This window comes from Misgurnus anguillicaudatus, chromosome 18 (assembly GCF_027580225.2).
Source record: "Misgurnus anguillicaudatus chromosome 18, ASM2758022v2, whole genome shotgun sequence".
In the NCBI taxonomy this organism is placed as follows: Eukaryota; Metazoa; Chordata; class Actinopteri; order Cypriniformes; family Cobitidae; genus Misgurnus; species Misgurnus anguillicaudatus.
The window spans coordinates 11,214,648-11,286,736 of NC_073354.2; the positions used below are offsets into that span (position 1 = coordinate 11,214,648).

Genomic DNA, 72,089 nt, shown 5'->3' on the forward strand with positions numbered 1-72,089 from the left:
CTCAGGACCTCAGACCAGCTCTTTGTTTGTTACGGTGGTCAGCAGAGAGGGAAAGCTGTCACTAAGCAGAGGATGTCTCATTGGATAGTTGATACTATCGCCATTGCTTATAATCTGCAGGGCACCCCATGTCCATTTAAATTGAGAGCTCACTCTACTAGAAGTGTTGCCTCATCGTGGTTCCTCGCTAACAGACATCTGCAGAGCTGCTGGTTGGGTGACACCTAACACGTTCATTGGGTTTTACAGTGTTCGTGTCGAGCCGGTCTCCTCTCACGTTCTCTCCTCATCTGGGAGATCACTGAGCACCGGCTCGCATGTCGGCTTGCAGCCTCCGACTGATGCTACACAATAACTGTCAGTATGGAAGGCCATCCAGTCAAAATGCTAATGGTTTGATTGACTCTCCTCCGCTGTCCTGGCAGCCTGATGTTGCGGAGCATCCGCTGGCAGCCTCTCACTAGCTGCATCCTCGCGAACCTATGTGTTTGTCTCGGGCATCCACATTGCGTCCCACCGGGTTCCTTTGTGAGTATTTTTCCGTGGGGTTAATCCTACTAGCCCACATTTCCCTCAGCAGAGCAATGCTTTGCTTACACAGCCACGGCTGTCTATTACCTCATCTACGGTTGACTTTCGGGGCTGTGGCTGTGGCTTCCGCAGCGTTCCTATCCTGCTCAGATAGGGCGCTTCCCAGTCGCTGGCACTACTGTGGGGTTAAAGGAACATCTAGTGCCCGGCCTTCTGCCTTAAAACCTAATTCTCCTTCTTCTTAACCGGAGGGCTTTACGCAGACACTGAAGAGTTCAGCCCTCAGTGGCGTTATAAACACCCGGAAAGTCTCGGGTCAGCCGCATATGTCCAAATTTCAGTCAAAACTGTTCTATTTCATCATAAACAATCTGAAAACAGGGCTTTAAGTGTAAAATACCGAAATTGTCCTTTAATCGCAAGATGTTTACATGACTGGAGATAAACTCTTCACCTCTGTTTACACACAGTTTTTATTTTCTTATTATTCACACATAGCTCAATACAGAACACAAATGATGATCTTGTATACGGTCCACTTTTTTAATTTACATACGTTAAAAACAAACACGTTCTTGTGGATGTTATTGAAGTTACTTGCAAACAACTGCCAGTAATACTGTCATTTAAAAAAAATTTTAACAGTGTAGGTAAGATGTGCCCATTAATTATTTTTTTTAAATATTTAAAACGGTGATCATTTGCGTAATTTATTCACAATAGCTGTTTCCTGCTTAAAGCATTCATATTCCTTGTAAGAGGCACATATGTGGTTTGTAAGACCACTGAAACCAATCCGACTCATAATAAAATGGTTACGGTTGCCAAAAACTTGTGATAAGTGTTACATTTGGGAAATGACTATGTTGTTTTTCCAACATTGTTAGCAAAATCCTAATTGTGTGGTTTTTTATAACGGTCGTCTGAAAGTAAACCCCACTGTTGAGACTTGAGTTTCCATGATGTACGTATAACGGTTGTGGTGGGGTTTCTGGGGACTAAATCTTAAGGATCCCCAATAACTACTATGATATAGCCCTCTCTGTTTTTGTCGGCAAACCAAGCATATTTGTCCAAAGTGAGCCATCTGCCCTACTGAGAAGACCATCAAAACCAGCCTAAGATGGTAGATGTCTGGACTCTTCTGAGCATTTGTGCTGAAGCAACAGTTTGACAACATCTGCAGAAACAGTGACGTGAAGAAATAGCCGGGGAGGCGTTTTAAGGCCGTGGTTTGTAGGGCAATGCTGCCTTCGACTAGCCTCCTGATTTTTACCTTGTGGCTAAAGTTCGTAGGCTATATTGGCCACACCTCGCCTATTGAAAGCCATGACTTGCACTGGCCGACAGTGAAACCCTAGTTTAGCCTTTGGTAAGGGGCAAGCCATTTTTAACAGTTCTATTATTAAAGGAATGACAATCGTGATTGAGACAAGCAAGTTATTGAGAGAGATCTGTGAGTCACACCAGTCCTCCCAGAGATGAGCCCCGAAAGGATAAAAGGAGATTGAGAACTTCATGTTACTTGTTATTATAATTATATGGCAATTGAGCTTATTTAGATTTTTTGTTAAATTTGTTTATTTTAGTCAATTAAAAGTTACGTTAAACAATTCCCAGTTCCCAACTCCTTTCCAGAACTATAAGGGATATGTAAGAGATACATTAGATGTATATAATAGATATGGCCGCATAAAAGAACCAATCATAGATCAAAAAAAGACTGATGATTCTCTGGAGGATTCTTGTGAGGCACCTGCCAACCTGTGCGCATACGCATTAAGGAACCTTAAAAAATGTGGGTTTTTTTGTGCAATTTGAGCTTGAAGGGATAGTGCACCCTAAATTAAAAAAAAAATCTGTCATCATTTACGCCTGCTCAGCCTCATACTTTCATAGTAGTAGGATCAGTAAAAGATGACAGAATTTCCATTTATGAGTGAACTGTCTCTTTAAGAAACAAACGTTATGGTACATGCCATGGTTATGGTTAGTTTAAATGATTGGTCAAAAATATGTTTTATTATGATTTTAGCTCTTAATTTTAAAGATATCTGTCTTTCCCATTTAAAGTTTAGTCTTGCATGACTGAAATAACTGCCAGGTTGCATTTCAAACATGGCCGCCTAAAGTCGTGACTTTCCTAAATGGGCTTTGGGCAAGCATAACAGTGAGGCCAGTGGAGCAAGTGTTAATGAAAGATACCTTCGAGTCACACAGGTCTTGAGTCCAATGGAGGATCACCGAAAGGAGTGACAGGGCGACAGGGTAAGGAGAAAGCGGATCAGGCCTGGAATTTTATGTTACATGTTATTATGCATACTTTATTACTTTTTATTTTAATGAAAGTTACATTAAGGATTATGTCGCCCTGTATCCCAAGACTGGTGGTCTTTGTGGGCCCTAACACCCCAGTATAGTGATAGGGACCCTATATTCTCAAAAGGCTAATTATTAAATGTTTAATTGTGACAGACTTCTTTCCTAAACTACTGTAGACATCCTGAAAAGATGACTAACCACAGTCTTAGAAAAAAGGTACAAATGTTGTCACTGGGACGGTACCTTTTAAAAATGTCCTAATACCATTTTGGTACAGATGTGTACCTCTATACCAATGTGTACCTTTTAGGTACAAAAGTATACTTTTTGAAAAGGTAGCATTCCAGTGACAACTTTGGTACCTTTTTCTTTTCTGAGAGTGTACTTTCTGCCTGCCCTGGGAAGCTACAGATTGAAAAATGTAAAGGCCTAATTGATTAAATATAGAATAACATTATTTGGTACATCATTTTCATTATCTTGTATGTCATCTATGTTTATATCAGTCTATGCTGCACATGACCTTTGATTGTAATAGAATTTTAACACCTAAATAGGGGGCATATTAATCATTGTAACTGTGGGGGACCTGCCCTCCCACTTTTGGAAATTTGTAGATTATACTCCCTCAACGTTTTGAGATATAAGAGGTATCACTATTCAACAGGGCTCTATTTGTTAAAATGAATGCATTAGTAAACATTATGTTTCTACAGCTTTTATTCATCTTTGGTAAAGCTTGTTAATACAAATGAAGTTGTTTATTGTTTATTTATGTTAGTTCATTGCACATTACTCTTTGATAGATCCAGTTTTGATTTTGAAAATGAGTTAAATTAAGAATAACTAATCCAAATAAATGCAGTTGAAGTATATTTTTAATGCTAGTTGCTGTTAACTAAAGTAGGTCACTTTAACCTTAAGTGTACTGTAAGGTGTTGCCACGTAAGCTAGGTGTTACCACGCTCTGGCAGTGAACTGAACAAATGTGAAAGTTGTAAACAGTTATGTCCGTTTTATGGGTTTTAATATGTTGCCCTGAGGACATCTCTCACTTGGCAAAATCAGTTCGAGCGTAGATGGTTGCGCTGTTGTTTTATCTTCCACAATCAGGTGTGATGCTAGATAGCAATCTATCACATGATACTCACATTTCCAATGTTTGTCGCACAGCATTCTTTCATCTTAAAAATATTTTTTAACCCTTGTGTGGTTCTTGGGTCTGTGGGACCTGTTCTTAATGTTTACTGAAAGAAACATTATGCAATTAATTGTTGTTTCAACCTCAGATTCATTGTCCTTGGCTCAATTTCTATGAAGAACATAAAAATAAACAACTTTATAATTACATACTGTGTACCCCCCTACACATTTATATTATAATCGCAATGGATTAATTTAGGACTTGCCTTTGTACATTAAGTTAATACTGCTTTCATTATGGTCCAACTGCAATCTTACAGATTTCACTACTTCACTTATTATTATATTATTACCTAATACATCATTCTATTAGGAAATGATTTGGAACACCTCCATGTACAAAATTTTAAAGATAGAATGGGAGTATTATTGCATTATTCTGTTAGTAACAAATTTAAATAACTCCATGTACAGGTACTCCTTACTAGACTATAGCCTCTTTCAAACAGTAATATCGGTAAATTACCACAAATTTACCAGAATTAATTTACCAGTGAATACAAAAATGTGCTGTTCACACACGCAGTGTTGTTCCATTTTTTTACCAGTAAGATATCATTTACACAATGAGAAGCAGAAGTTACCTGGCCATTTCACATAGTACGTGCCAAGCGGCAAAATTGCCGCGTGGCTTCAGCTTTTCTCTTGTATTGGAAGCGTATTGTGCAGCATTTAGTGCAAATATGTTTATCTTCAACGGTGCCTGCCATGAAGTGCCATGTCTGGAGAAGGGACAGGAATTTGGGTGCACGAGCAAGGCATGTGGACCAACTCCGCTTCACTTCTGTAACCGCCACCGTTTTGACGCTTTCCGCACGTCTCCTATTGAAAAAGAACTAAACACTTGCGGTTGCCACGTGCCGTGTGAAATCATTACATAATTACTGGCCCAAAGCTGTCAGTGTGTTCTGAGCAACATGATCCCACAGAAACTCATGTTATAGTCACAAAATTGAATGAATTTATTCGTGTCCATGGCACAAAATTCAGCTTTTTTCATGCCTTGAGCTAGCCTGGCTAACACCAGACCAGTCTCATTTGGGAACCACATGCTATGTTTCTCGTATTCGAGGTGTGGTTTACAAATGCCCAGAGCCGTTTATTGGGCGCTACGAATGTCTATCAAATGCGTCTGTACGTAGCTCATAGCCAATCGTTTCAATTATAAAAGATATAAATTCGACATAAATTGAAGCGTCAACAACTTGTATCGGTACGTGTGCACACAGCTGAAAGCTAAGCAACTAAACCGGTAGCTGTATATTGATATTGAAAAGCAACACAACTTAGTGGCACTGTGACAACTGTTGGATAAACAAAACTGTTTCGGTGTGTCGCATAGACGTCGTCATCGTCTTGCTGCCCCCTCCCCGTTCTGTGATTGGTTCCCTATTTCAGGGGGGGAAATGGTCCATAGTTTCCATGCTAGACTTGCAGCATGAATAAATTTGCGCGGCAGGCAGCATGGGGAAACCCAGGCTAGCCTTGAGCACGAATGTATTTTTTGTGTCACTCGCACGGTTTTATATAAATATGTTTTCGGTGTCCTTGGCACAACTTTCTTTTTCGTGTCATTGTATATGTATCGTTTGATTTGGGGGTTGGGTTAGGATGTACTTTTATGTATTGGTTTCTACATTGGTTTTTAAAACTATTCTCGCCTGGAGTTGGGGTTAGAGTTGGGGTTTGTGTTAGGATGTCTAAAAATGTATCATAAAGTGATTCAAACCCCAACCCCAAGCAACAAAGTTAAGAAAATAGAAAAAACAATGAGAAAACAATACATAAAATTAGACGAAAAAGAAAGTCACGCAACGGACACGAAAAACTATTTATAGAAATTTGTGCAAGCGACACGAAAAAGACATTCGAAAAAGCTCAATTGGACTATGCTATGGACATGAATAAATTAATCAAATTTTGCATGACTATAACACGACTTTCCATGAGATCAATCTGTTTCTGACATCGTCCATTCTAAATTCCAGTAATCCTGATTTTTGTTCACACATAGCGCTTAACAGTAAATTACTGTTAATCTTACAACCTCTTACTGGTAAATGTATTTGTTTCTACTTCATGTAAAGCTCCTTAGGAACCATGAACCATGTTAAGAAGCACTCAATACATACAATTGAATTGAATCATCTACCTAGAAGACCTTGAAGCATAGTTTGAGACTGCAAATGCTTACTGGAGGAATTGTGGGTGATGATTCTCCAGTGGTCACTTCCTGTGGTATGCAAAGAGCCTGTCCAAAGAGGCTGAAGGGGCTGAAAGAGTAAGTGATGTTTCCACTTACCTTTGTGGGAGGTGAAAGTTTTGGGGGCTACACCAAAGATCTATTAGGCAAAATGGACAATGAAACAGTTTAACTGAACCAAGAGTAACCAAGGGTAACAAGAGTAAAACTAGCTATATTGTTTCATTTTTTTTACTATTTATATTGTTACTACTGCAGACACTCATAAAATAAATACATTGTTGGACTTTGAATTGAATGAATAAGTGATAAAGGCACATTTCTATTTCATTTTTAAAACCCGTTTTAACCCCTCGAACATTCTGCAGGAAGGAAGTGTGAGAATTGTAAAAGCACACAGTGTACTCTAACAGCTACTCTTGCACAGAGCACATTTATAAATCTTGAGGTGTGCATTAGCAAAGACTGCAGTGAAGCCAACCTAGGGGTCTTTGCAGAAATGACGAGGAATGAAACCATAACCCTGCAAAGTTGCCTTTTGCGGTCTGTAGAGGATATACAAAACAGCTGACAACACAGTCCTAAATCAGTCACTTTGATAAAGAACGAAAAAAACTCTTTTTAAACAAATGCATCAAGTTAAGGTGTAAGTGATATCTTTATTACATTATTTTACTTTATTAAGTTAAACTCAAGAATGTGGCAAGTCAGATCAAATGTTTATATAAATAACCATGGAAATATTCCACCAACAATCAGTATCATTTTGCCTACAACCTGCCCACTATAACATGCAAATAATAGCCGTGCTATTGGAAAGATCTCACCACGAAATATTGCTTTACAAGAGTGTGAGACATCCTCTGCTTGTTCAGTTTCAGTTTTATTATCAATAACATTCAATTAATTAAACATTTATCCATCTATTAATATTACTTAACTATCATCAGTCAATGTGACCATTATTCATTATTCACATTAGTATACAGTCAACAGTATACAAATTTAGTCTTTAAAGAAATAAATACCTACATTTAACCAACCTGATACAGCAGCATATTAGTGTTTGTTCAATCTTAAATCTCTTTTGCAAAACTTTTCTGCTTTTTTTACAAAACAAGAACATTTTGCACACAGGCAACAGATACATTCTGATAGAAATCAAATATGATTTGACAATGGCAAGCAAACAGGTCCCAAGTTCTTCCCAAGCATTATTAGATCTTAAAAAGACCAAAAAAATTATTCTGAAAATTTTTGCTGAGAAATAGTGGGTGTGAAACATTAACGAATAGCCAGTCTGACTCCTGGAAACGTTGAAGGGAGCTCAGATGACTTCCTGTCATCCATTTCTGATTGTTCGACGACTTACAGAAGCCCTCTTGGTGGTCCTCCATGATGGTTCGATTTTCCCCGCGTCTCAGCACACTAACCCTGTGGGTGTGAGAGTCTTTGTGGCTGCATGTGTATATCAAAAACTCCACACGGGAGTAAACAAAGTAGTAACCAGTCTCATTGATTTGAAAACCGCCGTTGTGGTACTGGATGCCATTTATGAACGCCGTACCAAGTTGAGTTTCCCAATTCAGAGTTCCGGATGATGAGCGCTGGTCTGCATGGCCTGTTGTTGGAAAAGCATTTAGGTCAGAAAAAGTGTTCAAAATCATTCCCAGCTAAAAATACAGGAATTTTCAAGTATAGGAAGTAACCGGTGCCAGCACAGCAATACATCAGCAAAGGTTCCAACAGGTTTTTTAAAGGGCACATGTGTAAATCTTTGGATGTTTGTTTGCCAAACTTACCGATTAAATGTGCACCGATAAAATCTGCTCTTATTTGTTTCATCTTGATCAACTCAGCAGGTAGGCCTGTTAAACAGAACAGCATTGCTATTCAGGTTATCCCAGAAATCAGCACAAAATAACAAGCTTTTAGCTCAGGACAATACTAATAAATGCTATGCTATATAATAAAGTGCTTTACTCACCAACTTGCTTCTGTGCGGTGATGCTTTCAACTTCTGCAGGCATTTCCTGACATTAAAGGTGAGAAAATATAGGGTCACGTCAAACTTATAGTCACAATATATAGGTGCATTCAAGTGTATGCACACAACAGAACCTACAGAAATGTGTCTATAATATAGATGCTGTAAATCTACATCTACCCTATTGAAAAATCCAGCTAAAACCAGCATAAGCTGGTAGCTGGTTTTAGCTGGTGTAAGGTGGTTTACGCTGGTCCTCCCAGCCTGACAAAGCTGGTCATGCTGGTGGGCCAGCTGGTTTTCCAGCCTGACCAGCTAAGTCCAGCTAGACCAGCTTAAAATGTGACCAAAACACAGCTAGACCTGCTTCCTACACCAGCAAAACCAGCTAAGACCAAGCTGGAGACCAGCTAAAACCAGGGTACACTCTCAGAAAAAGGTACATGGAGGTACAAAAGTGGTCACTGCACTGTAAAACCTAAAAGTTAACTCAACTCAAACCATTTAAGTAAACCGGTTGCATTAGTTTTAAAACATATACATTTGAGTACTGTGAACTTAAACAAATTGAGGCATATGCAGTTATGCTCTTATATTTAAGTTCACACTACTTAAATATAAGTGCATAATTGCACATGACTCAAGTTCACAGTACTTAAATATATGTGTTTTAAAACTTAAATGGTCTAATGCAACCGGTTTACTTAAATGGTTTGAGTTAACTGTTTTTTACAGGTTTTACAGTGTGGGTCAGTAGCACACACTGGTACCTTATAGGAACATATCTGAACCTAAATGATACATATTAGGACCCTTTCAGAAGGTACCAGTGAGTTAAAGGTACAACTTTTTTACCTTTTTTTTCTGAGAGTGTAGTTGACTTTTAGCTGTTTGACTGCTCTGGGTGAATTAGAGGATATCCTGTAGCTTTTGACCAGTAACCACATTTTTTCTTTCTGTCGCAGTTTTGTCCTACTCAGTCATGTGCATATGTCAAAATGGAAAGTGAAAAAAATATACTACTGAAGAGATTCATGAAGACACTTAGGAAATATCTGGCTGCTTTTCATGTGGGTATGAGTAACCAAATTATGTATTTATATTAAGGATTCAATATCACTACTTGTAGTCACCACAAAAAGTGTTTTGCAACATATGCTACATAAATGTTAAAAAAAGATAAAAAAAATATTGAATGACAGAAATTAGTGTCATCTTTGGGGGGAAAAAATCCAAACAGGCTTTTTGCAATGATATCCAACTGATCCTAAAGTAATTTTTTATATATGTAGTATGTTAGTTCCTCTTAAAATTAAATAGAATAAATGTTTGAAAATCTTCTTTAATATTAAAATACATAATATATACACAAAATATTTTAGGTTTAATATATTTCAACAGTATTTTATTCTGGGACTAGGATAAGCCCTGTCGAGAAACCGCCCCATAACGCACAACCCAGTCATTCTTACCTGTGTAAGCCGCTCCACTTGATTCTGTAACCTCAGGATCTGGTAGGCTCCGAGCCCCAGGGCCGCAAAAACCAACAGAAGTATCATAATCAACACCCAGGTCATCCCATTGTTCATGGTTCCCCTTTTCTTCATCTTGGCTCGAGCAGGAGGGAACGTCCAGCAGGGCACCAGGGGTGGATTTCCCTGTCCAAGCACCTGCTGATGATAATACTGATGTTCTCCAGGATGACCTCCACCGGAATCCACCAGGAACATTGGAGGAGATGAATGGCCATATCTGTTGCCGCTCATATCTGCAAGGCTCAGAGTCGTGTGTGTGATGGTGTCAAGATGATGATTGGTTTGTCTTGAGAAGACTGGCTGCAGAACAGTTTTGTAAAAGGTCCTTCAGCGTGGTTTATCTTCCACCTCCCACACACACACAGTCACACACAGACGCTGTCTCTCAATCACTCATTCACTCATTACCCTGATTCTTTCCTTTAACGGTGACATATAAAGAAAGATATAAAGTAGTGAATAGGTGCAGTGAATGTAGCTTTATGAGTTTTTATGCATTTTTTCTTGTTCCGGTATTATGTCGTCCATGCATTTGTGGTAAACTACAGCATAAGGTCTTGTAATTCTCTACAGGGGGAGTGATAATGACATCATAGGCAGGAAACTTGCAATACCACCTAAGACATTTAAACCTAAAGATAAACATTTTAAAAGTTTATTTTGGAATTTTGTGTTTACAACCTCATGTTGTTCCAACCCTGTATTTTTTCTAAAAATAAACACACACACAAAAGATGTATTGATGAGGACTACAGATATCATTTAATAATGGTAATTGGTTTTTACTGTTCCTTACATAAAACTAGACTTATAAAGACCAGGGTTCCCACACCTTAGTTAACGTCAAATTTACTTCAAATGGACTTTCCAGGTCCGATACTCTCAAATTCAAGGACTAAATGTGGGGACACATTTCAAGCGAGAGCAAGGTTACATCATGTTACCTTTTAAGATACATTGTTACAGTTCCCTTTCGAGGGAACTCACACTGCGTCACTGCGGTGACACTTTGGGGACGCCTCCAGGGGTAAGTGCGTCTGAATGTGTATATCAAATTCAACTAATGGTGAGGCTTAATGACAAAGACAGGGTGACGTGGGAGCCAGGAAGTATATCACTATCTGAAATATTGCCAAAGATATGCCGTTACAGGGACGCAGGAAGTATGGCAAGGGAGACACAGTGTCTCGTTCCCATCTTAAAGCAAACAGTTTAGCACGTGTGCTTAAAAAGTCTAGAATTTTTATGATATTATCCTACACTACACTAGCCTGGTCCAACCAGACTCTCGTACATTCATTTCATTTGTACAGAGAGTCGGGCCATGCTCCATTGCAAAGCGTTACTTCCGTTAAGGAGGGTCCTCTGTTGAAGTTTAAAACTATTGGATCTGCTCAGGAACTGCCATAGGCGATCGCTAACGTGTGGTCGTAACGTATATCATGCGCCGAAACCGGCCGAAAAACAACAAGTCCGAATAATCAGACCAACAAAACTTAGCAAACCTGGTTCTTGTCCGGCTTTAACTTCTGTATATTCGGCATTTTGCAACAACGGACCGAATAGCTTTTCTCACGTCTTTCTCCGCTGTCATTACTGAACTACAACTCAAACTGGCGCACAACCTCAACGTCATCTTTCTTAGCCACACCCCTCTGTTCGCTGATTGGACCAGCAGATTTTTGCAGGAGAAAATGAAACTCTACACAGCAGTCCCAGATGTAGTACTGAAGCGTAATGAAAATTAAGCGGAAGCACGTAGGAGGGCGGAGCCAGGCTAACACTACACAGGGAATAATATGGACTTTTTTTTACCAGAAAACTTCCTTCGTAAAATAAATTCAAGCACTTTCAATGACCTGTATCTATGTATGTATATTTTCAAAAACTTTTCAGTGCCTTGAATTGTTTCCCCCAGATTCACAAACTTTCAAGGATTTCAAGGACCCGTGGGAACCCTGAAAGACTTATATGAATATAGTACACACACATGATGCATACAAATACTTTAATTGTGCTTTTTTCCTAAAGTCCTTTTAACATTTTTTTACATGGAGCAATAAGAAAAAAAAAAGGATTTTTAATGAAAAGAGTGCCAAAGGGACTTTTGTAAATTGAACCCTAAACAGGGTTCCCACACCTTAGTTAATTTCAAATTCAAGGACTTTTCAAGGACTTTCCGGGTCCAATACCCTCAAATTCAAGGACTAAATGTGGGGACACATTACAAGTGAGAGTACGGTTACATTGTGTTTCTTTTTAAGATACATTAGCTGCGTTTACATGGACATTTGTAATCCGTTTAAATGATCAATCTGAATAAAAATGCTCCATGTAAACACCTCAATCGGACTAAAAAGTGCCAATCTGATTAAAAATCTAATCCGCTTGTTAGGGGTGGTTTATACCGTTTGTAATCCGCTCAAAATGACATGTATACACTTGATCGGATTAAATAACTGAAACTGGGAGGCTCTGCAGTGCGCATGTGCCATCTTTTCTTTTTTTAATGGCGGTTGGCAAACCCACTGAAAGGTGCATTTCCGCCACCTACAGGACGGGAGTGTGGAGCATACGCACACGTGCAATGACGTAGAATTGCCGTAATGACATGTGACGCAAATAACTCGAGTTTGTTTTGTTGAAGGAAGTCACAAGAAGTGATTGTCTTGTTAATCTTGTTCCTATTATCCTTCCAATTCTCCATGAAGTGATACAAGACAGCGTTGTCCAGTCAGTCCATGATTTATTCTCTGATCCACAAACGCGTGTGTTTGGACTTTCTCTCGCGAACGGTCTCTGCAGCACCGCGTGACGTAAAATACGCTTTTTGGGTGATTTTGCTGCTGCTTTATAATCAGTGAGGCACAAAGCAAATCTTGAAACAGCGTGAAACTATATTTGTGCAATGTGCGCATGTCAAATGATCAAATCTGATGTAAATCTTGTGTCATATAAACACGCACATCAATCCGATCACATTATTAAGTGTTTATGTAAACGCTATTATAGGATTTATTAATCGGAAGGATTTTAATCAGATGGAGGCAAAATGTGTCCATGTAAACGTAGCTATTGTTACAGTTCCCTTTCGAGGGAACTCGCGCTGCGTCACTGCGATGACACTTTGGGGACGCGTCCAGGGGTAAGTGCGTCTGAATGTGTATATCAAATTCAACTAATGGTGAGGCTTAATGACAAAGACAGAGTGACGCGGGAGCCAGGAAGTATATCGCTATCTGAAATATTGCGTTACAAGGACGCAGGAAGAATTAGCATGGGAGACGCAGTGTCTCATTCCCTTCTCAGGGAACAACAGTTACATATGTAACCCGAGATGTTTTTTATGTGTCAAACACAACTACGCAAAAAAGCATTTTTGAATGAATCAACATTCGCATACAGAAGATATAAGCATTTAAAATGAACAGTTTAGCACGTGTGCTTTAAAAGTCTAGAATTTTTATGATATTATCTTACACTATACAGGGAATAATATGGATTTTTTTCCAGAAAACATCTTGCATAAAATAGATTCAAGCACGTTCAATGACCTGTATCTGTGTATGTATATTTTCAAAAACTTCCCATGGCCTTGAATTTTTTCCCAGATTCACAAACTTTCAATGATTTCAAGGACCCGTGGGAACCCTGCCTAGACCATAGAGCACCAACTCACCTAAGTTGCCCTCACTATTATTAGGCATTGTTTGGTGCCATTTTCCTTTTTTTCATTCTATAAAGGAGCTACTCGGACATTCTGCCTCATATGTCCATGGTGGGATTATGACAAATATTCTGAACAACTTTGTTGTTAAGTTTTTAGATTAATTAAGTCCAACTGCTACATTGTCAAAATGCCTAATGTAGTTATCTTTCAGAACAGTTTAACCTTTATCTAATAAACCATCCATTAGTACAGTACAACAAACCTTTGGGAGGTCAGTGCGGTGTATCATCTGCATATGAGGCGACAAATCGCATGTGACCTACTAAAAGTTCTTCAGAAGGGCCACGGCATCTTTTTTAAAAGACCACCGGCATCCTGTCTGCAGTCCTGAAGCCACCAGTCTTGACTAGAATAGAAACTAACAGATTTAGTTAGTTTCAAACAGGTAAGGTTCCTGTAGCTCAACTGCTAGAGCATTGCATCACTAGCACAAAGGTTATAGGTTTGATTTCCAGGAAACGCACGCAACTTTAATGCGTTGTAAGTTGCTTTGGATAAAAGCATTTGGGAAATGTAGAAATATAACTTTCCCAGACAGAGCCAGAGTCAGGAGCTCCGGTACATATACAGTGCAGATCCGGCTACCCTTAAACCTATTTGGTTCTTCTTAGATATCTGCCAACTGTACAATATTTCTATGTTATCAGATACTTGCTTTGTATTAAAAGCTGACAAATGTTAAAAAAAACCATATGTGTCAGATGAAGCTCGACCGCTACAAAATTAAACCAAACACCTGCCAAGTCTCAACCAATCAGGTTTAATAATAATCATACGTAAAACATTTAATGCAAAACTGTCCCATGTTATGTTCCTACTTGAAAGCGTTTCAGTCAAGTGTTTATAAACAGTGATGCAGCAGAAAATAGTTTCAGTAAATACCACTAAAGAACAGAAGTTGCCACATGAAACAGTCTGTCAAAGTGTATGCGCGTGTGTGCGTGCGATCTCGGTCCTGCACCCTGCATTCTCAGGGTCTGCATGAGAATGACAAAGGCTGTGAGAGTGAGGTATGTGGTTAAAACCAAGCGAGGCAGGAAAAGGCATTACCTTAACCCCCTCACCCTACAGCAATACCCTCTCGCATGTCATCAGACACCAGGCGTTCCTGGAAAAGTCTGCCTTTTTCGTTAGTGGCTTGGCCTCGCTTTTATAAACCCACTGTTCGTTCTCTTTAATCTGCAACCTGCAGTCATTGATGGACGTTCAACTGATCACAAAGAATTTAAGTGGATTGCAATAAATGCGCAATGTGTTACGTGCTAAAAAAACAATAGACACCATCACATAAATTCTATTGGTTTTATAGACCCCTTCAAGGTTTGTAAACATTGAATGACTATCGGGTGCGCGTGCAGCATGGGGTCAAACTGTTCATATCATTTAGGCTTTCTAGTTTAATCTAACATGGCTGAGAAAATGATGACTTACCTCAAATGAAGTGAGCACTACAAACACAAGCCTCTTCGATCTTTGCATTGTCCCAGTCTGCACGTTTAATTGCTTGCAGCCAGATGTTGTATTTTTTTGAGATTCTGCAGGAATCCCGAAAAACTTAACGGAAGACCTGTTGCGATTTTCACAGCTCAAGACGCAAGTAGGCATTTTTGACGATACCGAATAATACGCAACTCAATCTGCTGTAATGACTTTTCTGACCCCGACATGAGCAGTGGGAACCGCCTGTGACGTGAACTGTGAAGAGGTCTATTGGGAATTTTATTGGTTCTAATGGAATATGGCCCAATTAAAGCACACTACAGTGTAGTGGTTTTAATCGTAAAAGCTAATGGTTCCTATTGGTATTGTAATGGAAACCATTAGAATTTTCTGTAATGGTTTTATTGTTTTTTCAGCAGGGTTTACATACAGTATATGCATTTTATTTAACTCACCCAAGGTGTACATTTCATTAGTATTTAATTTTACTGCGAATGAAACCCAGAACTTATGCACTAAGTATATGATGCAATGTTTTACCACTTGAGCTACAGGAACATATCTGCACATCCATTTCGTCCTCCTTCCCAGTTCATACGTTTCTCTTGCTTTAGTAGACACATGCAGCCTATCGTTTTTATAAACGCCCCAACAACAGAAACTCGCAGTGCAATCATGAGCAAAAGCAAGAGTTGGCCAAGTTTTCTCTGATGTCAACGTCTGGAGCAATGATGCAGCTAAAAATTTTTTTTTCGTAATGCCTGTAATTGGTACCGTGCGTAACTACAATGCATGTAAGATATGCTTTAACGTTGTACTACTTCGCACAATTTATCCAACTCGCAAAATATGTACGAATTCTCGTGAGATCAGGATGGTAATGACTAATCAGTTGAAAGTCACGTTACGCTGAATCATTAGTGGACCATTGTGGGAAAAATTGAAGAAAGATACCGCAAACAAAGCATTTAAGTTATTACATTGTTGTTCAGTTCGTTGATGAGTACAAAACCAAAAATCTTTTATTCTGAATGCTGCAGGGGAAAAATTGGCTTTATTGTCATGCTGACGTCTTTGGTTGCATCTGATGACAGGTTTCCTTGCCTATCTCTTCACAGGTATGGGAAACCCTGTCTATTGTGTGAGCAAATGCAAGGTGCTAGAAGTGACACACGCTTACACATCTCATCCACCACTGTTGCCTGGTAACAACTGTCAGCTCTTGCTCAGTTTCCCAGAAGTGGTGCCTGCTAAGCAGTTTTTGTCGTTGATATCTAGTCATGAGGGGTTTTGGGGTCGAAACGTGGGCAGCAGCGGAGCCCCAGTTCTCTTACCATACTATTGGAAAAATTGTCTATCGTTTTGTGTGCAAAGACAACTATTGCTCTCTCTCTCTGACTCAGCATCTCTGCAAAAATTTAAGGTTTTAAACTGCCGCAGTCGTTTTTAGCGGGGTTATTGTGGTAAGTGCATTAATACATTAGCCTACATCAGTGGTTCTCAAACTTTTTTGGCATGCCACACCCTTTGTGTGTGGTGCATCGCTCTGTGCCTCCCCTAAAGAAAATGTTTGACATAAAATTTGAATGTAACAAAACATATTAAATTGTACAACATATTGCTGTTGGTTAGTAGCCTTATTTTTATGAGGTTTAATTATACAGAAATTATGAAAAATCTCTTTTTTTGCGGGACCCCAGTTTGAGAACCACTGCCCTACATACCAGATACGTATATCAGTCTGAAACTTTGGGGTTTTAAACTCTAAAGAGTTGAGGCTCAAAAACACCTATTGATGAATATCAGTCATGTGACATTTTACGTCATTGCAGTTGCCCGCCACCATCTTGAGTACCTGTAGGCTACTGACAAGCATTGGCTAGCTTGCTACGATTTATTTATCTTTTACTGTCTATAATTCTTACGGATACGGGAAATGGCTACGAAAGACAACATTTCGCACCTCGACTGTCATGAAAAGAAACGCTACTTTAAAAAATATCTTGGTTAGGGTGTGATGCCTACTTGGTCACTGATGTGTTCTTTCGGCTGCTGTCTGCTGCCAAAGACTATTTTTACAACACTAAGAAGGCACGACACAACATGAAACTGCTCAAAGCATCACCCGGATCTCCACACATGAACGCCAGAATCGAGAACACTTTTGTGCACACAGAGCTCATTAAAAAGAAAGTCTTGAAAAACCGACCCCGGCTGCCTTGGTGTCCGCTTGCAATCTTTGCCAGACATAAAGAATCGATTTCCGAATGCGAATGAATGAATCTCATATGAAGCTCCTTTAGAAGGTCAATGTTTTTCACTTGCGACAAAACAACAAATTATCCGTGCATTTATATGGAAGTATGCTTTAGGAGCTTAACATCTTTACTCTCTTCCCTCCTTACGTCGCATTCGTAGATCGATACATCTTGACTGGCAAGATGGCGGTGAGCTGACACCAAAACAGCCGAAGTCAGCCATCCAAAACCCTCCCCCCAGTAAACTCTGTGTACAGAAACAATGTTCCCAATGCTCAAGCCCACGAGCAGAGACACAGGCGACACCTCCAGCAAAGTATCATGCTGTGCTGAGCCTTCTCAGTGTTGTAAAAATAGCAATTTTGAAGCTCACATCATATTGAAGGCATAGCTTCTAGTTTTTTTGCGACCACTTCAGGTACTCAAAATGGCGGCAGACAAGTTTGAGATGTGAGTGACGTAAGCTGATATTCATGAATACATACTGAAAGTTTTTAATGGTTCTTATTTATAACTTTTGGGGCGATTCATGTACTCCAAATTCTGCAGAGTTATTTTTAACCCAATGCTGGGTACATATGGGAAAAAACACACGTTCGGTTATAAATAAAGCTATGCTGGGTTGTTGTTAACCCAACCATGAGTTGAAACAACCCCGCATAGGTTTATTTATTAAATCAAAATGTGTTCTGTCCAATATTTACCCAGCATTGGATAAAACAACCCTGGTAAAAACAATTTAAGGGTGGACCATATTTATATTCTAGCCTTTTCATTGACAGCTAGATAATGAAAAAATTGAAACATTCCCTGTGTATCTATAGCTGTAAAATAATTTAAATTTTTTAAAAGAACGAGAAAAAAACGTATTTATTCATGTAAAGGTTAACTGCTCCTACCTCTTATTTACTGTATGACACTGCATTAAGTAATCAGTCATTTCCCATTCAAAACTCTTACCACACCTCAAACATTTCCTCTCTTGCGAGACATTCAAATTTGAATTTAAAACTAGGTTAAGACAAACTGAGCAAACCGTGACACACCTGATTCACCGCTTTCATGTTTCATCTGAAAATGTTTTAGTTTCAAGTTTCGCTTTCATGCACGGAACCTGAAACTTTTTAAATTACATTTTGAATATCAAATGCTAATTTTGTCAGTAGCGCCGTGTATTCCACAGAAAATGAAAAATGTTTTTACATGAAAAAATGAATTCTTTAAATCTCTTCGTCTGAGGAGGACGAATAGCAGCCGAGTCCAAGTACGTGTTTTTGTGCTGATTCAGCATCAGAAGACTGATGGGTTTTTTCTGCTGCCGCTGCCTGTGCTAGTGGGAGGCTGTGAAGATTGGGCAGACCTGTGAGCAGCACTCGTGTCAGTCTACCGGTGTCCTGCTGCTGCCCTGGCAAAGGCACCCGCGAACTAGCCACCGCCATCCCCAGCCGGGTCTGATCAAAGCACAGTGGGAGGTCCTGGTCTGGAGGATCTGAGGTTTGGGCGGTAATCAGAGTTGTAAGGGCTTTTTGTGTTCCTCCTGCTTCTGGGTTGGTGTCTCCAATAACATCCTCTTCTGCTCTGCTCACAGTGCTTGGTTCATGGAGGCATGTTCGTTTGCCTAAACAAGACAGACGGTTTTATAAAGTAAATAAGGGGTTCCCAAATAGCTTAAAGGTTACGTTCTTTCTGATCCCATTTTTTAAACCCTAGTTAGTGTGTAATGATGCAGTAATAGCTTAAATAATAGTTGTAAAATGATAAAGCACAAAGTTCACTGCCAGGTGATATATTTTCTTTAACAGAATTCGCCTTTCAAAGCCTACAGCGAAAGGCCGGTTTGGACTACAGGCCTCTACTTCCTGCTTTAATGACGTCACTAGAACAGTTTTTTGGCTAAACTCCGCCCACAGGAATACGTCAGTTGCCAGCTAAGCTAACGGCAAGCTCATAGATATATACACTAGATGTCGTCTTGGGGCTCTGAGCATGCGTCAAAACCGTCGCCATCTTCGAACAGGGGGCTTGTCATAGGAAGTATCTAGGTAAAGCTGCTATCTCCGCCTGTACTTCGAATTCATGAATGATGCCGGACTTTTGTGCTGCGCATGGATGTAAGGGCTACTAGCACTATGCATTACATTTAGAAAAAGTTTTTTTTTTTTTTCATAAAATCAAAACTTTTATTTTTTCCTGTACTAAATGCTAAGTACATGTCTGACTGTTGAAACGAACCAAAAGAAAACCAAGAAAATCGCGTTCAGGACGATTTATGGTGATTTTATTTCGGTTACACCATTGCCTACAATATCGCTAATGCGGGATTCCCCTGTTTCAAGATGGCGGCTCTGTTGGACGCATTCGGTCCAATGAACTGCCGTAGCCAAGGCAACATCTAGTGTACATATCTATGACAATATCGCGTTTTTTACACGTGAAACATGAATACATGTTATATTGCGCACTGTAAACACAATCAAAGCTAAAAAACACAGAAAGAACGGGACCTTTAATGTTTCACATACACATATGAATGTTAAGTACGGGTGTATAATCCAACCATCGTGTTTACAATCACCCAAAATATTGAACATGACAGATTTTAATAGTTTTTGAAGAGGCTGCAATGTAAAAATATTTTTTAATCACTGAAAGAACAATAAATCAACTCATTTATATAAAATTTTATTTTTTATAAAAGTTTTATAAAAAAAGGTTTTTAGACAAACCTTAGGCTTTTGGATTGAGATATGTACAAGTCTGGCGTGTGTAAAAATATAATAATGTTTATACAACAACCCTGATTAACATGATTGCAACCAATCAAAAATGTTTTGGCAGATACGCTGAGTCAGAGACTCGTCCACTTGTGATCGGATCCACGAAAATTAATCTTAATATCAGGTGTAAACAGTCCTTTAAAGAGACAATAGCAGTATCATCACAAAAGCATAAACTTACAGCTGTTTTCATTGTTGATCGGCTCCTGTCTCTTTTTGGTGTATGATCTGGGTTCCCAGGGAGTGTGTTTGCAGGTGGGATCCAGGGAGCGCAGTTTGTTCAGGTAGCGTTTGTATTCTCTCTGCAGGTCCTCAATGTGCTGATGGAACTCATTGATCTTTCTCTCCGGGTAGTGAGACAACTGAGACTGCTGTAAAATGCAGATTAACAGTACATGTCACGGCTGGAACACGAGGAGGACAAAGGAAAACCCAAACGCAGACTAAAATAATGAATACTTTAATACATACAAACAGACAGAACCAAAACACCCACGAGGGGGTAAAACATAACAATAAACAGACACGAGAACTAACTGACTAACATTAACACTTGGAACACTAACTACATAGACTTTACAAGAGATCTGGAACAGAGAGTAAACACAGGGATCTGGAAAGGGAACAGAGAATAATACCAACGCACGGAGGACAGGACAGAAGGGTATTAAATAGGGAGTACTAATAACAGACACCTGGAGCTAAATCAGACATAAGGGAGCGGGAAACAATTCACGAACCCTGAGAGAAACGTGGACCGCGGAAGGGCATGTCACACAACTCTCTCAGGGCAGACACGTACTGTCACAACCTAATCTCTCAAACTCGGATAAGACAAGAAATAGAGAGATCAGGTCATGACAGTACAACACAAAACTGAAATCACAGTATATTGTTCAATTAGTTTAGCTATTTGTTAAATTTCCAGGCGAGATCTTTTACACGACCACGCTATGCTTACACAACCAATGTATTAAAAAAGAGCTTTCAAAAAGATTTGTGTTTACACTGATCCATGAACATGACTAAAAATGCTGTATTATGTGTGCCAGGCCCTAGATGGCGATGTTACTTTGTAAAGAAACACTACAAGCCAGCGCATATACACATTTTTCTACATAATGAAGTTTATTTAAAAAAGTTTGGGAGGACACGGTCTTGTGATCCAACCAATCAGCGTGAAGAAGTGCCTATAAATAGCAGTCCTTCACCTCTGTCCACATGACAGATTTTTTGCAGCATCCCTCACCTCACTCTCATCTAGTTTTATTTATTCCAGTTACAGAGGGGGGAGTACTCTGGGTTTAGGATAAAATTCAGTGCTCGGAGCCCTCTCCTCAGACAGCACATCAAATATGCTTTATCTCATTCCCTATCAATTACATGTTAATGTAAACTCGTGAAATAATAGTTACAAACAATCAAGATGGCAAAGCATCAGGCGGTTTGTTTGGATGAATGATCCAATTTTAAAACCATTTTAAAACCGGTTCCAAAAAAAACAACAACCGGAGAATCTATATGACGTGCACATTTTGATTCTGTTTTTCGTTTCATGAATTTTTCAGTCATTCTTGCACGGCGAACAGTAGTGAGCATTTTACAGTTGTATCTATCTGCCAGGACCTAGTCTCGCGTAGCCAGACCTTCAATACTGAAGGTCTGGTGTTTTTCGCTGCTTTTTCTGGACAAAACCTGCCCATGAGCTGTTTGACCGACATGTCAAACAACCAATCACAGTTTGTTTCATCTAGCGTCACGTTTTGGACTCCCCACAATAACGAGCCGGCTGGCAACAAGTCAGTTATTGAAATAACCAGCCACAACCGATTAGCATCTAAATAAACAACATTACTCACCATAGAACAACGTTGTGCACTTCATCAACAGCCACACCAATGAGACCCTCCCGTTAAACATCTGTTTGAAGCATATCTCTCCACTTTTTAACACATACAAGCAATTCAGGAGAACCAAACTTTTTGACTCCACTAACTGCCTCAAGCAAAACTCTTGGACGTCTTTTAGAGAGTCTATGCTGCGAACTTTGCATATTTTTTTAGAATTCAATGTTTAGCTGATCATGATAACTGCTCATTATTATCCACGTGAACACGACTGATTCTCTTCCTCTATGGAACGTCAGAGCTTTGTTTTCCAGGAACCGAAACTAAGCGCGACACTCGCGTCTCCTGGAAATCCGGTTTAATTCAACCAATCAAAACGACTTCGACATTCTCACAGGGTTTCCAGAAAAGTGTACGAAAAACATCAGACGTTCAGCCAACAGTCTGTGGGCGTGACGTCTGAGGCTGAGACTAGCCAGGACCTAACGTTACGACGAACCTTCTTTTATTACTCACATGCGCAGTACATTACACTCGGCATTATGACCGCAGCAAACGTTCAAAAGTTTGGTTAATCTATTCGGATATTTTATGTAAGGGAGGCAATACCTCTAATATGATGAAACATTTGCTTCAACACGGCGTTAATCTGAAGGAATGTTTCAATCTCCCAGCCGTGACTCCTCCTACAGCACACCAGATACAGCTAATAGCAGCATCTCACACTCGGGTACAAAACACAGATAGGCCTACACCTTCGAATTAAAGCTGCATAATTCTGGATAAACTGACATCTCTTTTGTAAGACAAAGACGATAAATATTAGGCAGCTAACTGTTACAGGACAACATAGTTTATTTAAAATTATATTAACTTTGCAGGGCTCTCAAGTGTCACGCATTCACCGTGAGACACACGCATTTAGCCAGTTCACACGCTCACACCATACCTTGTATTTCTTACACTGAGGAGTAAGAAATAACTTTTCCTCCTAATAATGGATGAGGCGCAGGTGTACGCAGGAAGTTCTCTACCGGGAGTTCATAGCTGTCTTGAGTTTTAAGATGTGCTTAACTTAACCCAGCGGTGCAGGAAGCGAGACACACATGACATCAAAGTACCGTGAGAACTTTTTGAGAAATCATACGGAGGAGTCTGATTTCAAATCGCTCTCGCACTACTCTGATGTCACACACACGGCAAGTTCTGTGTGTATGTGTACAGTATGTACATTGAGCAGTGCTGTTCAGCTGTCATGTTTGGGAACAGATTTCTGATTTAATTTGGATACATTTGTATTTTTTAAAGAGGCTATGTAAAAATGTTTTATTTGGATGAATTTTTCTGTCTTTTATCAGACTTACCAATTGTTAGAATTTCTATTTGTGCTTGTCAGTTATGAACAATAGGTAAAATGTAATTGCTATCACAAACTTGAAAGAATTGGGTTGGGCCGAGGGCCACTCCTGCAAACAACGTATTGGCCATCACTCCATCTCATTCCAAACTTCTGATAAAACTTGAGAGCCCTGCAATTTGTATCATTCATTCTGGCACTTTTAAAATGTCATTTTTAGATGAATTATCACAGTTAAAGGGGATATATCATGAAAATCTGACTTTTTCCATGTTTAAGTGCTATAATTGGGTCCCCAGTGCTTTTATCAACCTAGAAAATTTGAATAAGATCAACCCAGTACCTTAGTTTTGGTAAACCATTGTCCACAAGCATGTAAAACAATAGGTTGTTGGAATATGGCTCCCGGTGATGTCAGAAGGGGATAATACTGCCCCTTAATCTGCACTATCTAACCATGCCACTGCCATTTAGTACACAAATCAGCTCATTTGCATGTTAAAGGACACACCTAAAATGAGACATTTTTGCACACAACCTACAAAGTGTCAATTTTAACATGCTATAATAAATTATTTATATTTAAAACTTCACATACATACTCTAAGGACACCAAAAATGTATTTGACATCTTAAAAAAGTCTTGTGAAATGTCCCCTTTAACATTTACAGCCAACAGGTTATAGTCAAAATGTGGCAAGAATAAAATGTAAAAAATTCTTGAAAGTATTTTCACTTTTTTTCTCTGACTAAAAATATTGGAATCGGAACCGGGAATCAATAAGAACCGGATTCGATAAGCGGAATTAGTATTGGAATTGCTAAAATTAAAATAATTCCCAACCCTACTAGAAAGCTGCAATTTTTTTTACTTTGCATTAATAAACTCAGTATTTTGAGCAGCACAAACACACAAACTATATACTGTAATGCAGTGGTTCTCAAACTTTTTCTGCGTGCGGCCCCCCTTGTGTAAGGTGCATTCCTATGCCCCCCCCCAAAGAAAATTTATGACAAAAAACTGTTCTAAAATTTAACATTTTAATTAAACAAAACATATTAAGTTACATAGTAGTGCTGTTGGTTAGTAGCCATATTTCTTTTTAGGTTTAATTACACAGAATTCATGATAAATGAATGTATTTTATAGAATGTCATAAAACTGGGGCCCCCCGGAACCATCTTGTGGCCCCCCTGGGGGCCCCGGACCCCAGAACCACTGCAATGTATACAATGTTATATATAGATCGGCTGCCAAACCTTCCTTCACATAACAGTGATCCATGATAGCCATCTTCCCTCATCTTTAGGAAACCAAAACATTGGTTATTTCTACGATATATTTGTTTCAGAGCTTAGTTTAGCCACTACCAAACAGAGACCGGACGTTAACTCTTTCGCTGCCAGCGTTTTTAAAAAAAGTTGCCAGCCAGCACCAGCGTTTTTCATGATTTTCGCAAAAGTTTAATGCCTTCCAGAAAATGTTTTTCTTTAAATATATAAACATACAATATGAAAACCAAATGAAAGAACAGACCCTCTGCTTTCAAACAAAAAAACCTGTTTCATCCTACCTTCAGTAGTTCTTTTGTAATCAGCTTTTGAATATGGTTTCTCCAAAAACACCACATTTTGAGCAAAAAGCAGAGATTATTCCATTTTTTTTTAAAGTGCCGCCCATACGTGTAACCGCTACAGCGCACGTGTGTCCAATGAAACCATCTATAGGCCAAATTAACACATAAGCTTGACGTCACCATTATCACCGGGGTGTAGATTTGGTTTGAAAATTGGGAGGGTTAAACAGGCCTGTTCAATTTTTTATTTAAGAAAAATCCGTAACTGAGAACTTAAAAAAAAGACTCATTTAGGAAGAAAAAAACACAGATGTGAATAATTTTGTCATTGATAATTACAGACATTATTAAAAAAATTAACTAACAAAACAGAACAGCGCTTCGCTTGATTTTGGTGCTACCCATGCTCTAAACAGCAGCAAAGCTCTCATGTTGTGTTGGTGTCTGGTGAAAGTGCAACGCATTGGTTGGGCGTTACCAAATGGTTCAATGAAGTGGGGGATATTTTTGTCTTATTTATTATGATGAACTTGTATTTAATTTGGAACAAACGTATCGTTACAAAATACATCCATTTAGCATATTTTTAAATTGATCTACTGTTGTTTTAATGTTAAAATATTAGAGGGGAGGTTGTAACTGATGGATTTGAATATTGAGGGGAATTTACCTCCCCCATCACCCCACAAACAACGCTCCTGGTTACCACAGATTTGTGTTTTTTTTTCTATTTTAAACAGACACAACAAGGCGTCATTTTCTAAAGCTTGCACTTTGAAAGAAACAGTCTGCATTCTGCATTTTCAGGACCTCAAAATGTCGTTGTCATGCAAGCGAACAGCCAAACCACATATAAACTGTGTAAAGAGCCCCTAAATCAACAGAGGTGCCATAAGTGATCAAAGATTGTGGGCTGAGGTGTTTGTATATAGAGGGGTGTCACAATTATCCAGTACGGTGAGGATAAAATGTGGATTTCTGTTCAACAGGAGTCAATTTAATTGTCTCAAGTTATAGTTTAGTTAGACAATCAAGGAAAGGATTAAAGATAATGTAATATGTTCACTGCCATCTTTGGTATAGAGACAGAGCGCAGTTATGCAAATTTGAAAACCACGCCCACCGGGGGGGAATTCAATCCAACCGTCTCCATTGACTTTGTATTGCGAGAAGCCGCCTCCTTGTCATTTCTGGCTTATAACAAAAAACTGAATAATGCCTAAAAGCTGCTCTGTGACAATATGTACAGCTAACAAGCCAAAGAACCCAGAAATAAGTTTTTATAAGCTGTCGAGCCGTAAAACCCAGCATTTAAGGAGAATAAAGTGGATCGCCGACTACGTTTCCCCCTAGTGGACGCAGTTCTACTAATAGAAGTACTATGAAAAGTTGCCTGTATCCATTTTTGTGTCTTTAAACGCTCGTTTTTTTGGGGTCGACAGCTTATAAAAACTTATTTACAGATTAAACTTAAAAACAGAATAATACCTAAAAGCTGCTGTGTGACAAGGTGTACATCTAACACGCCAAAAAAAATAAATAAATACGTTTTTATAAGCTGTCGACTTCAAAAAACGAGCGTTTAGACACAGAAATGGAAACAGGCAACTTTTCATAGTACTCCTATTAGTAAAACTGCATTCAATAGGGGGAAACGTAGTCGGCGATCCACTTTATTCTCCCTAAAGGCTGGGTTTTACGGCTCGACAGCTTATAAAAACTTATTTCTGTGTTCTTTGGCTTGTTAGCTGTACATATTGTCCCAAAGCAGCTCCAAGGCATCATTCAGCTTCCCGTTATAAGCCAGAAATGACCAGGAGGCGGCCCACCGCAATACAAAGTCAATCGAGACAGCCGGATTGCCTTCCCCCCCGGTGGGCGTGGCCCTCAGGTTGTGACGCGCTGCGCTCTGTCTCTATAAGTAACAAAAAGGGTGGTCATTGACAGGAAACATCACGCCGTTAACATTTCATTTGTCATTTCAGCATTCCCACATAACAAACCACTTCGGCCGTGTTACATGCACTACTTTATGAGGTCTGACTACAGATTTTTAATCATGTTCAGTACATGAATGTGTGAGGGCCATGGCAAAACCTTCAGCTTGTTATCCTGTCGTTTCATAAAAAAACATTTGTACAGATAGTGTGGTAGTGTTTCAGAATTTGCCTATATTTATCTGCATTCATTATTTCCTGTGAGATGTTATCTGTGCCACTGATTGCAACATATGCCCAAAGCATGACTGTCATTGAGATATGTCCTTTCCATTACCTTCTTGACTCTTATTCTCCAAACATATATTTGCTCATAATGGGTCTTCATCAGTCTACAGGACGTGTTACCAAAATATTAAGTGTTGCTAAGATGTTCATTTGGACACTTCAAATGCTGTATTTTGTGGAAAGGTTATCTTCTTGTGGCTTCTATAGGAAGACTGCGTTTGTCCAGTAGTCACTGAACCCCAAAGCAACCACTCAGGAGTCTGCTAAATTTTTATTGTCTTTTCAAACTACAAACTTATTTCTTAGAAAAATCTAAAAACACTACTTTCATCTTATAGCTTCTATGCAGCTGCTTAGAGAAGCCAATGGTTGCTGATTTTTGGGACAAGATTTAAAAATTACAAACAAGTCATAACTAAGCTAACTAAGGTAATTTGCTCCAAACAAGGTCAAAACGGCCATCACAATGCTCCTTGGGGTCAACTTCTGGCACAGGTTTTACATGGTGTAAAGATACACTCCAATATGTGAAAAGCATCTTGTTGCATGTACCTATACTGTTAACACAATGCAAATACCATCTAGTATAAATAGCATCTATTAACACTAGGATTGAACACCATTTACATTTAGTGTGAAGAAAATATTTATGTTGCTATCTACACAACTTTTTTAAGATGTCAAAGAAATCTTTTGTGTCCCCAGGGTATGTATGTGAAGTTATAGCTCAAAATATCATATAGATAATTTATTATTACATGTTAAAATTGCCACTTTGTAGGTGTGAGCAAAAATGTTCTGTTTTGGGTGTGTCCTTTAAAATGCAAATGAGTTGATCACTGCACTAAATGGCAGTGCTGTGGTTGGATAGTGCCGATTAAGAGGCGGTATTATCCCCTTCTGACATCAAAAGGGAGCCAAATTTCAATTACCTATTCTTTCACATGCTTGCAGAGAATTGTTTAACGAAGCTAAATTACTGGGTTGATCTTTTTCACATTTTCTAGATTGGTAGAAGCACTGGGGACCCAATTTTAGCACTTAAACATGGAAAAAGTCAGATTTTCATGATGTGTCCCCTTAAAAGCAAATGACTTCCAGAGGGGGTGACTTGTCTACGTTTACATTCTGGGCGAGTGTCCCAAATCTAGATTTTCTGTTTTTCTAAACCACACAAATCCAATTTTTTCAAATCAGACCCAAGCCACTTTCATATGTTGTCCTAAATTAGATACATATCAGACTTTTACGTCATTGGAATGGGACAAATGTCACAATTCTACGCTGGAGAGGGCGGGAAGATGACATCACGTCTTCTTCTGCACATGCAGAAATTGGATTTTAGGGAAAAAAATCCGAACTGAGCATTAAGACCTGCAGTGTGAACTATTTATAACCAAGTTGAGATACATGAATAAGCAACAGGTGGCATCGTCTTACTACTTCACTATGGGGCAGTTTCCCAGACAGGATTTAGGTCATTCTAAGGCTTAGTTATTTTAGGACATTTAAGTAGTTTTTACAAACATATCTTACAAACTCCATTACTGATGTGCATTTTGAGATAAAACAATGGCACGGATGCATGTTAAAATATGTCAGTGCAAGATGTTTTTAAATAAAGGCAGCTCAAGCATGCACTTTAGTCTGGGACTAGGATGCGCTCTGTCCGGGAAACAGCCCCAATATGTACGTGTGCATGATACCTGCAGATAGTACTCTATCTCCTTCTTAATGCTTGGAATCCATTTCTTCACGGCTGCCACTGAATTTAACGTCGCCTGCACATGAAAGAATCGATGAGCAAAGTGATCGTTTCTAAGTGTCTTGCAAAAATAACCAAAGCTTTATGGTCATTTTGAATAAATGTGTTTCTTACAAGTTTTGGCCTTGAAACGTGGACATCTTTAATGCGACCCTCTAGAAAAAGAAACATGCGTGAATTATTCCACAAACTGATTCTGTGCAAGTGAACACACGAGAGGCAGCCGCATGGCTAAGTTAATAATCTAAGCTGATATTTAAAACAATCGTGTTTCATACTTTGCACTTTAGCGTTTATTCACTTGTTCCAAATAACTTGAGACCATGTCTCATACCCTCTCTCTCCTTCTGTAGCCACAATCGATTCAATTTTCCAAGCTGCTTTTCTTCGTTTCTCGCCATTCCAGTAACGTTTCCGGCAACACGGAGTCACGTGATAAAGTCCGTCACGTGACGAGGTATTAAGCCTGTTCGACTTAATGCGGCGCCGCAAGAGTCGACAGCCGGATGACGTCAAAGTACCGCGAGAGCGATTAGCGAAATCATACGGAGGAGTTTGCTTTTAAATCGTTCTCGCGGAACTTTGACGTCATCTTGTAGTCGCACGTTAATTCTTTAACCTCATATAAGCGCTGAAAGATTTTTATATTAAATTTATATTTATATAGAACAGTTCTTCTGATCTATAGTGTTTTTTCGTTCATAAAACGTAAGAAATGTATTTCCCGTGTTGAAATATTTTTTAACCTATTGTTTACTCGTAGGTGCTCAAATGTTGTGTTTGACTGACACCTATCGACAAAACTGTGTTTTGCTATTTATTAGAATACAGTTTAGGTTACATTATTCTTGTACTACAATAAAGTATTTAAATACAATATTATTACTTTTCATAGGTTTAAATAAAGTATAAAAATTATAAAACGTTAAAATTATGCAAATAGGAAAATTATTTTTTATTGTCCAACAAATAGAAATTAGCAAAAGTCTCTGTTAACATTTACACCTTATATTAAAATGAACATCATGATGCCAGTTGTTTTAATCATGTTTGTCATCATTATTTTACAAGGAACATTTTTTTCTTCAGCAGGGTACTTATGCTCTGGTGGGCTTGTGTACCTTCTGTCTCTGCCACCTGAAGGGCGTTTTTATTTACGTTATTCGTTGCCTGTAAATTTGCTCGCTCCCCATGTGTCCAGTTTACCAGTCTCTGCACTGTTTCCACATGTCCGGCACGACAAGCACAGTGCAGCGCCGTGTCTTTATTGTTATCCAGGGTGTTGATCTTGGCACCCTTCTCGAGCAGTAGCTCCACCAGCAGGTCTTGTCCATGTTCTGCAGCTAAATGTAGAGGAGTCCTCCTCCACACATTCTTATCATTCACATTCTTGCTTTTAGCAGATGCAAGAAGTACAGCTGCAGTTTTTACTTTCCCCTTACTAGCAGCGTAATGCAGAGGTGAACATCCATCCATCTCCGTAGCTCCAACTTTAGCCTTACCAGCTAGCAGCACTGAAACTGCCTTAGTGTGACCCTCCATCGAAGCCAGGTGTAGTGGGGACTTTTTTTCTTTATCAGGTGCATTGGCATCACACCCCGCAGTGAGTAACAGCTGTATGATGCCGGCATCACCTTGCGTAGCTGCCAAGTGCAGGGCTGTTCGTCCCAGTTTGTCTTTATGGTGGATGTCCGCCTTGCCCTCCAGAAGTTGGGAGACAGCTTGGCCGTGACCGCTGTGGCTTGCAAGGTGCAGGGCAGTGAGCCCATCCTGGGTGACGGAGTTAATTTCAGCTCCCTTATGCAACAATAGCACCATCAAAGCTGGCTGGTTATGTAATGCGCTTAGATGTAAAGGGGTCTGATCTTTAGGGCCAGTGATGTTGGGGTCTATGCCCTTTTCCAGCAGCATCTGGGGTAAATCATATACATTTTGATTTTGTTTAGTAAATATGTCACCAAAAAATATTTGTTTATATACTGTAAGTAATTATCTATTAATTTTATTCATCATTAGTAAGTACCACGTTATTTACCTGTGCAACTTGCATACTCCCACTCTGAATGGCCAGGTGAAGAGCAGAGATCTGGTTTGGCAGTCTATCATCCAGTCTGACTTTTTTTGCGACCAGTACTTTGAAGACCTCTGTGTTTCCCAGCTCTGCAGCCAGCAACATAGGTGTATATCCAAGCTCATTACAACAATTAACATCTGCACCATGATCAACGAGTGCAGCCACAACTTCGTCCAAGTTCCTCTGTACCGCTTTAAAAAGAGCAGAGTTGACATCATTCTGAGACATGGACTTTTGCGTGAGGTGCAAAAACGAAGACAGCAAAGACTTTCGGTTCAGCTCAAACGCGGCATCCACAATCACAGAATCCACCTGAGCTCCAGCTTTAAGCAGAACTGCAGCGGTTTTCTCATTTCCGTGGTTTATAGCGTGATAGAGAGCTGTTTTTCTTTGGCCATCTCTGGTATCAACCAAAGCACCATTTCGCAGAAGAACCTCTGCCAGTGTTGCATCATCCTGTATGGCAGCCATGTGTAAAACTGTTGTCTGGTTCTTAACATTTCTTTTCTCCTCAAGCACCAGAGCTTTGACTGTACTGTCATGTCCATTGTGGGCAGCTATATGCAAGGGAGTCTTTGATGCTTGGTCTGTATCTTGGATATCAGCCCAGGCTTTTCAAAGAGCCACAGAGGCGTTAGTGTGGCACCTCTCTGAAGCTCGGTGCACTGCTGTACGGACATCCCTGTCTATTATATTCAGTTTAGCCCCCTGTCTGAGCAAAAAGTATATGATGGCCTCCTTACCATGCTCAGCAGCCAGGTGCAGTAAGGTACAGGACAGGTGAGGTGGATGATTGATATCCATACCTTTGATAAGGTCCTGCAGAAGATGTATATCACCTGTGGATATAGCTTTAAGGATGGCATCATCATCACTTTCAGGTTTAGAGATTTGTTTCGTTTTTTCCAAAAAAGAAGCCTCATTTGTGATACTCTTTGGTGGGATTTTTTCAGGATGAAGTTCCCTGATTGATTTTGGGTGTTTGACGAGGCCTTGTTTGTCTTTTTCTAGCAGATATCCGATTAGCTGTCTCCTTGCATCTCTGATGCCCTCATTAACTCCGCCTACGTAAGTTCTCACGTGCTGATAAAGGACAGGTTCCACTTTTTTTAGACAAGGGTAGAAGAAGATGCGACAGGCGCGCTCTCCTCTCGAGATCAAGATGTTTAACATTTTGGTGTTCTTCTCCTCTTGTGCTGTGACGCTGGACATCAGGGCACGGCTGTCGGGTTGAAGAACTCCGTTTGCAATGAGAAGGTTCAGCAAATCCTCTGTGTTGGAAATTCCACTGACCAGCTCATTTTTCTTCATCCGAATCACTTCAATCGCATATGGATTGGTAAAGCTGGTTGATCCCATCATGATAACCTCCGCATGTCAGGCTACGGATATAATAAAGTTCTGGAGGAAGCTGTGAGCTTTTGTAAGCTGAAATTGAAAGACCTTGCGCATTCTCTTTGTCACTATAAACAAATAGTTTCTTAGCAACCAAATATAAAGTGAACCATAGTAAAACTGCATGTGGAAATCTTTAAAATGCCACCAAGAAATAAATATAATCATAATAATAAGTTAAATCATAAAATAATGAAATGCTTAAAGATGTTTAACTTGGTTTATATTTTAAGAGTTTTGTTGATTGCACATGCCTGCTCAATTTTTGTTTGGACTTTGGATTTCCTTCCTTATCTACTTTTGCAAGGAATCTGCTATACATGACAACTGTAACCATGACAGAAATCATTCCCTTTGTTATAAAAGCAACCATGCTCCTAATGACTATATTGTCATGTGAAACATGTTATAAATGATACCTTTAGCACAGATGCTAACAAGCTACTATGTTTGCAGCTGTTCTTACAGGTTTATTGTGGTTTTAATTTGGGGTTTAATTTAATTGGCCACCATTAAATATATTACAAATACCACAAAATATATACAAATATTTAAAACAGTATTAATAAAAGAACAGTAAACGAAAAAGCTTATCACCATGTAACATTGTGTAAGTGATTTACTGCTCATTAGTTAATAAAATGCCCTAATTCCCTCATTCCCAAAACCAATAGGAAACACTGAAGGTCTGAAAGTATTATGGAGATTAGTCTGAGGAGTTCCTCTTCCCGTAACACACGCCCACTTGCTCAAATGACGTAGGTCTTCCGACTACTCTCTTACCTAATATGGATAGGTAGGTGCCGATTTTCCGGTATGATGTCATCTCTTCCCAAGTTTGGGCAGTGGACTTGGAGGATTTGACAGATTATAAATATTAATGTGTGTTGGTGACCTGAATATGATATGAGACGTTTACTTGCCTCGTTTCTGTATAAAGGCACTGATATTCATGTTCATGTTGAATATCAGTTTATGTTCTATTTTTTAACTGTCTGTGACACATTATGATATATTTTGTGTGTCTATAATCATATGTTTATTTATTTGATTAATTAATGTCACATTTACTAAATTATTGCTTATTTTGTAAATACAAATATGGGTATATTTTAACTTGTTCAATAAAGCAATATTCTTTAGTTGGGTATTAACTCATTCAGTAATAAACATTCTGAATACCAGCAAGTGTCCTGTTTAGATTCAATCAACTGTTAAGAGTGACCACAAAAGCACTTCGTGGTCTGCTGGGTTGTCTCTATTTTAGCAGTGAGGTGGCGCCCTCTATTGGTATAAACAGGTATAGAATCTTATAATTGCCCTTTATTTAAATCAAATGTATTAATTTTTTTCCCATAGGCAGACATACATCTTAAGACTTAAAAACATTTATTGCTGACACAATGATAGTCTAGTCTAAATATGCAATAACTTGATTTTAACACTGTACTGTTGAATTACCTGGTATATGTTTAGATTATCATAGCACTTCCCTGTTTTCATTAGTATGGCAATATAAGGCGTTGGACTTGTAAACTCTAAACATCTGTATGAAGCATGGGAGTTTGTGTTGGCTTGATTAACATTTTTAAAGTTTGAGAACTTATTCTATTTATAATAGGCTACATACTAGATCAATGCTATTATAGGTAAAAATACTGTAGTTGTTTTCTATTCAGTTTTTGAATATTTGCTACTTGTATATTTAAACCTATGTGTGAATTTTACTTTGCAAAACAGGTACCATTCAAAACATGTCAGCACATGTTTGTCTTGAACACGCGTGCACACACAACCAATCTCTTCGGTTAAGACAACAACGACATTGTTTTCGTTTCACATACTTTATTACAGTTCATAAATATTGATTAGTTTCTGATGTTCTCAGAAAACAAACATAAAAAAATTATATTGTACTTTACTTACAAATGGTAAACTTAAGTACTCCTGGTTGATCTTATTTACAAATAACAATGAGTGAAACCTCATTAATGAACTTTTTTTAAAAAAAGGAAACTGCTGAAGTTTTGACTATAACTCAAAGGGAAAGAGCAATTTCATTCAGTTTAAGAACAAAAAGTACAATGTAACTCATAAGTCAGGCAGCTTTTATCAAATGTTTAAAGGACACGACTTCCTGCTCGGTATACGCCAGACATTTATATCCCTATTGTAGTCATGTCCCCGGTTTTTCTTCTATAATACTGAGTGTGCTCCGTTAAGCTTAGGTCCATGCACCATCTGGTCAAAGTGAACAAAGTCTCTTTTCTTATCAGAAAGTAAAACTTGTAACAGAGTGAGTCTCATGCCCTCTGTCTCTATTAGACCGAGTTTGTGAAGTTTTGTACTCCCCAAAAGTCCAGTCAGAACATCCTTTTACGCGCCAGAGCGCAAGGCACTCGGCCGGACAGTCCCGGTCCCAGTGGGCTAATGCCAGCAGTCATGCTTGCTTGAAGCCCATGAAGTTTGTCCTTTGCGTCTATTTAAGTAAACTCAAATGTCTTTTCGTTCTTCTCAGAACGTTTGCAGCTGTTGTGTCAACATAAGTTGGCAGCCGCTGTTGACGTGGTTCATGACTTTCTGCTTGAGCTGTGCCACTTGTTCGCGCAGCATGTTGGCAGTGGATGCCAGCTCCGAGTTCTGCGACTTCAGGTTCTTGACTTTATCTTCCAGCCGGGAGATCCTCTCAAGTTTCCTCTTCCGGCATTTGGAGGCGGCGATCCGGTTCCTCATGCGCTTTCTCTCGGCTTTAATGCGCTCCTGGCTCTCCATGTCAATTGGAGAGAGAGGAGGGGTCTCTCCGGGCATCTCTGGCACCGTCTGTGGTTCCTCTTTTAGCGCCTGAAGTCTCTGGTGCTGGACGGGCAGTTGCGTGCTCATGGTGTGCTGTGGCGGTGCTGTCGTGTAGCTCATAGCGGGGTTGGGGGCGCTGAAACTCGGCGCCGCCGAGGGCGCGCTGCTGATGGCAGGGTTGAACGTGTTGAGGTCAGCGTACACCGGGGGTTCCGACCGCATGGCTGAGCTGTAAACCGCACCACCTGCCATGGACGACACGGGTGCCATCGTGTTGTTAATGGTGGTCTGGGGAGCGGAGGTGACGTTGGGCAAGTGCTGGTGATGCAGTTCGGCCAGTGCCCTCACGAACCCTTCCGCGAAACCTTCCTGCTCGTCCGTCACATTCTTAGGACACAGAAACTGAGTCGGAGTCGGCGTTGTCGTTATCAGGCCGTTACTGGACTGGATAATGAGCCTCTCCAACTCCGGCGAAGCCAACTTGAGCAGTCCCACATCGGGAGAGGTGAGGATCTCGTTGGCTTTGGCCCGCAGGTGCGGCTTCAGGTTGCCGGCTGGGTCGGTCAGATTCAGCGTCATGCTGTGTTTCAAAGCTTTGTGGTTGTATCCAAATGTAGCGCTGTCATGTTGAGAGAAAGCGCTGTTTACAGTGTCATCGTAGAAAGTAGTTTCCATCTTGGTAGACATAGAAGAGAAAACGAAACTTTTCGTTCAAAAGTCTTTCACGGTTTCAAGCAATAAACCGCTCTCCGCTTGCACCTCAGAAAACAAGTAGCGCGGGGTCGGAGACAAAAGCAAGAAGATTCGCAAAGTTTAGAGTTCGTTCGTGAACTCCCTGTCCCGTCAGAAACTTACTGCGTAAAGTTATCGCCAAAGTCCAAAACTCGGCTCCGCGAACATTAAAAGCTCCTCGGCCAATGCTGTCGTACTCTTTCAAGATGTCAGAACATAAACAGCGCTGAGATGAAAACTTGTGTTTTAATTCAACCGAGCTTTGAGCTTAGATGTTTCACTGTAGCGAGATCTGTATACTCTGAGCTTCTCCAGCGTGGAGGCAAACCTTATCTGCTACCACTGCCCCACTAAAAATAGCAATGATGTCATGCATACAGTCTCTTATTGGCTGGAGGCGATTTAATGGGCGTTTCACAATTTTCAGATAAGGCGCGTTGCCTAGACGACCACCCAGAAGATTCTTCTCGCGGTGGCTGATGGGATGAGGTAATGCTGTAACTCGACGAAGCGGTGCATTGTGGGATTACGTATTGTTTTTGAATATCTGGTTACCCGCTTAGCTGTTTGAGACTGTGGCAGTGACGGGCTACAAAGAAACCGAGTAATGTACAATAATAATGTATGTTTATAACGTAAACTCTACATTTTGTAGAAACGAACAACTTTTAAGTTTTAACGGGTTTAAACAGCACAAGGAGTGTAGGATTGACAATAGGATTGACAATTTTATTGTTTAGCTTCACAAGACGCAAACTAGTCCAACTTTTAATAAAATACGATATTTTGGAGACTGTTTAAAACACAATTTTACGAGTTTGATCAAACAAGTTATAGTTATTTGGACAACACTTTAGTGGCGCGAAGAAACAGGACTGTGTTATGATAAAGTGACTGTAGTGATTTTCTTTCAGCCAATGGTTTTGAAAAGGGGGCGTATCATATGGTGGAGTGTCAGCATGCCACAAGGTCCATCACCCGTCTCCGTGACAGCCCCAAGGGATCCTCTCAAAACTACATACGCTCAAATAAAACGTCACTTGTTAACTCGCAACCGCAAAAAAATCGCATTGATTGATTTTATGTATTTAATAAGGAGTGACATGAATGTCAAGACTGCTTTATGACAAGAATGTCGTATGCCATCATGTCAAGTATATCCACAGGACAGACAACATCGTTTTTAGTGGCTATCAGGACTTGTCTACGGTCCCCTGCACATTTCATTTTATTGCGACAGATCGAGCACTTTAGCACGTAAACATAACATTGAGTGCCACTGAATACATAATATAAGTTTAATAGATAATAACTGTTAACTTTTAACGCTATGACGTATACCCAAAATAAACACAAAACAAACATTCTTTTAGAAATGTTGTTGTCCTATTTTTGTTTTTATTTTTTAATTTTAAATTAACCCTTAAAAGTAATCAAATAATAATAAAAAATAATACTTACATATTAAGCATTTTATAATATTTTTGTTATAAATGACAAATTCTACAATAATTTTAATCAAAGCATCTAAAATAATTAATCAAAAATATTGCTAAAACATAAACAACATGTAAACTGTTGGACGTGGCTTTTGGATGTGTATAAATATTTACTGTATTTGTAGTAATTTCTATCGGATTTTTTTTATCATTCATAGTTCTGCACAAAGGTCAAATGAGGGTTTTTATTGTAATTTAAAGGTCACGGCCATGTTCAAGTGTTGTGCATCCTCTTTCTGATCACCACAGATGTCTGCATCACTGATGGAGGCAGCAGGGGATGTCCAAAGTTATAACATAGAGGAATCAACTCAGTTCTGGTACTTGACAGAAACTTGTTTGGGCAGCACAACCCAGACCAAATGTAAAAAATGGCAGCTTGCCCTGAGAAACCGGTTTCACACCTCAGTCGCTTCCCATTTTTAGCTCTCTTTATTCACACGTGTTCTTTCTTACTAGTACACATTGTTAAATATTTATTGATGTTACGAAATCCAGGTGTACATTTCCTTTTGTGTCTTTTATGTACGTGTAGAGTTATCTAGACTTGACAATTCACTCCAAAGTGATAGTTCACTCATAATTAAAATATATATATATATATATATATATATATATATATATATATATATATATATATATATATATATATATATATATATATATATATATTGATTTATATTACACATATACATACCAGTTTTAACACCAGTTATATATTTTAATGTCTCAGCCACCCAAGTAGAGGCTGGACCGTGGACACCTCTTGAATAACAATTATTAAAACATCAATGTGTATACAATAATCTTTAATATGGCTGTTAGGCTAATATCAGATATCCATTGTTTGAGCAGGGTGTGTTTACTTTGACATGTGGCCTGTAGCAGTAACTACGCTTCTTACCGCCCAGTCATCTCAGCAGTGGTCCATCCATCTATGAGGAGGGTCCTTTGTAAGTTTCACCCTATTACCAGCCTCATAGACGTAGTTGGAGTAATTGCCATCCGCCACATGCTGAAACAGTGAAAACCGAACACTGTACTAAAGTCATACAAACATACAGCTGTAATTTGCTGTGGTGTTAATCAAGTTTTTATTTTTGTTAAAGGGCGTGTTTGCTCCGTAATCTAAACATAGCCGTATTTTCCATTACCTGTAAAATGGAAAATTTGTTCTACCAAAACTGGTCCGTCCACATTAGTACAACATTCATTCGCAGTTTTGCTCACCGAATCAATGAATAAATCAAAAAGCATTATGTTTATTGTCTATTGTTTTTAAAGGTTTTTTATTTCTTAATAATAATTTACACAACTGTCAGTCATTTTTTCATATTTATCTTCTAATAAAGAAAAGAGAAAGGTTTATTGGTTTCCCTCTGGTGGATACTTTATTTAGAGACGTAGTACATTATTTTGTTTTTTTAAATTGCTTTAGTATGCTAAATATCAGTTTATAAATCTTATTATAAGATGAGCATAGCTGGAGATTATATATATGAGAGTGAGGAACAGCTGTCTGGTCATCACCGCTGCCCTTTTGCACCCAACCCTCTTTTAATGCCAGTCTGTCTAATCCCTCATAAAAGCCCATTGTGGTCCCAGGCCTGTCACTTTGTGTCTGTAATTAGTGTTCTGTAGTTCATTGCCCTCGAGCCCATGGTCAGAAATCACTAGGGTCCTAATGGAGATAGGGTCAAAGGTCGTAGAGTAATCCTGTCATATCCGAGACTATTGTCAGGGCTCCACAGCCATCGTAACTGCTGTCTCCTGCCTCAGAGTCAGAGTAAATCAGAACACTGGCGCTAGCTGGACGTACTAAAAGAGTACAGAGGACAGGCAGCCCTGTGGGGGTCGGAGGGCTTTTTGTGCAAGCGAAGATGAGCTTTTTATGGACCATGGAGTTAGTTGCTCGGTAATCACTTTGTGCCTAATTTTTGTGACACTTGCCTTATTTTTGCTAGAATTTGGGTTTTGTTGTTTATTCCACATTGATTGTGGTTATAAAAAGCACTACATGATAATTAAACTTATTTTTTTTTAACTAAAAGTCAACTTAAAGGAATAGTTAACTGAAAATGAATTTCTCATAATTTACAAACCCATTCTAGATGCATATGACTTCCTTTCTTAAAGGAATAGTCTACTCATTTTCAATATTAAACTATGTTATTACCTTAACTAAGAATTGTTGATACATCCCTCTATCATCTGTGTGCGTGCACGTAAGCGCTGAAGCGCGCTGCGACGCTTCGATAGCATTTAGCCTAGCCCCATTCATTCAATGGTACCATTAAGAGATAAAGTTAGAAGTGACCAAACACATCAACGTTTTTCCTATTTAAGACGAGTAGTTATACGAGCAAGTTTGGTGGTACAAAATAAAACGTAGCGCTTTTCTACGCGGATTTAAAAGAGGAACTATATTTTATGGCGTAATAGCACTTTTGGGAGTACTTCGACTCGCCTGAAAAGTCCGCTCCCCTTCTCCCTCTCATAATGGGAGAGGGAGGGTGTTACTGCGCAGAGTCGAAGTACTCCCATAAGTGCTATTACGCCATAAAATATAGTTCCTCTTTTAAATCCGCGTAGAAAAGCGCTACGTTTTATTTTGTACCACCAAACTTGCTCGTACAACTACTCGTCTTAAATAGGAAAAACGTTGATGTGTTTGGTCACTTCTAACTTTATCTCTAAATGGTACCATTGAATGAATGGGATTAAGCTAAATGCTATCGAAGCGTCGCAGCGCGCTCCAGCACTTACGTGCACGCACACAGATGATAGAGGGATGTATCAACAATTCTTAGTTAAGGTAATAACATATTTTAATATTGAAAATGAGTAGACTATTCCTTTAAGCCAAACACATTATTTATATTAAATAATGATTAAATATGTTTTAAACAATATGGCTATTACAACATACAAACACGTCTTTTAAATACACATAGAAATTAGTTTGTTACTGTTTAAATCTTGCTTAGTGGACCTCAGTGAACATTATGAAAGAAAAAAAGATGCAGTTTATGACACATTCAACCATGCCATCCGTTGAGTGCCCACCAAATAGTTGGCATCAGTATGAGACACTAGCTGAGCTAATGTGGTATTATGATAACATCTCCTCCTGCCATGTGCGGAAGGCGAGAATGTGGTTTGTATGGTTTGGTTGTTGTTTTGTGATGTCCAGGTTTTTGTGGCTTCTCTTGAAAGGGTTGTCTGAGTGTATCATTCTTTATTTACACAGTGCTTAATCTATACTTTGTTCTAGAAAAATGTTTATGGGGCGGTTTCCCGGACAGGCATTAGCTTAAGCCAGGACTAGACCTGAGTTTAATTGGGAAATATAACTAGTTTGAACAAACATACCTTACCATTACTTTATGTGCATTCTGAAACAAAGGGCACTGATGTATTTTAAGATATGTCCGTGCAAGTTGTTTTGAGTTTGAACAGGTTTTACATTTATTTTAGTCTAGGGCTAGTCTAATCACATCCCCTATGTATTTAGATTTGTCATCATTTACATAAGTTATTTTACAAGAAATGTGCTTTGAGACCAGGCTAGGGGTGTAATGATACACATATTTGTACTGGACCGTTTCATTACAGGACTTCTGGTTCAGTGCACATGTTTGCCGAATGCAATCTTTAGTCGCTGAAGGCGAACGTGTTTTTTCATTCAACTGCAACACTTTTCAATTGCTTTTCTATGTAATCAGGCGCTAGACGGACAAGTTTGATCGTTACGCGTTTGTCCCGCATCTTTTGCTGGGTTTTAAGATGCCGTGTCAAGTTTAAAGTATTTCAACTTTGCAAGCAGTGCAGCTCATCAATGCTGCAAGGTTTTGTTTAAACTAGCAAGTTGACATGGACATTTCTGTTATTCCCTCTATTTTGATTTATTCAATTTTGTTTGATTGAAACCATTAAAAATGGCATTTGATCAGTAGGAAGTCCTTATCAATCTGAAATCACTGTTAGTCTGAGTCGTTTATTTCGTTGCATTTGAATAAGCAACACTGGTCAAACATAATCATTATACATATTATTTATTATCATGAAAATACCTGAAAAGATTTGAAGAACAGCAATATAACCAATACCCATAAAGCTACACTTTTTCAGCTTCCCTATAGTTAAACGTTTGTATTTACTGTTTTGGAATCCATTCAGCTGATCTCCGGGTCTGGCGGTACCACTTTTAGCATAGCTTAGCATAATCCATTGAATCTGATTAGACCATTTAGCATTGCGCTCAAAAATAACCAAAGAGTTTCGATATTTTTTGCAGCGCCTGAAAATAGTCTCCCTAGTTACTTTCAATAGCAGGGGACTTTTTTTGGCACTGGGCAATATCATTGTGTTACGGCAGCAAAGTCCTTGATTATTACACCAGAATGAGAGTATAGTTCCTAGCCATATCGGCTTAAAAAAATGCAAATTTTGTGTTTCCGTCAGTCATAGTACACAATGAAACTACAGAAGAGTCAAGCTTTAAATAGGAAAAATATTGAAACTTTTTGGTTATTTTTTAGTGCTATGCTAACGGTCTAATCAGATTCAATGGATTATGCTAAGTTATGCTAAAAGTGATAGCGCCAGACCCAGAGATCAGCTGAATGGATTCCAAAACGGTAAAAATCAAATGTTTAACTCTAGGGGAGCTGGAAAATGAGCATATTTTTTTAAAAAAATGGAATGTCCCTTTAAGCCATTTCCATAAGATGAGTGTGTAAATGGTTCTTCTTCTGCGGCCCATATTGAGTTTCTGCACGAGAGCGCCATCTGGCTTCTGGATGTAGAGGCATTTAAAGGCGGAGTCCACGATGTTTGAAAAACGCTTTGGAAAATGAGACGGGCCGTCTACCAAAACACACTTATAGCCAATCAAATCAAATAAAATGCCGGATTGCGTATGTGTGGGGCGGGTCTATCAACAGAAGGTCCAGATTCTATTGGGGTAGGGGCGTGTTTGTTTAGGTGATTTCAAATATCAACATTGGCTTTCAAACATCATGGACTCCGCCTTTAACCCTAATTCCTTGAGAAGCATAGCAAGCGTCATCGGATCGATTTATCGACACATCCCTAATTTAAAATATGTAAACAGTTTTTACTATATTTACAACTAACTGTTGATGTTTACAGATGTTAATATAAACAACAAGTAATTTTATGCTTTCCATTTCTTCCCTCTAACTGAACCGAAAAGCGATTAAAAACAGAGTGCATACTGAACCGTGAATTTTGTTTACACATGACCATAAAAATACCATAGCGATAGTCCCCTTTCATATATTCTAGTCCTTAATAGGTTTGTGGGCGGAGCACACTAAAATATACATTACATTTGCGCTCTTTTAATTTAGCCTTTCATCTGAACCGAGCGGCATTGCCATTCGGCTCAACTTCTCTTTGTGTTTCACAGAAGAATTAGATCATGCAGGTTAGGGACAGTGAGTAAACTATGACTTGGTTTTCATTTTTGAGTGAACTATTCCTTAAAAGGTTATTTCATGTCAGAATAAGATTCTTTGTTGCTTTTCCAAAACTTTTCTACAGCAACCCAACTGAATAAAGCCAACCCATGTGGTGGGGGTGTGACCCATGCCATTGTGTTTGTGCAGAATATTGACTCTCTACCTCTCTCTCCATTTACTGTTTGCCACCTACACTATTCTCACTGTTCTTCTTCCCATCATCAGAGACTATAGTCAGGCGAAGTCTGATAAGATATAAAGCTGTGTTTGTCTTTTTAGTCATTTTGTATACATTTCGTTATCTCCCTCTTTCACGCGCGCACGAATACACTCGCTCTGATATACAATCTCTGTACGTCTATCACTTACTACAACTACAGGACAGGAAATCCGTTGCCTTGAAAACAGTTTTAGTGGAGCTCTATTGTGTTGGTCTGTTCTTTCCAGAAAAGCCCAGTGCCCACGTGAGAGGAGTGAACTTCCTGAGCGCTCTCCATCAGCCAGTACGATCACACCACCAACCCCCATGCCTTTTTTTTTACACAATAACGCATACACTTGCCTCAAACTTTTATTGGCACCCTTTCAAACGCATAGTTAGTGCGCAAAAAGCGTGGTCGTCGCTTGCGAAATGTCAAGGTTTATGCAGAAACATCACGTTGGATTGAAAAACGGCTCTCTTCAGTCAAATAAAAACTGGGTAAATTCTCTGGAGTGTTTTTTGGGCTCACGGCTTTGCAAGAGAGATTGCCGCTTGTAGGTGGAAACCTTATGACGCATGGCTCAGTTTCTTTTGCTTGGCTGGGCGTCAAAATGATTACCAATCACACAAAGGCTTTCCCCTCCAAGAACTGCTGTTGTTTCAGCTGTTGACAGAGAAAAAAATAGCCAGGTTCCTCTTCGGGTTGTTTTCTCAGCCAGCTGCGTCCTTGTGGATTGTATTTTTTTGTCTTTAGCCTTTATCAACAACTCAAAAATAATAACAGGAAAGCAGTTGTTAAAATATTGTAGCAAATTTCGATCTCAAGATATATTTGCTGTTCTTGCTCACTCGTTCAAGTTGTTTTATTATTGGGAAAGTGCAACGTGCTCTGTTATGGTCTTGGCAGGTTTCTTCTCTTTAGAAAGGTTAGACATTAAAAGCAACGATATGGAGAGACAGGACAGCTGTTTCTCAGCATGTTGCACGGAGCTCTGTTCAGTATTTGAGGACGTGCCAACCCAGCTTTTTGCTCTCTGTGTCACGTCTCTATCAACAAGTGACAGTGGACAGCAGGCAACACGACAACACTATTTGATTTACACGTTCTTTGAGTCGTAACTTTGGTCAAGTTCATTGGCCAGCCAATGCAAGAGCTTGCAATTATCCGTTTTTTTCTGTAAATATGACCAGAGACATAAGAACACAAATTTGCCTGTGCAGTTTCATGCATTGTTGCACTTTGAAATGTGCTAGAACACCATTCAATTTTATCATCTTGTCTTCTCCATCATTGACTTTGTGACTGATGGACTAATGTTTCCACTGTTGTTTTGACCAAAAGTCACTTAGACATAGAGGATTTATTCAGAGCTTGTCACCAACTCCAAGTAACCACACATTACAACCCCTCAAAGAGAAACACAAACAAACACTGACAGCTCCATGTGTTAATTAAGATTGAAAAGGTGATTGACCCATTCGGAGGGAGTTCAAATGAAAAGAAACGATTTAAGCATACGTCGCGACTAAAATTAGAACTTTAGTTTACCATCATTGAACCTGTCAAAGTACCGCAATTGTTTATGTTAGACGACAAAGTTTCCCCATGCAAAAGGTGACATGTGTCACCTCCGCCCTTGTAAAACAAACCTTCAAGCCGACCGTAGCCATGACCCTGAACTGATTAAAATGACACGGGCTGATGGAAGAAAACATTGCACTTTGGTTAGGCCAAATCTGCCTTATTAACATAAACAACACAATGACCAGTATAGTAGTCTAACCATTTAATTTCTTTTTTGAACTGTTATGACACTTATAGGGCTTACAATGGGTCTTATTCACTATAAGTACGTATTTCAGCATAAAAGTTTTATGCAGAAATCATCAATACGTTGCACATTTTTATCTTAATTAAGGATAAAATGTAAAAATGTTTTAACCTGTGGTTGGGTAAAATAAGGAAAAACTGAAGTGCTGGGTTTAAATGAAACTAAGTTGGGTTGTGTCAGCCCATGGCTGGGTCAAATATGGAAATTTTCTAGGATTATTAAAACTTTGAGGCTCAAATCTTGCTTTATGTGCTCTCGGCCTAAGAATGTAGAAAGAAAGCACAAGAATACATTTTGATACATTTGTGAATGACTAATGCCTCTGTGGGAGAGGTTTTGTCATACTGTATGGTTTGGGCGTGAATTAATTACTGTTAATTATTAATAAGAGTTATGCTGTACAAACTTCCGCATTCTGTAAAAGAGGTTGCATGGCTTCCAATCAGGTCTTTCGTATGTGTTACCTTAAAAATAGAGCTGTTTTAATTATGATGCCATCAAAGGAGCTACCAAAGATGAGCAAAACCGATGTCTAAATTATATGCAGATTGATATCTAAAAGATATTTTTATAAATGATGGTAACCAAACCATTGATGGCACTCTTTGACCTCCATAGTATTTGTTTTTCCTATTGTGGAAGACAGTCAATGGGTGCCGTTGATTTAAGTATTTGATTTTCAGTGTTTGTAAATTCATTTGTTATAGTTATATTATGAGGAATGAAGCAAAAACTATTTCACTGTTTATTTTCTTCTTTTTAAAATTATTTTACTCAATACATAAAATATGTTGATAATAATTATATTTTCAATGTATTTCTTTAGCTACCACACATATGTGATGCTGTACCACAAAACCAGTTATAGGGTCAATTTAAATCAATTTAAAATTGAGATTTATAAGTTGAATGAATAAGTATAGGACGATATTTGGCCGAGATACAACTACACTGTAAAAAATGCAGCATTTTTTTCTCATGTTTTATGCTACTTTAACTCAAAAAGTTAAGTTAAACAATTTCAACTTGTTTTATAAGTAATGTCAATGTTAAAATAGTATGTTCATATGGCATAAAAGACAAATTGATAATTTTGACCCATACAATGTATTGTTGGCTATAGCTAAAAATATTCCCATGTAATTTAAGACTGGTTTTGGTCCACGGGTCTGTTATTTAAGTTACACTTAATGCGCTCGACAGACCTAGAACTACTTCATAGTTGTACATTTACTGAAAAATAACGCACACCCTTAGAACATTTGTCAATAGGATAACACAAAACAATGTGTTGAAATGAACACATCCAAGATGTTATTTTAACACATTCGTTTTAAGGGTGAGGTGGTAATGCGGCATGACACGAAGCGTAGTTACACCGCGGGTGTGCAATATTTTCCGAGTCAATTATTCAGATTATTCCACGGTTACCACAGACATTGCTCTGGTGGTTATTTTTTTAGACATTTGACCAGTTTATCAAAAAATAATGCATACCCATAGAACATTTCTCAACCAATCAGTAAAAGCCTTTAACAGCCCTGTGGTGTAAGTGTTTATAACTCATTAAGGACACACAATTCCTTATTTAAAATAATTCATACTTTAACAAGAATATGAACATTATGTGCAGACATACATGTAGTGAATGTTGCGGACATTTTCAATTAGAGCCTTACAGAAGGAGACCTGCTTCCAACTTATTAAATGAACATAAATGCCTTTTTAATGCTTCCGTGTGAAGCTGATGGTTATGTTGTTTGTTTTATTTCAATGTCTTGTGATCCCTAAAGCATAACTTACAAGAAGCCCCTGCAGTCGACTGACCCTTTTAAAACAGACCAATTATAGTGCATTAACGGTGGTGCCATTTTTAGCGAGATCTGAAACAGTATCACTGCATTTAAAGGTCAACATTACCTCAGTGGATTGCTCCTTATTGCGTTTAAAGCTTCGCCTGGCCATGAGTTATTTTATGCCTACTGTTGATCATCTCTTTTTTTGGTAATAAAATAAAAAAATCAAGTGGGCCAGGAGTACATTTCTTTTCATAGTTTATGGACTCATCAGTGCTGGTTAAATTACGATCTGACATATGAAGTGTCTTAAACATGAACATATGTTCTCCATCATATTTTAGGTCTTGAAATGGATTCTTAAGACTTCTACTTATAATTTTCAGTGTCAGTTGGATATTGTAAAAACCAGATTTAAGTGTCAGTCCAGCCTTTTACCTCTGATTAATGAGGAAACATAAAAGGTTGAAACATTACGCCAAATCATTTAGTCATTGGTGTGTCTGAATTTGAGGGGATGCATGCAATACACCTTGTCAGTTTTATGTCTCTTTATAGCCACTGACAGTGGAGTTACATTATCAATGTCATCTGACAGCAGAACTTTTCATCCATCAGCACGTGCCCCTCTCCATCGGGTCGGAAAAACGTCCAAAACTGCCATTCATCTCTGTTTGATGACACTTTGGGAGTTATCTCAGCAGGCTTTTTTAATTAATAAAGCTATAAAACCGGCTGTGATTTCCTGAGGTCTCCCAGGAGGAGAGAAGGGTGCGTGCATGAGATCCCTTTCTAAGTTTATTAGCTCTGTCAATTAATTGTTGTTAAAACATCTTGATGAATCGTAGCTCAGATTGACAAGGTCGAATTATGTTTCTCATTGATCGTACTTTGGTTCAGTGGCATTAATTGCACTGTAACGTATGACAATCTCAAGGATATAGGAGGGGAATTAGTCTGCATGCACACCGCCAATGACTAGCACCTGCAGAGCGACGCAGTCTTTTTCAGTGGAATCTGGCCGACTTGCAGCCACACGAGAGACAGTAACCGCTGATTGTGGCTAGAGGGGATACGGCTCCAGTTAAAATCTTGTGAAATCTCGCCCGGATGAGTGTTGTTTTCATCCTAATCCTACCCCCCATCCTATACCTAAACCTAACATCCCGCAAGATTTGGTTGTAGCTATATCCCCTCTAGCAAGAACTGCTGTTTTCTTCCTAATCCTACCCCCAAACTTATCCCTAAACCCACATCCCATGAGATTTGGCCGTAGCTGTATCCCCTCTAGCTAGAACTGCTGTTTTTCATCCTAATCCTTCCCCCAAACATATCCCTAAACCCAACATCCAGCAAAATTTGCCCATAGCTGTATCCCCTCTAGTCAGAACCGCTGTTTTTCATCCTAATCCTACCCCCCATCCTATACCTAAACCTAACATCCTGCAAGATTTGGTTGTAGCTATATCCCCTCTAGCCAGAACCGCTGTTTTCTTCCTAATCCTACCCCCAAACCTATCCCTAAACCCAACATCCCGTAAGATTTGGCCGTAGCTGTATACCCTCTAGCCAGAACCGCTGTTTTTCATCCTAATCCTACCCCCCATCCTATACCTAAACCTAACATCCTGCAAGATTTGGTTGTAGCTATATCCCCTCTAGCCAGAACCGCTGTTTTCTTCCTAATCCTACCCCCAAACCTATCCCTAAACCCAACATCCCGCAAGATTTGGCCATAGCTGTATACCCTCTAGCCAGAACTGCTGTATTTTTCTTAATCCTACCCCAAAACCCAACATCCCGCGAGATTTGGGCTGTAGCTGTATCCCCTCTAGCCAGAACCGCTGTTTTCTTCCTAATCCAACCTCCAAACCTATCCCTAAACCCAACATCCCGTGGGATTTGACCGAGCTGTATCCTCTCTAGCCAAAACTGCTGTTTTTCATCCTAGTCCTACCCTCAAACTGATCCCTAAACCCAACATTCTGCGCTATTTGGCCGTAGCTGTATCCCCTCTAGTCAGAACCGCTGTTTTTTATCCTAATCCTACCCCGAAACCCAACATCCCGCAAGATTTGGCCGTAGCTGTATCCCCTCTAGCCAGAACCACTGTTTTTCATCTTAATCCTACCCCAAAACCCAACATCCCGCGAGATTTGGCTGTAGCTGTATCCCCTCTAGCCAGAACCGCTGTTTTCGTCCTAATCCTATGCCCAAACCTATCCCTAAACCCAACATCCCATGGGATTTGACCGAGCTGTATCCTCTCTAGCCAGAACTGCTGTTTTTCATTCTAGTTTTACCCTCAAACTGATCCCTAAACTCAAGATTCCGCAATATTTGGCCGTAGCTGTATCCCCTCTAGCCAGAACCCCTGTTTTTCATCCTAATCCTAACCCGAAACCCAACATCCCGTGAGATTAGGTCGTAGCTATACCCTCTCTAGCCAGAACCACTGTTTTCTTCCTAATCCTACCCCCAAACCAATCCATAAACTCAACATCCAGCAAGATTTGTCCGTAGCTATATCCCCTCTAGACAGATCTGGTGTTTTCTTTTTAATTCTCTCCCCAGACCTATCCCTAAATTTAACATCTAGCAGAATTGGATGTAGCTATACCCCCTCTAGCCAGAACCACTGTTTTCTTCCTAATCCTACCCCCAAACCTAACCCTAAACCCAACATCTTGCGAGAATAGGCCATAGCTGTATCCCCTCTAACCATAACCATAATCACTGGCGACAAAAAGTGGGCATGTCCAGCTATGCAACAAAGTTGAGAAAACTTTATTCAAAAAATTATCGACTTTAGCGACTACCAATGGAAATAAAGCAGTTCAAGTCATCCCTCTTTCGTCAGATATTAAGGGAACGGTTACTCATTTGTTTATAGTTGTTACTAGACAACTAGAATTAGGAATGTCTCCTAATGACCTTATTGAAAGAGATGGGTGACATACAGCGACAAATTCACTGGCGGTTTGCACATAGCTTTAGATGTCTGGTTAATATGCCAGTCATTGTCCCACCTGTCAAAAGCCAGTCCGTTACTGCCAAAATAGTGGAAATCTCTGGCTGCATTAGAGGTCTAATCTTTGGATCTCTTTTACCACACAGACCTAAGTATACATTCTCCACAGAGTGCTTAATGTCCGTTCTAAGCATACATGTCTACGTTCTGGAAAGTCTGTTATGTGTCTCGCTAATTTTGCTTGTGAAGCTGAATGTGTCCACTAGTATTTACGTGAAATCCACCACACCCTCGTGTTTGCAACGTGTTAAACTTCAACAGGTCTATTTAAAATGCGCGCACACACACAACAGGTTCTTATGGCCACAATGTAGAGCTTTATGAGGCTGCCAAATGCTCAGATCCAAATTTGACGACCTCTCCGACTGGCCCCTTTCCAATATGCTTACAGGTGAAGGTTCTTTCAACCTGACCTCCTCCTCCCCTGGTACCATTACCTCTCTCTCTTTAAAAGGTGCACCGGACTGGAAAAGTCCAGCTGAGTTCCAGACACTCATTTGAGCCTGAATCTGACATCTGACAGACTAGCGTTCCACCTCCCTCCTGTGTGTAATTCAGAAGGTCTGTTTGATTTTTTTTAACTGCCAGCCTGTGTCAGAACCTTAAACAGAGGTGTGTGTGTGTGTGTGTGGGTGTCTAGTGAAGTGGAATGATCGATAGCTATTACGCAGCAGAGAGTTGCTAAACTCAGATGGGCTGTGCTGTTTGCACAGGTGCCCAACAATGTGTTGCTCTGCACCAAACCTGTTCCACACAATTTAACCTCCGTATGGTGGCAGGCACCTTCCACAGACCCCCATCTCAAAGCCAAAACCTCTTGCACTCTTATTCTACTCGCACACATTGTGTGTTTCTTATTATCTGTGACTTGTCTCTAATCTAATCAGCATATATTTTTATGTTAAAAATTAATTTCTTACTAAGTATTTTTGTCTTGTTTTCAGTACAAATATCTAAAAATTCAGTAGCAGTTTTACCATAAAGTGGCATCTTACGCATAGAAGCCATTGGCACGTGCCGCTATGTTTAGTGCCACTTCCGGTTTCCATTACTCGTGCCACTGTGTTTAGTGGCTCAATGAGTGGCACTTCTTAGTGGCTCATCCACTGACTGGATTGAGACATCTGGCACTGACAGTCATGGATCATGACAGCTCCGAGAGTAACTTACGTGTGCTGCTGCTATATGTTCGTTTAATTGTGACACAAAATGATTTTTTGTGTGTCCTATTTGACTGTCTGGTGTTTTAGGTAATCAACAATGCGTGAAATGAATTGAGAGCTAAATAGGACAACCTGACACTCATTCAACAAGGGATTATGATCATAATATTTTTTTCCGCTCTCACCTTAAAGGGGACATTCCACAAGACGTTTTTAAGATATTAAATAAATCTTTGATGTCCCCAGAGTACATATGTGAAGTTTTAGCTCAAAATACCATATAGGTAATTTATTGTGGCATGTTAAAATAGGCACTTTATGGGTCTGAGCAAAAATGCACAGTTTTTGTATATATCCCTTTAAATCCAAATGAGCTGCTCAGGTGGGCGGAGTCTCAAGCGCTCGGGCTGTAGACAAGGCATTGCATTCGCTCACGAAAGAAGTTAGTAAGAGATGTTCAGCATTATATATTTAAACAAGTTTTGTCACGGTTGTCAAACCGTGTTTTGTGTGTGTTTGCATGTTTTCTGATTGTTGTCACCTGGACTCTCAATTGTTGATTACCTGCCTCATTATCACCAGCTGTGCCTCATCTTAACTTGTGTATATATACCCAGTCTTTTGTATTACCTGTTGCTGGATCATTGTTATTGTCGTTACCATCATGTCTGTTTCTGTTCTACATTTACATGTTCGTTTTACTTACCTGCCGTTGTTTGATTCTCGTGTTTTGTTTCTTGTTTATTTATTAAATGTTATTTATACATCACAAACTCTGCACTTGGGTCCTCGCTACTGTAACCCATCGTGACAGAATGATCCAGCCATTAAAGGACGCAGCTTCCCCTGAAATTTCTTCGAGGGGGAGTAGTGGACATCGGGATCTGCGAGCTTCGAAGTCCCGATGTCCCTTGGACCTGACCGAGAGGGATCGCTCGGAACTCCAGGACGGGCTCAAGCTAGCGGTCACCACACCCGATTCATTCCCCGGGGTGGTTGCCGCGACACATAAGCCTGTTCCTGCGAGGGATGAATCGGTCCAGTTAGCTCCCCTGCTGATGGAGTCGTCTGGTCCGGTTCCTGGGAGGTTCACCGCCATGCTCGATTCAGGGCTCTCAACGGACGCCACGCCTGATTATTTCCCCGGGGTGGTTGCTACCGTGGGTGAGCCCGTTTCCCAGAGATGGTGGGAGTCGACCCCTGGGTTGATCGGATCCTCGTCGGTTCCCAGGAGGGTCGAGTCATCTGGGTCGGTCCCCGAGATGGCTGCTCCGGTTTTTCCGGCTTCGCCCTGGCTTCCTGTCCTGCTGGTTTCACCCCGGCTTCCTGCACAGCTAGGTTCGCCCCGGCTTCCTGCCCTGCCGCCTTCATTGCGGCTTCCTGCACTGCTGGTTTAGCCCCGGCTTCCTGCCCTGCCGGCTTCATTCCGGCTTCTTGCCCTGCCGGCTTCATTCCGGCTCCCTGCACTGCCGGTTTCGCCCCGGCTCCCTGCCCTGTCGGCTTCATTCCGGCTTCCTGCCCTGCTGGCTTCATTCTGGCATCCTGCCCTGCCGGCTTCATTCCGGCTTCCTGCCCTGCCGGCTTCATTCCGGCTTCCTGCCCTGCCGGCTTCATTCCGGCTTTCTGCCCTGCCGGCTTCTGCCGGCTCTGCCGTGGTCTCCAAGCCCCGCCCCTCACCCCAGACTCACCCTCCCGAACTTTTGTTTATGTTTATGTTTGGGTGAGGTCTGGAAGCCACTCTTTGAGGGGGGGCTTATGTCACGGTTGTCAAACCGTGTTTTGTGTGTGTTTGCATGTTTTCTGATTGTTGTCACCTGGACTCTCATTTGTTGATTACCTGCCTCATTATCACCAGCTGTGCCTAATCTTCACTTGTGTATACCCAGTCTTTTGTATTGTATCTGTGTTTTACTTACCTGCCGTTGTTTGATTCTCGTGTTTTGTTTCTTGTTTATTTATTAAATGTTATTTATACATCACAAACTCTGCACTTGCGTCCTCACTCCTGTAACCCATCGTGACAAGTTTAAAAAGTCAATCATTTGTTTTATGCATACTAAATACATGTTTATCAGCAGATGGGGAACATTGTGGAATAAAAATAAAGACTTTTAGGTCTCATGCTGCCAGTGTTTTAAACAGGCACAATGATTTTCAGCATGTTACAATAAAATGCACGTTTACAAACACTCAGAAGTTTACTTTTTGACCAAACCACACGAGCACATTTAAATTATCTGTAATAAAACAACACGTTTACTGCTTAAACTTTAGAGAAACAGATCAAATGACATGTTTAAGTTTATTGTGTAAACATATTGAACACATTCACGTTTCTGTCAGTCTCTCACTCTCTGTCTTGTAACTTCTCGTATTCATTTGAAACTTGAGATAAACATTAAACAACATATTTATGCTTATTGTGTATGATAGTAAATACGCGTTGTTCTCTCACTCTGTCTCGTGCAATGCATTAATCCTCGTGTTCATTCATATAAACTTTAGAAAAACATATTAAACAACATACTTGAAAGCGAACCGTCGCTTTGCTCTCTCTCTCTCTCTCTCGTTCATTCGCTCACTCGCTCGCTCTCTCTCACTCACTCGCTCTCTCTTTTGCACTAAGGTAAGGTTAATCCTTTAGTTTAGAACGTTAATTCAATCTTTAGAAAGATTATTAAAACTACAAGTTATAAGATTATAGGCTCCTGTTTGTGTTTGAGGGAATACAAACGCGTCAGTCTTTCTTTCTCTCTGTCTATCACACTCGTGAGGCCACTTCATGGTTGGATAGCGCAGTTGAAGGGGCGGTATCATTATAATAAGAGCCCCTTAATACGTCATGGGGGGAACGAAATTCGAATGAACTATATATTCACATGCTTGCAGAGAGAGCCTTACCAAAACAAAGTTACAGGGTTGCTATTTTTCATGTTTTTTGGGTTGGTAGAAGCACTGGGGACCCGATTATAGCACTTAAACATGGAAAAAGTATTTTTTTTGTTAAATCAACTTAGATTTACAAGTCATGTCAACAGAGATGAGTTGTCACAACTTATAAAATATAGTTGGGAAAAGTCAACTTAATTTTATAAGTTATAACAACTCATCTGTAGTTATAATAACAGATCTCTAGTCAAGATAAATAATAGTAAGTTGAAATGACTTGTAAATCCGAGTTGATTCAACAAAAAATTTTAAGGCAGCAAAGTATTTTTTACACTGTACTTTTTCAGAATGACTACATTTTAAAAACAGATTTAATAAGGAAAAGGCACACCGCTTAGACGGCCATGGCTCAGACAAATATTGTGCTTTATTAAATTAAAACACTCAAAATATTATGCATTATGCATTATAAATACTTGTTGAACGAGCGTCGGATGTCCTATTTAGCCCTTGATTCATTTCATGCATTTAGTTACGTAAAACACCAGACAATCAAAAAAGACACACCAAAAAGTAATTTTGTGTCACAATTAAATGAACATAGTAAGTCACTCTCGGAGCTGTAATGATCTGTGACTGTCAGTGCCACATGCCTCAATACAACAGACCTAGGTTTTACTGACCTGTGTTGGTGGACGAGCCACTAAATGGAGTGGCATGTGCCACCGTTAACTTGAGGTGCCACTCGACGAGCCAACAAACACAGTGGCATGAGCCACTGGACACCGGAAGTGCCACTTAAAGTAGTGGTACGTGTCAATGACTTCTGTGCGTAAGATGCCATACCACCTTATGTTAAAACCCCTTCTCTAAAAATTCTTAAACTAAGATGAATTTTCTTAATGAGCAAAATGACCTTAGAAGATTAGTCTAGATTTTAGACAAAAAATATAAAATTTAAGTGAATTTGTGCGTAAAACAAGCAAAAAAATGCCAATGGGTTAAGAAAAAAAATTCTTAAACACGGTTGAATCGTACCAGAGTTTGATAGCTCACTTGGTGCCGTTCATTTGGGCAAGTGAGAATGCAGCAATTGAACTCGGGTGCGCACCAAAAGCGGACCAAACAAGCGGACTTTCAAACCAACTCTGGAGCGGTTCGTTTGTGGTGAGAACATGATTCGAGATCAAACAGACCTAACTGCAAAAGTACTGCGCATTTTTGGACTAAATCAGCTTGCCGTAGTCAGCTGCGCTGTGCATTATGGAATGAGGAAGTGTTTGTTAACAGCTTCTTATAGCAATATTAGCACAATGGCAGGTCGTGGACATAGTTGTGTAGTTGGTTTCTTCGCCATTTGCTGTGCATTAAAACGTTGTTTTCAAGCCGCATCTGCGCTTCATTCTAGAATGAACAGTTTGTCTAGAGTGCTGTATACAAAATATGTAGTATAACAACCACAGACATAATTACAGCGTGCAGTCATCTGTCTGCTGTATTTTCTCCTTTTTTTTACTTCCAGGGTTCTGTTGGAATTTCCCGCTCGTTGATTCTGACGTTGATTCTACCGCAGTTTAGAAACATAAGTTCAAAGACATATGCCAATGAGTGAAGTGGATGTTACCACATGACTGCATTTTGGTTCATTTCAACATTTCCATTGGCGGATTAAGATTTTTAGATATTGGTACTGAAAACCAGTGGCAGCTCGTAACATCTCAGTTGCAAATTTGTGCGGCGCAAATTCAAAATATGTGTTCGTAGTGTCATGTGTGTTGCTCGTGTTTTCAAAATATGTGTTTGTTGCGTCATGTGAACCATATGCATCACGTGTTTTGTCAAAATAAGTGCCTGCAGCACATGCATCAAAACCGTTTATGATAAAAGAGACGCTCACATTCACAAAATACATGCAAGACACTCCTTAACAGTAAACTCTAATTAGGCGTGAAATTATGCGAGTATCTGGCAAACGCGAGCGTCTCTGTTATCATAAACCATTTAGACGCATCTGCAGCAGGCACTTATTTTGACAAAACATGTGATGCACATAGGTTCACTTAACACGCAGAACACATATTTTGAAATTACGAGCCACACACGACAGGCTACATACATGGCTTGACGAACTTCGCATAGTGCGACCTTGAAAAAATAAGTCACCGGCTGCCACTGCTGAAAACAAGACTAAAATGCTAAGCAAGAAAGTCATTTTTTTTGCAGTGTAACTTACAAAAACAAGTTGTAATAGTTTACACTGCAAAAACTACTTTCTTGCTTAGTATTTTTGTCTTGTTTTTAGAACAAAAACATTTTTTTGTCTAAAACCTAGACTTTGTGAATTTGCGCTTAAAACAAGCAAAACATTGCAAATGTGGTAAAAAAAATCTTGGAATAAATTTACTTTTTTCTTTAACACTTAATTCAAGAAAATTTTATTTTAGATTTTTTGCTTGTTTAGCTTTTTTGCAGTGTAAACTGTTTCAACTTTATTTTTTAAGTTATGTCAACTTATTACAAGTTATAACTATAAAATATACATATAAAATAGTAAGTTGTTTTAACTTCATGCTGCATTTTTTTTATTGTAACAGGCTTTAAAACATGAGGGGTAAGTGCTTGACCTGGAAAGCCCGAGTTTTTGTTAGGTCTCTCTGATGTACAGGAATCATCATTGGGCCAGTAGGTAACTGAGATGAAGACACTAGAAGGCATTTCATGTTTTAAATACTTTCAGGACTGTGTCAAATAGTATATAATGAAGGGGGGAATTTTCCATTGACCTTAAAATAGGGTAATTCTGTATTAGGGTGTTTTCACACTAAATTCAAGACATTTTGTGGTTGGTTCGATCGCTCCAAAAATTCGCTCCCAAATTGTTTTTATCACATTGGTTTTACAAGCAGAACTTTACATGCATGTTTGTCTTTGTCTGTTGCAGATGCACTGGAGGAAATGCACAGAATGTGGGCTGGAAGAAATTAGGCTAAATTGCTTTCATATCAGCTGCTAACCATATTGGAGTAGACATGACTTTTACCCAGAACTCAAGGAATCACAACTGACAAACCAAATTCTGCTTTTAAATACACCCATGTTCATAACAAAAGCGTGAAAAGTAAATAACAAAAAAATCATCTTTTTTTTGCTTCACTTTAGTTTCAATTTACTTTCCACCCATGCTGTTTTAATTTTCCATAAACCCAATCAACTTGAATATCAGTATATGCTATTATTGTAATATACCTGCAAAGACAAAACAAATTTTGGTTGGTTTTATGCAAATGTGGAACCTGGAGTTTTTTGCATTTCAAATGTGCATTATAAGTGAACCACACTGCTTAAAGTAAACCATCATCAGATGGTTTTAGTAAGGCTTGGTTAGAGAAATTTAAGCTGGGTATCTTTAAGAACCATGTTTAACTTTACTAAGTCATTTAACAGGTGTTTTTTATCCAAAATGACTTACTGTAATTTAACACAGGGACAGCCCCGTTTGAACAATCCGGGGTTATGTGTCTTACTCAAGGACACTGCAGGGTTAGTTTGTGGATTGTCCCATACGAAACCTACAACCTTTCAGTTACAAACCATTAGGATCTGAAAGGTAAAAACTGTGTGGTACTACACACATCCTCATGTTGATGTTTTCTGTCTCATATGCCAAAGGGGAATTTGTTTAGCCATCAGCAATGGTCATTATAGAAACTAAACTATTTTACGGAGGTATAATTTTTCATAATAAATGATGAGATTATTCTTCTTATATTGCTTATAAATGCTAGTCTTTTCACAGATGATTATTGCCACTTGAGTGTTTTGATAAGACAACCATCCAACATCCATAACAAACACACACACACTTGTGGCCATTTAACGAATCATCTGACTCACTTATTGCTGTGTGTCCACTTATGTAATTGATTTTGGTTTAGATGGTTGGTACAAAAGACCACCATCATATCTTACTCTGACACTAAGTATTCAATGATTACAGCTAATCATGCCTCTCTTCTGTCTAATGTGTACGGCCCTGGTTTGCCTTCGATCTGGTCAAGTACTGATGAATAAATAATGACATAATTAGCCCAAATGGCATGGTGCACAATGTTTGGTTCGTCATCTGCTATCGCCGATGGTTGACTAAGACGATCAGATGTAAGTCGTTGTAAATGTCAAATTTTATTTCACCCATTATTTTATTTTCTACATGATTCCTTTTCGTTCTTTATTTAGCTTTTAATTGTGATTCCTTTTCACAATGTCGAAGTTATACCATTGTAGCATTTTTGGCAGTGGACCAAAGCAGAAAACTTGCTTTTAAGAACTTGGACACCAGTGTACCAGGCCAAGTGCATTAAAACAACCCCCCACTTCACCCCACAAGCCACTATCTGATGTTCTTTGGTCTCTGTGGAGCAAAGCCCAGTATTGATCTGTGATCAGATTTCATGCCTGTTGTATGATGCATCTGTTTTTGACGGACATAAACACACAGCAGTAGCAGTAGTACCTCTTGTTTGACATTTCTTTTTCTTTGTTTTCTCTCTATCCATATCAATCTGTCCATGTCCAGTTTTTCTTTTCTGTACCTTTTCCACATTTATACCATTCAGCTAATGCTATCTATTAGAAGTGAATAACACTGCAAAAAATGATTTTCAAGAAAAAAATTCTTAGTATTTATGTCTTGTTTTCAGTAAAAATTTCTAAAAATTCTTAAATTAAGATGTTTTTCTTAATGAGCAAAATGACCCAAGAAAATAAGTAACCCAAAAAATCAAATTTAAGTGACTTTGTGCATAAAACAAGCAAAAAAATCTGCCAATGGGGTAAGCAAAAAATCTTGAACATTTTTCTTAAACACTAAATTCAAGAAAAATTCTAGAAAAATTTGCTTACCCCATTGGCAGATTTTTTTTTGCTTGTTTTATGCACAAAATCACTTGGGTTGGATGTCTTTGGTCGAAGGACTGGGCTTGTTTTCTTGGGTCGTTTTGCTCTTCGGGAAGGGGCATCTTAATTTGAGAATTTTTAGATATTTTTACTGAAAACAAGACAAAAATACTAAAAAAAATTTTGCAGTGTGGTTAAGCTTAAACATGAAAAATAAATGGTGTCTGTTGCTGACAAGTAAGATTTGAAAGGTTTAAGGGATAGTTTCATCCATTTTCTCATCCTCGTGTTGTTATAAACCTGTATGAATTAATTTTTTCTTATGACACCAAAGGATGTGTTTTGATGATGGTAAGCACACAGCTGATTGTAACCATTGACTTTCACAGTAGGAAAAACAAATATGATGTAATTCAATGGGGACTGTCAACTGTGTGCTTACCGTCATTTATCAAAACAACATCTTTTGTGTTCATCAGAAGTTCATACAGATTTGGAACATGCGGACGAGAAAATGACAGAATTTTAATTTTTGGGTGAACTATCCTTTTAAATTCATGGCTTTATATGATTTGTACAAGGGAAATGGGTCACATGGACTGCTTATATGCTTTCATTGTGCTTTTATGAGCTTGCCAGTATACTGGTCACCATCCGCTTTTATTATATGAAACTCCACTGGTTTTCCGGGTCAATGTAATACATACAATTATTAAAGTGTGGGCTGAACTGTCTCTTTAAGTGTGATGGTTTTATTTAGTTAGGTTGAGCTTAATCTTGCACATTATTGCAAAATCATAGCATTAGCTTATTAAATCTGAAATGATTGGCTTGAAATGTATTTATGGTTCATTGGCTTAAGGCTCTTAGACACACACTCTGAAACACTGTTTGGTGTCTTTATGTGTCTGTGTTCTCCAGGCAGAAGAGAGAGAGAAAGAGAGAGAGAGATTAATAATTGAGTGACTGATGTTTGCTCAGTTCCCTTTGCCATTTCTGGTCACTGGTTTCACCTAAGAGACGTTGTCAATCAACATTTGTCACCGGAGCACGCCATCGGTGAAATTCGAGAAAGAGAACACGAAAAGAACACACTGATATGAGTCTCGAAACCTTGCACAATCCAACATATCACGTTGTGTGTACTGAGGCAGCAGTTTCAATGTTAAGTTTCATTATCAAACTGCTGGTCTGTGTACTGGTCGCCATGCTGACTGAAACAACAAAGATTTAGAGCTATGTAGCACCTTCGAACAAAATTCCGAACTCAAATGATTTGGAACGTTCTCTCTGTCTTTCTCTTCACCCCTCCGTTCCTCTGCCCTCCCTTCTTTTATTCTGCTCAGCAGAATAGTGCCTTTGTCTCTTGGAAGTGAACTTGAAAACAGTGTTGAGGTGAGGAGTGCTTTTATACAGCACACACTTACTGGCTGTGGATGTGCCTATAAACAGTGAAAGAGCTCTCAATCTTGTACAATGATCTGCTTTCACCCTCTAAAGAACAATCGTCCATCTGTGTTCTGCCCGTCTATATGTATAGGTAACGGGCATAAACAAATTGACATACATTTTTTTTGTGTTGACATTGACATTTTTGCATTTTCATGAAACGTTGCCATGGTAACACACTATAACTTAAAAATGCTGTGATTACTTAAACAATCAAGTAAATTGTAGTTAAAGTTTGTGTTTTGGACTATTAACTTAATAAATGCTAGTTCATTCAACTTTTTAACCTACAAAATCCATAAACTTAAAAAGTACAAGTGTAATGAACTTAAAATTATGAGTACATATTGTGAGGAATATAATCCATTGTGCCTGAATATTTGGAATATTAATGTAATCTGATCTAGCAGACATGTTATAGTAACTGTTTAGTTTGAGTTGTCTGTACTAAGCTTAAATAAAATCTGTAAGTTAGCTGAACTTAACATACTGAGTTTCCTTTACTCAAGTTTTCATGTAATTTCTGTGTATACAGAAGTTAATTCTGCAAAGCTGTTTTAAGTTAATTTACTAGAATGTTTTGAGGTAATCAGTTTCCACAGGTTTTTTAAGTAAACTCAACTTATTACTTTTTACATTGCAATAGTTTCTAGCAAAGATTTTTACTATTGTAAAACTGTGGTAACTTGGTACAGTATTAGATATCAATGGTATTAAAAAGCTTTTTAAACTGTTTGATGCAGAGACCACATTTGTTTATTACCAAGTCCTACCAAACCCCTAACTTTAAGTATTGACAGAATAGTTCACCGTAAAAAGAACAAATACTCATAATTTACTTACCCTCATGTCATCTTAGGTCTTTATGGCTTCTTTTCTGAACACATGATAATTATATTACATAATATACTGGCTCTTCCTAGCATTGTAATGCATTTAAATTAGGGCCGGGACTCAATAAAAAAAAAATCTAATTAATTAGAGGCTTTGTATTTTTTCAGACGCTGACATAGCAATCTGATCTGGTGGAGTGTGGGTTGGGTGTGGGTCCTTGTACTCGGAGTTGGGCTAACGTCCATGCTAGCTGCTATATATGCGAAGGCCAACCAAAACAGTCTCATCAGCTTCTTTGTTCATGTTCAGTGTGGTTTGTTGTTGTCTGAAGTCATGAACTCTAGTTGGTGCTCCAGTATAATCGGTCCGCAAAAACTCATCCAGTGAGAAACGTTCCGCGGTGCAAAAATAAGTGTGATTAAAATGTGTAAAAAAAAGTCTCCAAAAAGCACATACATCCTTCATTAAAATAATCCAAATGACTACAGTGAGTTAATATATGTCTGCTGAAGTAAAACAATTCATATATGTGAAAAAAAACAGCCTGATCTCATGAGAATTCATACATAGTTTACAAGTCGGTTAATTCGTATAAATTCATATTAAGTTAATCATGCAAAAACGTTCGATTCTCATAAAAAACATAACAAAACCCAACCCCTAACCCCAACATAACAGGGATCAAGGCAAATTGTACAAAAATCGAATTAGCCATATGTACGAATATGTACGAATTCGCGCGAGATAGCGTTGGAAAAAACAATTAATAATGTGAGCTTATTAAGCAGTCAATCATGCATTGTTATGCACTGTAAGTTCAGATATGACGGCATGCCGATAACTCAAAATCTCAATGGTTCTCATTTGTCTCGTGATGAAACGCCTACCTCTATGATCAACTACTCACAAGCAAATTATGGGATCATTTTCCGGTGAACTATTCCTTTAAACTTTGACACATGTCCGGAGTATTTTTATCCTATTGACATTAATGATACCTCAAATCATGCTGCTTGTTAAAGAGACCAGTTTACCAGATCTAGGGCCATCTGTAACCAACTAGACCAAACTGAAAACTACCAAGCAACAAAGTAGCAGCCTCCTGTAATGCCCCATCAGAAGCTAAAAACAAACATGCAAACTGCTATAAAACTCTCTAGATTTGTAGAATGATATGTTTAACAGCTAATAATACCAAGGAACTATGTGAGATATGAACACTGTGAATTTTCTTAGTAGATTACTTACAACTGTATCATTTAACACATACTCATTACTTAAATAATGACTTCATAAGTGCTGCTATGCGTTTAATTACGTTTTGGAGACCCGAGGAAACCCGGCAATGACCTAATTTGGATGCATTCCATCTATTGTGTTTGTTGCACAGGGGTGATATTGGCTGGCATATAGCAACCATGCTATATAACAATTAGCAACTGGTCCATGGTCACGTAAATACATAAAACCTTACATATGAGCCTCATGTTTTAGGTTTCTTACTGCCTTATGAAGAGATGCGACTCATCTGTATGGGCAGGTGGGGCAGCACCTCACCAAAATATGAATCCATTTGAAAATATAGAACTCTATATAAACTAAAACAAATCTTATATATGTTTAGATATGTCAGTAGAAGGTGTTTTGAAATTAAGGCAGCTCAAACATGGATTTTAGTCTGGGAGTAGAATAAGCCCTGTCCAGAAAACACCCCCATTAAGTCTGTGTATTCAGAGAATTATTTCTAAACACATTATAAATTTTAGAAATGTATTGCTGAAACATGTTACAAAGACTGTGAACTATGTAGTACTGAATTGTGAACAGTTTTTCTCAATTTTTGAGGATTTTCTGGACGGGCCTAAAATCATGGTATGATTACGCGCGATTATCAATATTATTTTGCCATTTGGCTCTCTCTGATAAATAACTGCTTACATGGAAAGCTAGGCAAACACAACAGAGGCCATTCATATACTGTATATATCTGCATGTACATGCATTGCATGCGTGTACTTATGTGCCGGCTGTCCGTCTGCTGTTTGTCTGAAAAAATCCGAACACAATAGATAAAGGGGAAAAAGGGGACAGGTGTGGCCTTGTCATGGCCCCTGGCATCACACTTGGGCATTAAAGGCTTGAGTGTTTATTCAGATGGAAGACAGGCAGTGGGTTTGGTGCCGTGCTAGGCATGTGAGTTCATACATGTTTTTATAAGACTGTATTAAGTGATATTAGTGATATGATCTCGCTCGCTCTTCTTCTACTATGATGCTGCTATGGCCCCAACAGGGCTCAACATTAACCAGCCTGTCTGCAGCTTGGCACGGCATCTGGAAATAGAAATTGCCTTGTTGATGTGTGTGTAGGTCTATCTGTATCTGTGTATATGTACATGCCTTCTAAGTTCACATGCAAGTTTCTAAACTTTAGTTTTTTATATGCAATACAGCTGATTTCAGCCTGAACTCTTCATGAAAGAGATATTTTTATGGAATAGAGCAGTATTTCACAACCAGGGTTTATGTACTCAAGTAGGCTCCAGGGGGTACTTGAAAAGATTTTGTTTTGCTTCGTTAGACCTATAAAACAGGAATTATGGCTTAAAAATAAAACAACAGAGCTGATAAAATAACAAATTACCAATGTTTTTTTTTCGTAGTTAACTGATTCAGTTCCTTTTTAAGAAAAGAATAGAACATTCATACATTGAATCATGTTTTAAGCATAATGTGCCCTACAATTAGTTTAACACATTTTAATGTTTTAATTGTTTAAATATTGGCTATTGAGTTGAACTTTTTTACATTTTCATTATTTGACAGATGCTTTAGTAACAGTATGAATAAAATGTATCTGATAACACTTTAATATATAAGCAATAACGTACAAGAGGCTGTGTTGTATTGTGAACAAGTCACTGCTGATGTAAAATCATTAAAAGCCTCCATTCTGCTAGGAAAAATAGTCCCTGACAGACTGTGAACCACAACAGAATGTTTCACATATGTTTACGTTGCTAAGGGTAGTTGTTAAGGTTGCTGCCCAGTAATGCATAGAATTTGGGTGTGTCTCAATCAACTCCCTTGTTCAGTAGGCAGGGCACTGGTCAGGGAGTCGGCCATGTTAAGGCCTGCCTTAATCACAAAATCTTTTCAGTGCACTGGAACATCCATTCCCTAAAAGTTTCCATAATACAACTCAAAAAAACAGTGAGCATCGATGCTCCCTTATGTTCCCTTTTTGCAAATCATGTGATGTTTTCTAAAGCTCTCCAATCAAAATTGCATGAGCCAACACAATAGACATAATAGCCGTTTCTAAATATTACTGTTTCTTTGTCACAAATTGTAGTTTTGTGATTACTTTAGGCAAAAATATATATGTGTACACTTGCAGTCGATAAGTAAATGTAGTGCCTATTTTTCAGAAGTTTTTCTGTTCACCTTGGTGAATTTTCTTCAACTCCTGCTTCTTATATTTGTGGTATCCCCCAAGGGTCCATATTGGGCCCCGTGTTGTTTTCTCTTTACATGCTGCCTTGAGGTCAATTTTAAAAAGCACAATATCTCTTTTCACTGCTATGCAGATGATGTACAGATTTATTTGCCTGTCAAAACAAACAATAAAGGCTTGGTTTAGTCACTGTTAAACTACCTGAGTTGAATCCGAACTTTATTTTGTCTTAAGGAAAATCTTGTAAAACTGAGGTTTTTGTGTTTGGCCATATGGGGTATGTAAGTGCCTGTGCGATGCTCTTGGTAACTTACTGTATAATCATACACTCGTCCATTTTATTTTTTCTAGTTATTTTTCCTAGTGCTTTTAAATTTGAGAAACAGGTCTGTTGTACAAGCCAGCTTCTTCCAGTTGCAACTGCTGGCTAAAATTAAGCCTTACCTGCCATGCACGGAGTTTGAAACGCTTTTATTATGGCTTGTTTAGACTACTGTAACTCTTTATACGTTGTATTGGACCAGTCATTGCTTCAAAGCTTACAGTTAGTCCAGAACGCAGCAGCTCACCTTTTAACTGGTACTAAAAAGCGTGAGCACATTACCTCTATTTTAGCAATCTAGTGCCTGAGCCCGTGATCACAACCTATGGAGCTTGGGAACTTATTGAGACACACCCTTTATTTATGATAAAACCCAGCTATTGACCCATCAGAATCAATGACTTTTTTGTAAAAGACTCTTTTATGAAGTGCATTTATATTTTTGTGCTTTTCCTTGGAATTTCAACCCATGACTATAATGTAGACCAGTGCTTCCCAATCCTGGTCCTCGAGGACCGCCTCCCAAAAAGTTTTAGATGTCTCCTTATTTAACACGCTTGATTTAACTCATCAGCTTGTTAGGTAGACATGGATTTTGTGTGGATACCATTTCGGAGGCAGACTGATAAGTTGAATCAGGGGTTTTAAATAATTAAAAATCTTAAACTTTTTGGGAGGGGGTCCTTGAGGACCAGGATTGGGAAGCACTGATGTGGACGTTGCTAGCAAAATCATTTGCAGATTATCTGGTCATGCTCAGGACCTTTCGTATTTTTTAAGTCATGGTCATAATGCAACCAAGGCATTTATCAAAGTATAAGCTCATCACAATGAACCAGTGTCTCTCTGGTTTTGCACATTTATCTTGGAGCTGTTGCCAGCGTTGTGAAATTTTGCATTGAGTGGCTGGAGTGCCTCTCTTGTTTTGCATAACTTTGCTCATAAATCTGTGTGCGATGGCGAGCCGCAGGCTTAGAAATGACAGGTTGAAAATATGCTGGAAAAATGTCTGTGTACTATAAGCTATGTGTAGCTGCCAGTATTCGCAGATAAACCAAACATTAATTAATGCCTGTTTGAATGATTTAAACCTTCACATAAAACCCTGAGTCAAATTCGAGGACATACCTTAAATCTAAACGTTTTTATTGGTGTTTAAAAGGGTTTAAAAGATTGGTGCCTTCTTGTCTAGTGTAGTCTAGTCTAGTCTTATCTCTTCTCAGAGGCTTTGATAGTTTATAAAAGATTGGACATGTCTCCCATATGAACATCCAGTATCTGTAAATCTGAATGACAACTTTATCATAGACTCGTATGGGTACAGTATGTCTGTGTACATGTACTTTTGTTGTTACTTCAGAAGAACCAGAAGAACTGTGTCAATAGCTTGTTTTTCCATCCCAAGGAAATATCTACATACTGCATCTGTATCTGTGTGTGTGTGTGTGTGTGTGTGTGTGTGTGTGTGTGTGTGTGTGTGTGTGTGTGTGTGTGTGTGTGTGTGTGTGTGTGTGTGTGTGTGTGTGTGTGGGCTGTCCAAATGCATCTCAAGAATGTGTGCCTTTAGTTTATCATTCATCTCTGTTTACACAAAGTGAAACTGTATGTGTGTGTGTGTATGTGTGTGTGTGTGTGTGTGTGCGCGCGTGTGTTGTGCATCTCACCTGTGTGACTTAAGGTGAGTTTCTGATTTAGTTTTTTCATATTTTCCTCTCTGCCGAACCAGTCACACTACAATCTCTCTGTTTGTCTTTCTCTGGACCTATCTTCATCAAAATTATCACATATTATTTATTAATTCTGAATTAATTCTCATCTATTACTTGACTTGGCACAATGCCTGGTTTGTCCTTGAAATGTTTTATATGACATACAGGTCATGTAAATGACACAACAAAATGCCTTAAAATTGTAACATGGCACTAGTTCTTCTTGTTTTCAGGTTCCTCTGGATGTATATCTTAATATTATCCTTTATATAATTTGGCTCTTTTTTCAATATCCAAGCCATTGTGCTCCGTGACTTACTGTAAAGATTGTCCGAAACCCTCATGTCATTTTTGTCACGGTCCTGTCGGACATCCGTGCTAGATGTAGGTCTGAGTGCATCTGACAGGACCGTGGCAGTATCATGTTCTGTGTGGGGACATGTGGGATCACATTCTGTGTGTGGCTGCCACATGTTCCCGGTGTCTTGTTGCTGTCGTGATCTTGCCAGACCTTAGTATAGGTTCAGGTCTATGTTCTGTGGGCAAGGTCAGGGCAGCAGTGTGTGTACGTGGGAACACGTGTGTTCACATCATATCTGTGTGACACGTGTTCCCAGTGTTTTGTGGCTGTCATGGTCTTGCCTGACCTTGGTTAGTATCCAGAGGGCAGGACCAGGGCAGCATTGTTTTATGTGGGAATACGTGTGTTTTCACATCATGTATGTGTAACACGTATTCCCAGTGTCTTGTCACTTTTACCCTACTCCCTTATGTAATCATGTCTTAAGTGATTAATTATGTTCACCTGTTCCCCATTGATGTGCTGTCTATATTATGCCCTTGTGTTCTCTGTGTGGTGTGCGTGCGTTGTTTGTAGAAACTGTGTTTATGTCACCAGTTTTCAAATCCGAGTTTTTCTCGTGTTCTGTTTTATTTTGTGTTCCAGCACAGTGTTTTCGTTCCCTTCTGTTTTTACCCCCTCGTGGGTGTTTCAGTTACAGTTAATAAATAGTTATATTTTTGTACATCTTGCGTTTGGGTTCATCTGTTACTTTTCCACAATCCGGTTTATACCAGCCGTGACAATTTTGTACACATTTTATGAACTTCATCTGGTTGTACATGTCTCTGTGAATTTCCCACCTGTGTCTGAAACAACCATACGTGTATAAGGTTTGCATGGTTTTCACACTTGTATGCATGTTGTGTTTGTTTCTGTGTTTTCACACCTGTGTGTACGTGAGAGTGGACTGTGAAGCAATCTTGTTTTGTCTGTGAACCGGCTTCACATCCAACACTCATGGTTCGCAGTGGGTTGTAGTGTGGAAAGTCCCTTTGTTGTAGTAAACTTTACCCTTGTACACAAAAAACATCAAAGCGCCCTAAGTATCCCATGATAGGGAGTTGTTTTTCTGTCAAAGTCCAGTAAGCAAAATGATCTTATTGTAAGCAGAGGACGTTATCAAAGTAGATCATGACCCAGTTGAGGTGCAAGCTGAAAGTCAAATACTATGTTTCTGAGTTTTAAGTTTGAAATAGTACGCATTTTCTGTGTTTTCCCGTAATGTTGATAAATGTCTAACACTTGATAACTCTCACATTGAATTCACAAACACAGCTTATGAGCTTTTAAAAAGTGGTTAGACTACATATTTTGCATTAGACCTTCAGTAAGATTTTACACAATTGATACAGTTATATATAAACTATAGGTAACACTTCATTTTGCAGTGCCTGTGACACGTTACATGTCATTATTATAGTTATAATAGTAAATTTTGCATAATATACATGCAACTAATCCTAAACCAAACCCTAATCCTAACATTATAAGTACATGTTAATTACTGTGTACTGAAATGTATTATTACACTGTAACAGTGACGCCTTAACTTAAAGTGTTACCAAATGATATTTAAGAAATTATGCATGAGCACTGACTATAACCATGGTAATAAATTCTCTCCAATAAAAAACTTCAAACTCATGCTCCCTGCTAAGACAAACCCAACTCTGACTGATCCTGCAACCCTGTTTAGGCACTTTAGGAATGCACACATTTAGCTATTCGTATTTCAGTATGACTGCAGTTTATGTCAATGCACCAATATGTACTTATGCTAAACGGTACATGCACCTGTTTACTGTAAGCCTGGTTATTTCAGTCCCAGTGTGGGCTGAAGATCGTCACATCTGGCCAGTAAAAAACAGTGTTGTAGCAGCAGACTGGCCAACCAACTCCATCAAGACACATGTGCAAAAAAAAGTATTTAGTCCACCTGTAGCCAACCATTTTATTACTTAAAACGCATCTCTGAGCATAATATTAGCATATAAAAGTTATTCCTGTCACAGTAATTTTTTTATGCTTTAAAGAGCTTAAATGTAACGCTACACTCTTGCCTCATTTAGTATACAAATATGGAATTTTTTTCTCAGTTTCTACTCAATCACACCAGCTCAGACCATAAATATGCATATTGTCGCTGTCCGATGAAAACCACATATGTCCATTTTGAGATTTTTCGACAGATTGAATGTCCAGGTTCATTTCCGTATACAGTATGCGTCACATACCTAAATAGCCAATAAAAAGTTGTGAAATCATCTGATTTTCACGTATATCCATTTGGTATCAAAGCTGTCAATCACGCCGCGCATCTCCCGCCTGAGAAGCGTTTTGCCGGTCTCGTAAAGTTTCATCGAAGCTCAGCACTGGATATAGCCGAATAAACATAGCCTGTGAGACAATATCTTTCCTTCATCGAGGTAAACGTTCCCCCGACGGCAGACGTACGTCTAGGAGTGACTAAATTATGGTAGGACTGTGCAAACAAAGTATAAGTCTAGCATAGTGTTATTTACGCTGGGGACATCCCACCGCTTTTTGAAGGCGTTTGGTTAAAATGTTCTGAAAAATCAAGCGATGCTTAAGACTGGTTTTGTGGTCCAGGGTCACATATGTTGTGTTGTATGCTTATGGTGTGTTTTCTTGTAAATATGTAATGAAATTCATTGCAATCATTGACTAAACGCGCTGCTGTTTTCTACGCTATGGTGCTTTGGCACTGTTCGGTTGAGCTGGTGTTGCAGGGACTGTAACATGTGTGCAGTCGACATTGTTGAGGGTTTTATGCTGAGTATTTTCTTGTTGTTGACTAGCCTACGCTATGTCCATTTTTGATGCGCCGTTATTCAATATTTTTCCCGTCCTGCAATAATGTTTTTTTATCTGATCTTTTGTCCCCACCACTTTTCACACAAACTGACGCCCCTGCTGTGTAGCATTACCATGTCAGTGCATTGATTCATTGTCCCTTCATAGCCTGCAAGAGACATTTAATACACTTATAATTAATATGAAATAAAGTAAGCGTATTTAACTAAGATGTAGGCTATTTAATAAACTGAGCGTATTCATCTGTCAATATGAAACGCGACTTGGGCATTCTAATTAATGATCGGAAGAACGCGTATCGACCACCATTGCTGTAAAATATGCACGTATATCCATTTAAACTCAATTTTGGTCAAATGTGGATTATATCATTACATTGACAAGAATATGGTTACATGTAAAGATGCCGTACCAAGTATGACAATGCTACATTTAACTGCTTTTGAAATACCGTGTTTTTTTTTCACTTCCTGAAAAGTAACTGTTTTGGACATACGTGAGTTTCATCAGGCAGCGACGATATACAGTATATATATATGAAGAGTTTGGTTAAAAAACGCGATAAATGCCATTTAAAAAAAATAATTACCACCAAAATCAGTATTGTATCAGATCATTATTAAAAAATAAATTCTTAATTGTATGCAGAAATCCGATATCCGGCGTGTTAGTCTGTCATCTTTTCTCCCTTTTTTCCCAAAACGCGATAAATGCCAGTCCTCCTTCTCTGCAGAATGCAATTAATCTCTTCAACCAATCACAGCACACCATTCCACGCATTGTAAACAATAAGCGCGGCGCTTTGAATACACACAGAATCCTAGTTTTCCTCATCTACTTTGTACTTCGTGATTAACAAACAAACAAAAACAAAATACTTTTGATGGCATTAATAAACCTGTGGTGGTTTTCTGTGGTGGGGAAGAAAGGTAAGCCATCAAAAAATCTAATGATTTACGCGAGAGGCACTCGGGCGGAGGAAAAATGCCGGCTGTTGTTTGTTCTTACACGACAGCATCAAGCTTCTGTCATGCTAACACATTGACCCCAGTGGATCTTATAAAAAACCCAAATCATAATTTTCTCAAATCAACGAAAATCGAGAAGGACCAAAATATTTTACAGCTGATCCCTGTCAAAAAAAGTTCAGCGATGACGTCTCACGGATGACAGCAGCAAATGACATTGTTATTAATATGACAAAGTAAGTGTTTTGATTAATGCCATTAATGTTTATTTTTTATCAGTGTATAGTCAACTAAATGAATTTAACATGGCAAAGATGAATGCACATTTATATATTGATTCAATAGATTTATAGCATTTTGAAAAAAACTTGGATTTATTTCATTTTCTGGAAAAAATTTTCAGTTTTTATATTAAATCTTTGAAAATCAAATTATGGATTTGATTTTATAATGTTAGTATAAGCTAAAGATGCTATGTGAAAGTTTGTAAAAGAAAATAGTGGTTTTCATCTTGTCACTTTCTTGGTAAAGAAAACACATTTTTACCCAAATTTGTCAAAATGGATTTATTGCGTTTTGGAACCAAACTCTTTATATGTACATAAATGCTACATTAGCCAGTTTCAGACACATAACTGCTAAGTCCGGTTTTCACAATGCATACGTGAGCTGCGTGTTTGCAGAATAATTGTTTTAGCGCTGATGTTAAGCGTTTACATTGCACGTGTGAGCAAAGCAGAAGTACAGCTTATGCAGCTAAGGCTTAAACTATTGATAAACTCGTTCCACCATGATGATGTGATTGGTTACATATTTGTGATGTAGGAAACTTCTTCGGATACTATCGTATCCTTGGTTCCCTGAGATACAGGAACAAGACATTTCGTTCGCTGACGCTATGGGTTAGCGTCAGCAGATGCAATGTCAAGTGACCTCTCTCGATAGGGAACCGAGGTGGTTTCAATCCATGGAGAAAATACTCAGCAATTCAATTATGGATTTACACGTGGCTTGTCTTAAATTATATTCAAAATACAACATAGACATATAATCAACAATAAAGGGGAATTTTAACATTTACTGTACATTTATGCAATTTTGGCAGATGCTTTTATCTAAAGTGACTCACGATGCATGACAAGGTATAATTGAATCCATTTGTGTGTTCACTGGGAATCGATCCTATAAGCTTTCATGCTGCTAATACAATGCTCAACCAATTGAGCTACAGGAGCTTAAAGTGTTCAGTTGGATCTAATGTTATGTTCTTCTGAACTAATACTGTGCCTAGAATAGATTTAGCTTTTGTTATAGTGAATTTGCTTCAGTGTTGGTTGACTAGATGATTGGATAATTTGGTAGATGAGCAGATGGGCTTGTGAATAAATGACTTCTTTTTTCCAAGTTTTACAATGTCAAACTCCACCAATGGAAGTGACAGTTGGCGGCCGTTATTAGCGCCGTGATTAGCAATTTATTCTATTGAGGAAATCATTAGAATTAAATTAATCTGAAAGACAGGTGGTTTCTTGCCCAACAGTCCTCAGCGTTGTCATTTATTCATCAAGTGTGTTTATGCGAACACTGACACTAATGACACGGATGATAACACAGCTGTGCTTAAACTC

General features: G+C 38.9%; 4 protein-coding genes and 1 long non-coding RNA gene across 5 annotated transcripts; 1 reads left to right on the forward strand and 4 right to left on the reverse strand.

Moving 5' to 3' along the window:
* Positions 1 to 7,126: 7,126 nt before the first annotated feature.
* faslg (Fas ligand (TNF superfamily, member 6)) lies at positions 7,127 to 11,740 on the reverse strand. Its single transcript, XM_055187094.2, has 4 exons — positions 9,719 to 11,740; positions 8,247 to 8,292; positions 8,062 to 8,127; positions 7,127 to 7,880 (listed from the first exon to the last, which is right to left on the reverse strand). The coding sequence occupies exons 1-4, from the start codon at positions 10,010 to 10,012 to the stop codon at positions 7,477 to 7,479; spliced, it is 810 nt and encodes a 269-aa protein (XP_055043069.2). The 5' UTR covers positions 10,013 to 11,740; the 3' UTR covers positions 7,127 to 7,476.
* A 6,514-nt stretch (positions 11,741 to 18,254) lies between these two features.
* On the reverse strand, positions 18,255 to 29,210 carry LOC129429778 (uncharacterized). Its single transcript, XM_055186709.2, has 5 exons — positions 29,092 to 29,210; positions 28,872 to 28,912; positions 28,699 to 28,773; positions 20,168 to 20,357; positions 18,255 to 18,827 (listed from the first exon to the last, which is right to left on the reverse strand). The coding sequence occupies exons 1-5, from the start codon at positions 29,156 to 29,158 to the stop codon at positions 18,430 to 18,432; spliced, it is 771 nt and encodes a 256-aa protein (XP_055042684.1). The 5' UTR covers positions 29,159 to 29,210; the 3' UTR covers positions 18,255 to 18,429.
* A 461-nt stretch (positions 29,211 to 29,671) lies between these two features.
* On the reverse strand, positions 29,672 to 32,723 carry caiap (CARD- and ANK-containing Inflammasome Adaptor Protein). The gene is given in 2 exon segments (XM_055186471.2): positions 29,672 to 30,668; positions 30,793 to 32,723. Coding segments are annotated over 2 exon segments (2,253 nt in total). The 5' UTR covers positions 32,194 to 32,723; the 3' UTR covers positions 29,672 to 29,816.
* Positions 32,724 to 34,051: 1,328 nt separating this feature from the next.
* Positions 34,052 to 36,086, reverse strand: jun (Jun proto-oncogene, AP-1 transcription factor subunit). The gene has a single exon (XM_055186040.2). It carries the CDS (start codon positions 35,704 to 35,706, stop codon positions 34,741 to 34,743), a length of 966 nt encoding a protein of 321 aa, XP_055042015.1. The 5' UTR covers positions 35,707 to 36,086; the 3' UTR covers positions 34,052 to 34,740.
* A 143-nt stretch (positions 36,087 to 36,229) lies between these two features.
* Positions 36,230 to 57,745, forward strand: LOC129429390 (uncharacterized). The gene is made up of 3 exons (XR_012358591.1): positions 36,230 to 36,373; positions 50,052 to 50,158; positions 56,591 to 57,745. It is a non-coding gene; the product is annotated as an uncharacterized lncRNA (long non-coding RNA).
* Positions 57,746 to 72,089: the final 14,344 nt, after the last annotated feature.

Bases quoted from the DNA above. Each gene is read 5' to 3' on its own strand.
- jun (XM_055186040.2), bottom strand. From the start codon at position 35,706: ATGTCTACCAAGATGGAAACTACTTTCTACGATGACACTGTAAACAGC.
- LOC129429778 (XM_055186709.2), bottom strand. From the start codon at position 29,158: ATGGCGAGAAACGAAGAAAAGCAGCTTGGAAAATTGAATCGATTGTGG. The intron at 28,774-28,871 runs GTAAGAAACACA...TTTCATGTGCAG, and splicing joins ACGTTTCAAGGCCAAAACTT to GCGACGTTAAATTCAGTGGC. The intron at 20,358-28,698 runs GTATCATGCACA...TGCATTTTACAG, and splicing joins AGATAGAGTACTATCTGCAG to CAGTCTCAGTTGTCTCACTA.
- faslg (XM_055187094.2), bottom strand. From the start codon at position 10,012: ATGAGCGGCAACAGATATGGCCATTCATCTCCTCCAATGTTCCTGGTG. The intron at 8,293-9,718 runs GTAAGAATGACT...CTTTAATGTCAG, and splicing joins AAGTGGAGCGGCTTACACAG to GAAATGCCTGCAGAAGTTGA. The intron at 7,881-8,061 runs GTAAGTTTGGCA...TTCCAACAACAG, and splicing joins TATCGGTGCACATTTAATCG to GCCATGCAGACCAGCGCTCA.